The 72,089-nt window shown below is 43.0% G+C and overlaps 1 protein-coding gene across 3 annotated transcripts; it reads left to right on the plus strand.

Moving 5' to 3' along the window:
• The first annotated feature begins 30,372 nt into the window (after positions 1-30,372).
• pcdh10b (protocadherin 10b) lies at positions 30,373-45,424 on the plus strand. 3 transcript variants are annotated; one of them, XM_010902107.3, is made up of 5 exons: positions 30,373-33,402; positions 34,375-34,433; positions 34,791-34,897; positions 41,214-41,567; positions 44,094-45,424. In XM_010902107.3, exons 1-5 carry the CDS (start codon positions 30,901-30,903, stop codon positions 44,111-44,113), a joined length of 3,042 nt encoding a protein of 1,013 aa, XP_010900409.1. In that variant the 5' UTR covers positions 30,373-30,900; the 3' UTR covers positions 44,114-45,424. The 3 variants fall into 3 exon arrangements, with proteins under 3 accessions (XP_010900409.1, XP_010900428.1, XP_028975307.1); XM_010902126.3 differs by having other exon boundaries at positions 30,373-33,237; XM_029119474.2 differs by having other exon boundaries at positions 30,373-33,237; positions 41,214-41,371.
• The last annotated feature ends 26,665 nt before the right edge of the window (positions 45,425-72,089 follow it).

Raw genomic sequence — 72,089 nt, forward strand, 5'->3', positions numbered from 1 at the left:
GCCCCCCGGGCGGCTGAGGCAATTTCAGCGAGACAGAGAGGGAGAGGGCGGAAAGCCGAAATGACCGTCAGATTTTTCTCTCTCCCTCTCTTTCTACCTCCTGGAACCCACAGCCAATCCATACTTAAACTGCTTCCATTCCTCCCTCATGAAATTGGTCAAATATATCAAATGAATCATAAATAAATTGAATGAATCAGACCCTTTTGTGTTGGTTTATAAAATCATGATAAGAAACCCATCAGACCCTTTCTGTCCTCTGCATCACTCCGTTGGCTGTGGATAAAAGGGAAAAGGGAGAGACGTTGTGGTTATTTCTTCATTGCTGGGCGGAAGGCTTTGTGAGATAAATACTCGCAGCTTTTAGAGAGCACATTGCCTTTCCTCTCTCCTTCATGTGTGTGTGCACGGTCTGTCCAACGCAGAACCGACTCACGTCGATATCCCTACATGTGGCCCGGTCACAGCTAACAAAAACTCTGTTATTAAGTGGTCTGGGGGAACAAAAAATAAACACCTAACGGCCCAGTCAGTTTGTGCGCGTTTGTGTGTTTCTGTACATGGGGTTTCTGGGAGAAAAAAAACATCGGAAAGGGGAGATGTGAGACGACGACAAGTGAAGGCCAAATTAACTTTCTATTTTCTGACGGAGGGTGTCCTAGTATAATGCAGTATATCAGTATCCCTGACCAGCATGGGGCAGCCTTTCCATAACCAGTCATAACCAGTCATAACCAGTCGAGACTGGATCAAACGGCAACGCAACTCCACTCAGGATCAAAGGTTAATGGAGCGTCCGGGGCAAACAGATGCCATCAAACTCTTTCAGAAGTGGGTGGAATGACAGTGTAAAGACAGAGCAGAATCCTCAGTTGTAAGGACATGAATCCAAACTGTCCTTTAGTAAAGTCACATTGTGTGACGCCTGTTTCCGGTTAAGACTTAAGATCGGGGCTACAAACTGAAGCCCCAAGTTATCACCTACTGTAGCGCTTCGATTCAACGCGCGACCCTCCTAGTCGACGTCCACGTTTTCATGTCCGTCCCCGGTTCCCCAAGAAGCCTCCAGTCTGCTGGACTGTAACCACGCTCGCCACTGTCCTCGGCTGCAGGTTTTCAGGGCATGCATTGACGTTCTGGGGACTTGGACAGGGAAGTGCCACAAGCTCGCTGAATGACAGTGCATTAGTCGCATTGGCCCGGCGTCTTGCAGGTCTGCGCAGTATCAGAGCGGTGTAGCGCTCTTCTTGACTTACTGGAGACGACAAAAAGCCAGGGGAAAAGGGGCGGATATGTCAGGAGCGGTATTAGTGGAGGCTCAAGGACTCCCATAGCCTGGAACTGCTATAGGTGGGTCTGGGAGAGCCTTATAACCTCCACACACAATAACAGACGATGTTGTCAAAGGAGATTTCAGCATTTATGCACGGTTTTGTACACACAGTACGAAAAGTGCACAAATACACACACACAACAACACTTGACTTCTTTAGCCCTCTCACTCGAATGCTCTTCACCTCCCTACCTGATTACCTCAATATAACTCTACCTCTTTACCTCTCTAAGTACCCCTTTAGCTGGTGGAGCCTGCTAAAAGCAGTGCTTTAATTGGTAGACTGTTTTGATGGAACTGGCATTGTTTGGGTCAAAATATACTATAAAATTAAATTGTTAGATACCGTTAGGCGCAATAAATTTCTTATATATTGACTGATAATATATTGTATAATAATTATGTTAATGTATCTAAAACGTAAATGGATTTTTGTTTTTATAACTGCCCTTTTTGGAGAACCAAAACTGACTAAACAAATCTGATGGTGCCCACAAGCCAAAACTGTACCAACCTCTAGTGTAGAATCTGGGATATGAGCAGGTGAAATACATTGTGTGATCACACATGACCCCATCTGTACCAGACCACTTTAACAAAATAGTCAGTGGAACTGTAGAACCGCAACTGCCTGAGCTAGAAATGAGGAAGACACTTCCCACAGTACAGACTCCAAAGGACAAGTTAATTAGTCAAAAAACATCCCACTGTCAAAGATTCTATTGCAATATATCCCTAAACTTTCATTTTCTTCTCCCTAAAAGTTGTCTTTGTCAATTTACATAATCAAAGCCTGAGGTGAAAGCGTTACAATAAGAAACAGTGGTTGAATATTGTAGGGTTTGGAAATTGTGTGACTAATCGTATTTGATTTATGAAATACAGCCATACCAAAAATGGTTCAGGACTGAATGAGAACTGCTACTGTTATTTTACCCCCTCTGAAACTCTGTGTTATTTCTCGGTTGCTACGCCGGTCAGGAGTGCAGAACAGCAGGCACTCGGATTCTGGCCAAGGTTTCATATTCCACACACATATTTCACAAACTTTCTGAAGCAGGAAATTATATTTTGCACCAGCGGATTGATTTAAGTGGGGTTGATACTATGCATGTCCTTCAAGGTTTAAGCTAAATATGGAGCTGATGCTCTCTCTCTTTCTTTTATTCTTTCTTTCTTTCTCTCTCTCTCGCTTCCCTTTTTTCTGCCAAACGGAATAGTGATGGATTTCATCAGCACAAGCTCTCTTGGATTGGAATCTAAAAGCAGAATTAGAGAGAGCTAAGTATTGCACGTTAAAGGGGGCATTTGCACTCCAGCTTTACTCGAGGTCTCCCCTTTATTAGGCTATATTTCTGGGTTACCACACACACACACACACACACACATCCACCCAATTAACATGTAACATTTGACCTTGAATGAACATATATCAATGCATTATTTCCTGTATGATGTAGGGGTCATCCGTGTTACCAGTTTATAATCACTCACACTATTGAGAAATACATCAAAGTGGAATATATCTATAATGTATCAGATAAAACCAATTATTTTCAACTCTTAGTTCCCTTCAAGAAATTATCTTGAAAAAATATCTAGAAAAATATATTGAACACAAGTTTTAAGAAATCATGTTAAACCTCACTAAACACATCTGAGAAAAATGTCATTTGAAAATAATGATTTTTAAAAATAATTTCTTAACTTTTCTCAAAATGTTATAGATTCTGTAAATGTGCAGGTTGTGTTTATAATCCAATTAAGGTATTGTAAAATTCTCTCAGTGTTAAAACAGTAATATCTTTGTAGAAAGTTATTGGTTTGCATTATTTTTTTATCAATAGTATTCATGTCTTAAGGCCTGTTTATTCCATGTAACAAAAAACAATGGACAGCTACAGTATAATGGAATGTAATAAACAAGCTACAATTAGGTAGAAAGCTAATTATTACCAAGCTATTTGCATTTAACAATTTACATGCAACAATGAGATACACAATTCATAAAAAAGTACATGTTTTTAATGAAAATTGTTTGATTCAAAAAGAATAATCCTCTGGATCTGCAGTCTTGTTTCCACTGACTTGCCAATGAAATAGCTGCAGTAGCGTAACCTGGCTACATTTGAAAGAAAATGTTGTTAATACTTCACTCTCAGAACAAGTTTTTGTGTGCTAATAATTTAAAAGGCTGTTGTTGTTGCTTTTAACATATTTTTCTTTACTGAGCCTCAGAACATTCCATGTTAATGAACACAAATTATTTCCCTTGTTTGCCTGCCAATACCTGATGCACACCATTATGACAGGGTTAGCGATGCAGTACAGTAGAAATATTTGAACAAAATGTATGGATAACAGATGACAAACTCAACCATCTAGCCACAAAGCCTAGTTCCTAGACGCTCCAAGCATAACAACCGCAGTAGCCACTCTACTTTTCTTTAACATACCAGGGCCCGGTTTCCCGATAGCGTAGCGTAGCACTTACGATGGTTTAACGCTACATGTAGCCTTAAGCGGAACTTTGTTATGACAGACTTACTCCTGTTTCCCAAATCACCACGTAATTCGCTCTTTATAAAATGCATCGTAAGTGCCACGTTATGGCCGGTTGAAATGGAATTACACCATCTTTGGGGCTTGGAATGGAATTACGCCATGAATACGTTTTGAAATATATTCTATTGCATTTCGATAGAGCTTGCTTACTTATCAGAAGCATTTAATATCGCTGGAGATGTATTCAACTACCACTTAACTGTGCATCAATAAGAAAATGTAAAACTCGACGAAGTAGAGACATTTATGTTGGACAAAACTGTTATTTGCAAACAAGGGGGGTAGACTTCAGCCAATCAAAATATCTCCGTAAATCGATCACATGACATCCAATTATCAATTCTCCGGTAGCTATAGAATATGCGTCACATAGCAATCTACACATGATTGGTTAACTGTTGGCGATCACTCCTCTCATGTTGAGGGAGGCGCTATTTCACAAAAAACTGTTAAGTGCGGGTTAAGATTGGTAAAATGGAATAACGTGTGGTCCGGAGCACTCGTTAATTAACCAGCAATATTACGTGCCACTTAAATAACAATGCTTTTGGGAAACGCACTGATAAAATAACTAGGCACTTAATTGCCTCTTACGATCATCTTAGTGCTTTGGGAAACCGGGCCCAGGTCCAGCAACCATTAACAACAATAGTATTATCAATTAGGAGTGTTGGGATCATGACAAAACTTTTTTTCTAGTTATGAAACAGATTATCTCATTTGACGTTGAGCGCTGATAACATTTAATTGTTTTTCTCAGCAGTGCAGTGCCAGTTAACTTGAAGAGGCATTTATGGGGACCACCAATGTCATGATTGCATTTGGTCAGATTTTGTTGTGTCTGTCCACTGAGTACTCTGGCTTTAGCGCTGAACTTGGGTCAGATGGAAAGTTAGGCCAAGTTTGCTAATTTCACGGCTTCTGATAAACAGTGATGTTGACAACATTGAATTACTTGATTGCACACCATATCTCGCCTAGCTGGCTGTAGCTAATTACGCTACTCGCAAAACTAGCTTGCTAACTCATCATCTGGCATGAACATTTTGCTTAATTTCTTTTATTCAGCATAACGTTGTAGACAAGCTGCAACTAAAGTTACATCAAGTGAGTAGATCAACATGTCCAATATGTAACGTTTAATAAGCTGTGTACACGATGCCAGCAGCTGCTGCAGAGTTCACTGTACCACATAACATTACAGTAAGCGCTGTGGCAGCAACAACCAGCTGGCATTATGAGAACTCATAATAATGCCTAACAGCTTATTACTTATCTCTGGTTGCTAGCTACCTGGTGTGATGTATTTAACGCTGCATGCTCTTCACTGTTAGCACCATCCCCTTTGTACGTGTTGCTGGCCAAGCTAAGAATACTAACGTAACGGTCTTAGAGATGGCTCCATAGCGCTGTCACATTGGACAAAGTGACCGCAGGTGGTTGTGTACACAGGACAGTAGCCGAACGTCAGAACCAAGACTGTAAATATAGACCAGAAATAAAGACAATTTCAATACTGTTTCTGAGAGAAGGTGAAGTGTGCTTCATCAAATGTAATAAAAATTGATGAAATGCTTAACTTTTGTCCTAAATAAATACTAAAAACATCACTGATATAAAATTGTGTTTAGTATTTTTATGTTCCTTACAATAAAACATATATATATATATATATATATATATATATATATATATATATATATATATACACAAACAGAATCATGATTAACTACAGAAGATTATGTGAATAATCAGAATTATTTCAGTCTTTCGACAGCACTAGTTATCTCAAGATTGTGAAATTAAACAAAGCTTTTTTAAATTTTTTTAAAAGGGATAGAATATATAAGTAGACACAGGCAGATAGGTTTGTTCTTTTCACTTGGCTTCCTGGGGTGTTCACAGAGCGTTGTACAAGGAAGTGAGGTTCGTGACAACAGCTGTGACTCTCAATAACTCGCTCCCAGGTGGTGGAACTATACCTGTAAATGTGCGTAGAGTCGAGTGGATAAGAGGAAATTAAATGGAAATTATTATTTTAAACGCATTTGAATTGCTGTGCTCAGCTAACCTGTGCCTTTCCATAATCTTATTGCAGTAATGTGTGAATGCATTGCAACCAAGTTAACGATACATCCCAAGGGATAAGTAAAATACACACTTGGGGGTGTGTTTTATATTTTGCTTTAATTCAGTAGAGAGGACAGAAAGGCCTGCACACACTGCTCATGGTGTGTGTGTGTGTGTGCGCGTGTGTTTCCTCCTGCCCCGGCTTCTGGGTTGTGTGAGTGTGTTTTTGTTTAGTTTTGTGGTTCAGCAGCGCGGTGTGTAGAGAGGAGAGATCGACCAGCACCGCTGACACCAAGACCACCATGAGCTAAGGGTCCTTGTGTTAAGTTTCAACTAGCTACACATCAGACATCGGCCACTAATGTGCACACGCAACGCACAAAGAAACCCACACGACACACACAGACGCCCGCACAAAAGCCTGGCCTTGTGGGAGCACTCTAACCGACTGCGCTGGGAGGAAGCGGGCTTCCTTTGAATGTCCGCTGATTCTGAGTGTTGCCACGAGGCCCCGTTCACGGTGGAGAGCTGCTAAGTTCCCTGTGCTGATTGAGGCACGTCCTTATAGCCTTTGATACCGCATTTTGGATTTCCTTACAGGCAACGTGTCCCAGACCCAGAGGTTTGCACTGCACCGCGGCTCGTTTCCTTCCTCCGTGGTACATTCAATGAATCTCAGCCCCAATCGGTTCCTAATCAGAGGGCCATACCGAATGAAAACCGGCTTTGCTGCCGGGCAGAGTTCAAGGTCGGGGGGGGGATCGGGGAGGTTTGAGTAAGGGGCCACTGACTTGAGTACGAGTTGCCCCTAACCCCAGAGATCAGCCCGACACTGGAGGAGCCCTGCTGCTGGGCGCTAAAGAACAAACAGAAAGGATGCTGCAGAACAGGGCCAAGGTCACACGTCCCCTTCAATACACGTCCAACTAAGAACCAATTCACCACCAATCATTGGGACAGAGAGAGCCTTGTCGTGGCTTGGAGGGGGTGGGAAGAACTGGGCGAACCGGGGGGCTGAACTCTTATGAGTCTTGTCAGTTAGGTAATGGGAATAGTGACAGAGTGTTTTCTCCGGAGAAGCTACTATGGGTACAAAGAGAAAAACGGAACGCTTCCTAAACACCAGAACACCAATCACCGTCGCCCTTGAACTGCCCGCACCAATGAGGATCTTGTCCGGATGGACATTTACTTTGGAAGAGATCAGAAAGTTTAAAGGGAAATTCAGAGAGGTATAATCACATAGCTTTTAGGCTAAGAGGGACCTGGGGTGGTAAAATACTCAGGTCCACACTGGTGTACACATTTTGCAGCACATTCTCTGAAGGACTAGTCTCTTATGGCCCCTGATTCTGCAGGTAGCGGGGTGTGTTTGGACTTTGTGAAATGTGTAAACTCTTCCATACACCAAGGGCAGCTTGACTGCCTAGGACATGGCTCTGGGCTTACGGTTTGCTGGGGCATTGTGAATCGGGATGGTGGATGGGTTTTAAATTCATACCTTTGAGAGTTAAACGTCACAACCGCAAGACAGAGCAATGTCATCCCTTTCTGTGTGTTTGTGATTGAGACATCTTTTTGTTTTAATGTATCTGATCTGTCTCCGGTAGAAGTTATTCATGTTTTGCATTGCATAGGGAATTCAGAAAAAATAAAAAAAGTCATAAGCATGTCTTTAGTACATTTGGGGAACTGCTCAGTCTAGAAAAGTATTCAAAATGTTTGGCTGTATCAGTTTGGGCTACATCATTGTTTTTGGACATTTCTTTTACTAAAATAGTTATTTTTTAATAAATAAAATTAAACCTGCTTTCTTTTTACTTTTAACATCTCAATATCAAAGTTATTTGACAGACACTTTCATCCCGAGTGACTTACAGTACGTACTTTCATTATCAACCACCTGAGCTAGACTGAACAATCTGACTGACAGCCAATGTACTGATCAATGACGGCCAACACATGGCCTGGTTCCAGTATCAATCCATGGCGGAATTCCATTTCTTACAGTTTTGGTTTCGTTTGTGGATTAGTTTGACACTTGAAGATTTAATGCGTCGTCAGATGGGCAGTACACAGCTTTGCTGAGCCAAACATGAAGGTTATTAATCAACCGCACAGTTATTAGTCCAGTAACATACAAGAGCTCCTGCCAATCGACCCTTTCTTTAAAGACCATGTTGCGGGTCTAATATGCTAATGGAGAAAGTATCCATCCAATGTCTGTGGATAACAATTATTCATATCCCTGGACGTGTTCCATAAACCTTGTTTTGATAAGTGGCATCTATAATAAATGGTTCCTGCCCTTTAGACGTCTTTCTATAGCTATTCATGCACTTTGAAGCAGGGACCCGGTCAATGTATATTTGATGCAATTAGAGATGTTGGTGTTATACTGTGTTTGTTGTACTTTATTGAATTCGCTCCCTTCACAGCCCCTGGCTCTCTTGGTGAGCCCCTACAGTAACGTTAATTGAATATGAAGCTGTAAATTCAGCCTCACATATGCCCAATGCAGACCTGCCAACCCTCACTACTGTTTTATTGTGTGTGTGCTGTCCTGTGTGTGTGTGTGATAGAGAAACAATATGTCAGTATCAGAATGCTAGATTGTATTTTATGCCCATCTCTGTGCTTTGGTCTGAAGAGAATGCCGAATGGAAAAACTACATAACGAGCAAGAAAAAAAACACAATTTGTACCATCTCCAAAACCTGACAGTCTAGGCTACATAGCACTGCCACAATAAACTCCTACACACTCTTCTTTATAGCTTCTTTTCATGGCATTAACATTTGGTTAGTATCCTTACAGTAGAATATGCCAATGACAGGACTTCACTGAAGTATTAGCACAGATGGAAAGACCGCGAGATAGACAACCAGATGCATAAATCTGAAGCATCAGGTGGTCATTTCCACTTCCCTTGAGGGGAGGAAGCGCAGCGGCCAGACACTGGAAGCTTCTGGAACAAATTCGTAATGAGCTGACATTCTGCATATTTTCTCACTGATTAAGTAAACATCTGATATCTGTTGGAATTAATGTTCTTTTTAAAGCTTTTTTTTTTTTAAATTAAACACAAATAATCAGGCAGTCTTATTACATTTGGTTAGGTTTTCACTCAGCATATATCGACTACTTGAAAAAATTAAATAAAAAACAAGGCCACGAAATGTGCTGTTTTGCTGGGTTTCATCAGAGTAAAATGTTATGAAAGAGGTTATGAAAGTGACTGTAATTCCCCAACCATTCAGTTAAAATAAAGTAAGCTATATTCTGAAAGGAAAAAGCCTGGGGATAACAGCTGGAGCCCCACATCAATTTATTCAGAATTTATTGTGGCAGGGTTTTTTCTTTACTAAATGTGATGGTACGGTAGGAGTAGCGGGTGTAACTTCACACACTCTCTTTCGACCCAGTAGTCTCTGGAACACGTTGTGTTTGGGGTTTTACTGTGTAACGCCCACAAGCTTTTAGATCGATCTAAATGTGAACTAAGTACTGTACTCAAAACTAAAGTACTCAAATGCCTTTACTGACAAATAAAACACACAGTTTGGCAGTGTGCTTGGGGTCATTATCATCTGTAATATTGGAATATCATGGGTGAAGCGTGTTTAGGGTGATCCTGGTTCTGTCAAATAGCCTAATATGTCTTTGCCGTTATACGACCATGCCGCGCAATCATACGAGATGGCTGCTCATACCCATATGGACCCCCTACCAGGTTTAACGTTAGCGGACACTGTGGCCTGAAGGCTTCCTCTGGCATTCACCAAACGAGAACCCATCACCAAGTGGATAATAGGCCAATAGAGACCACTGTGCCTCTTAGACTATGTCATTTGCCCATGTTCAGCGTAGGCCGTCCTTGTTTTCCCTCGGCCGCACTATTCTCTTGACACATTGAATCTTGTGTTTTTGGGGACTGATCCACTTCCAATTTAGAAATATGACTGTTTGGTCTCTCCGGGAACTATGTTAGTTGCCTCATAGCGCTGTGAAATCACAAATATCCAGACCTCTTTTATGGTGGACACATGTGTACAGCTAACTGGCAGTCAACCTAATGGGACCTCTAGAGCTTCAGTGATTCAGTTACTTTAACGTAATAGTCCTTTTCATGGAGTGTTTCTGTTGTTTTGTCTACCCCCTGTACATGCTCCGTGTCAAATGTATAAATGATTCATGGCATCACCAACTAAAAACAATTACTTATATAAAAAAAAATTAAGGCAAATGAAGGGTAAATGAAGGCAACATACTTAAGCGTGAGGGACCAAGGAAATGTGCTTTAGCTGTTCATTTTACATAAGAATGGACTGTTGGTTTTGATTGATGACTACTTGGTTTGAAAAACTCAGTGTGATGAACTGTACCATTTATTTTATTGCTTAATGGTAATAAATGGAATTACCTTGAAATATAGAGAGGACATATTCCTTGTAACACTGGTGTAATCGATCTCAATGTTGTCTAACAGTCCATGGTTACCTGTATGTGCACATTATGTCCGCAATCAAACTGGACAGCACTGCCATGTTTTTACACAACATATTACATTCTGATTTATTCAGATTCTAATTTATTCAGGTGGATTATTAGTAATTAGTAAGGTTCTACACTACTTTGTGATTGGTCATGTTTGAACATTTGTTACCTTCTGCATGCTAATTCTACTACTACTACTAAATACTACTACTACTACCACCACTATTACTATTACCTCTTCCACCGCAACTATAACATGCTACTACTACTACTATTACATGCTAATACTACTACTACTACTACTACTACTATTACGACAAATTTTATTAATTCTACTACTACATGCTACTGCTACTACCACAACTTCTACAACGTCTACTAGTGCTAATACTACTACTACTACACTACAATGTATGTGTATATATATATTTATATTTTGCTATGGTAGATATGTATAACCATCTATCATCTGGGAGTAATTTTACTGGTGCGTGTAAACTCACAGGTCTTTCCGTAAGGTCCAGAGGTTGCTGTATCTGCTGGGTACAGTCCACTGGTATGGCGAGCAAATGAACCTGGCCGGGTCACACTTTTATTTGTCTTTATTGACTGTAGTGTCTGTTGTTGTCCAAACGCACAGCCATTTATATTGCTTTCATTACAATATTGCTTTGGCAAATGCCAACTATACATAATCTCAAAACATTTATGAAAGTATGAAAACACAAAAATGGCCGTATCTATGTATTCCCTAGTCTAAACAACAAATAAATGTAAAAAAAAAAAAAGAATGCATCATATTATTCCTGATACGAACAGATTTTAATAAGATTTGGAGATGATAAAATGCTGTCAGCTCCTGTTAAAATTGCCAAGCCCAGACTTTTCCCCCCAAAAAAACCCACGTCCCCTTCCACCGCCTTGTCCTCGTCACTACCTGAAGCACGCAGGTCACTGGTGCACGACAGGCCGCCATGTGATCTTATTATTACTTTATTAGATTTCTCATTCACAGTCATGACCTGCCTGAAGGTCATAGACAAATGCCATTCAAATCTCCCGTGGTTCTGGATGGCTCTAGTCGTGGAAGCAGCGCCTTCATTTGGGAGGGGAAACAAGATCACATCCAGGTAGACAGGAGCTGTGGTTGGACGGCACGGTTAGCTTTCCCAAGGTACCTTTAGAAAACACACAAGTTCACACGTTAGTTAAGTGCAGCTGTACATACAAGCCCAGCCGATGAGCAGATAATTTCGCCAGGTCAAATAATCAAATCAAAATATCTGGGGACTATTGAAAAGAGTGTTGAATAGTTCCGTGCTGTGCATTGTCCCCAACCTTTAATTTCACAGTAGCGCATTGACAAAACATAGGTGAGAGTGAAGTGGAAACCAAGTGACAGAAACAGTCAGAGTTAGATGGGGACAGACAGACAGGCAGGCAGGCAGGCAGACAAAGAGCGAGAGTGACAGAGGGACAGACCGAAAGAGACGAAGTGAGACAGAGAAATAAACACCTTTTCCTGTCTTGGCTCTATGTCTGTATCCTTCAATCAGAACCGGCATCCCAATTATTCATACATGAACGTGATCGGAGCTGCTCCACTTCAGACATGGAAATGAGCGTTGACCCCTAATGTGGTCAGACCTGTCATCTACCCAGCACGCCCACTCACAGTCACTCAGTCACTACTCAGTCCCTGGATTGTCCCTTCGCCTCAGAACACAGGACAAGGTTATGACCGGTGGTGAATGGCACCGAGATACATTTAAAGACATGCTTGTGTACACCACACAGAGAAACTGAATCTGTCTCCTAGTTCCAGACGCGGAATTAAAAGGTTGTGTTTATGCGTTAAGCGTCAGCTGTTTTGCCTTGGCATTTGTTTATGCGACAAGACGCGTTTCAGAAAACCAGCGCTGATGACACTGAACAAATCTGTCCATGTCTACAACTGTGAAAGTCACAGCTAAAAATAGCTCTGACCAGCATGTTCCACTGATTCTTTCCGTTCAGATGAAAGAAACAACTTGTTTATAATGGTTGAAGATTTAGATGTATCTGCTACAGTATGTGTTTCTTCCAGAACCTTTTACCTTGGATAAAACACAGCAAAATGGAGGCCCATATTACGCTGTGACATCAGTGTAACGTGGGCCTCAGACAGCAGTGTAATATGGGTCTCTGACGGCAGTGTAATATGGGCCTGTGACAGCAGAGAGTAATATGGGCCTCTGACAGCAGTGTAATATGGGTATCTGACAGCAGTGTAATATGGGCCTCTGACAGCAGTGTAATATGGGCCTCTGACAGCAGTGTAATATGGGTCTCTGACAGCAGTGTAATATGGGCCTCTGACAGCAGTGTAATATGGGCCTCTGACAGCAGTGTAATAGGGGTCTCTGACAGCAGTGTAATATGGGTCTCTGACAGCAGTGTAATATGGGTCTCTGACAGCAGTGTAATATGGGCCTCTGACAGCAGTGTAATAGGGGTCTCTGACAGCAGTGTAATATGGGTCTCTGACAGCAGTGTAATATGGGCCTCTGACAGCAGAGAGTAATATGGGCCTCTGACAGCAGTGTAATATGGGTCTCTGTCAGCAGTGTAATATGGGCCTGTGACAGCAGTGTAATATGGGCCTGTGACAGCAGAGAGTAATATGGGTCTCTGACAGCAGTGTAATATGGGCCTGTGACAGCAGAGAGTAATATGGGCCTCTGACAGCAGTGTAATATGGGTCTCTGTCAGCAGTGTAATATGGGCCTGTGACAGCAGAGAGTAATATGGGTCTCTGACAGCAGTGTAATATGGGTCTCTGACAGCAGTGTAATATGGGCCTGTGACAGCAGAGAGTAATATGGGTCTCTGACAGCAGTGTAATATGGGCCTGTGTCAATACTGGCCTCCTATATGGTTTGAAGTCTGGCCTGCACCATGGAGCAGAACGTTAAGAGGATTAGAATAGTAACTTAGTGGAGGAGGAGAAGGAGAGATTTACACTCATCCTGCATTACCTGGCTGGCTCTTTACTGTACACCTGAATGTCTCTTACATGGATGATTACATTATATCTTATTATATCTTTATTGTGGTGAAAAGCACACATCAACTTATATGTAAATCCAATCCCGTGGAAATCAGGGCGAAACGTAGAGGGATACTTTCTAACAGGTGTTAGAAACTGCACAAACAGACAAATTGTCTAATTTGATCTTACTGGACGTGGAGCGTGTTCAAAATTAATTCGCAGTCGATAAATTCCAATAACGCATTCCCGTTCACGACCCGTGGAGTATTTCTGTCAATCAGTGACGCCAACCTCCGTCTAAATCCCCGCCGCCTCCTCACATGGATCACACATACCACACCTGGGAGAGAACCAACCGGAAAATAAAATACTTTAAAAATACCTGCAAATAAAAAAAATGGGGGGGGGGGGTGTTCCTAAGTAATAAGGGGGCCCTTGGTGGTTGTAATAACTCCTGACCCTATTAAATTAATTAAGTCACAGCTTATCGTAATGGCGGGATGGAGTGTGGAGTCTGTCGCCGGCCCGGGGAGACCCTCCCACTGATGAGGCTGCAGGGCAGACACACGCAGAACTTATTAAATTTGTGTCTGTCTCCACGGGCCGAACAATAATTGTCATACATGTCATTAAATTCAGCCCGGTTTTCGCTATGCTTCACGGACCATCCGGAGCCACTGAGACTTAACTCTGCGGGCAGGCGTGTGTGTGTGTGTGTGTGTGTGTGTGCGTGTGTGTCATAAATTCACACATTTGCATACAACCGTGAAAGTGTCCAGGGGCAACATTCACATGCACACACAAACCACTTTAATAAAAAATAAAAAAAACGTAATCTCTTGTGGGCAGATTCTCACAGACAGATTAGAAGATGAAATTCTGTCAGGGTCCATGGAGGATTATGTTCATTTATGGTCCGAGGTGAGTGGTTCCTGGTTTTGGATTTTCGTCAATGATCATTCGGACAAATCCGGACTAGGGCGACGGTGGTCCTCAAACAAAAAAAAACTAAATGGACGTGAGCAAAGGGTTTGATCACGAGTTTACAGTTGACAGAGAGCAGACTGCTTCCTTTCTTTGCACAGTGGTAATCACAACTGGCTTTGGTATTCCCCCGGAAGTCAAACAGGAAATGACAAACCTTCTCGAGATAAATGTTCCTTCGGGGCCACTGAGATGAATAAAAACATTTATTTCCCTCCATTTTCTCTTTCTGGTCGGTCAACGCTGCCTGTCCAGAACTCCGACCGAAAAAACAAACCCACAGACAGGAGACATGATTAACCGGTCGTGGTAAATCCCTGCAGCCTTCACAATAACCAGCCAGGACAGGTACTGTCACAGCACAGGTCAAGAGGTAAGACGTTAGGCCATTGATTGCCTGACTATTCCTGTGAGTCTACCGTTACAGTATCGTGTAACATATCCCGACTGCCTCCGGGCACAGGCACCATGGATCCAGCCTTCACCCCTCCTGGTACTGCCAATGTAAAGCCACAGGGCCGCAGAGTGTATTCAGCCAGCTGCTAAGCTCCTCTTGTTGTTCCCGCTCCGTCTCCAGGTGCCTGCTGGGTAGCCCGTGGTGTGGTTACGCGGCCCCCGACGGGCAGTGTAAAGGTGACACTATTGATCTCCCCTCTTTTTACTCCCATCTCACCCAGCGAGACAGCCAGGAAACCCTTATTACTGTAACTCCACGACTTAATGTCGGGAGACGATTCAAGCAGCAGGAGGGGCTGGGGAGACGTGTGCAAAGAGAACGAGGAGGACAGGAATTAATAATTGAGGGAGCGCGGCTGGGGGAGGCGGAAGCTAGGAGAGCTGTTCGCCAACAATATCAATGTTTTGTTACGTTAACCCAATATATTAATCTTACCGAACTACGACAAAGAGGGAAAACATCATGCTTGAGAAGAACAAAAGCATAATAGTTGCAACAACAGGCAAATCGGCTCTGAGTAACCCCTACCAGATCACACTGACTGAGAGCTCAAACGTGTTGTGCAGAGTTTACCAGAAGAGTTAATGAGGGTTTTATGGTAAACAATAGTTCAAGCGTTCTCTGAAATCTGATCCTCAAACACCAGAGGAATACAGACACCATCCAGTTAATTAACCATGCTAATTATCACCAATTCAACAATAATTAATTGTAAAACTATATTTAAATTAATTATCGATTAAATTAATTAAGTCGTGGGGGGGGGGGGTAATTAAGATAAATGTTGAATGTGTGGGTAATTAGCTAGGGTTGTTGCTCGGGGCTGACGCTGTATAGCATTGGGCAACACTGGCCAGCGCCTGTAAAGACAGCAGTGCTGTGTTGTTTTTTCAAGGAGGTGGAGAGCATTAGGAAGACTTAGGTACCAGACGGACATAGAGGCAACAGCTCTTTAATTAGAGTCCCATTACTCTCCACTAGCTACAGTGGAGACGGCACTATGTAATGGGGAGACAACAGCTGACACACACGGACACTAACTCTATAGAAAGAGGGACAGAGAGGAAGAGAGGGAATGAAAGAGAGGCAGTGGGAAAGAGAGAGGTGGGGGAGGACTGAGGCAGTGAGTGATAAGCAAGCATGGAGGATGCTCTATGCCAGAAAATGACTAAAATGTACATATACGAAAACAAATTGTAATTGTAAATTCCTAAGCAATTACAATCTGGTTTCCAAAAAAGGTTGGGGTGCTATGTAAAATATAAAGAAAAAACATAATGCAGTGATGCACAAATCATTTAAACCATATATTAAATAGAAAATATTTTTAAGACAACATATCAAATGTTGAAGCTGAAAAATTTTGTTGTTTCTTGAGTTTCAAAAAAGCTGGGACAAGGGCAACCGATGATAAAGTTGCGTAATGCTAGAAAAAAACCCTGGTGTAACATCTCATAACTAATTAGGTTAATTGACAACAGATCAGTAACATGATTGGGTATTAGAAGATCATTCCAGAAAGGATCTGTCTGTCAGAAGAGAGGATGGGGAGGGATTCACCAAAATGTGAAAGACTGCGCGGGCAAATAGTGCAACAATTTAAAAATAACAGAACACGTAATCATCACAGTACAACACCAAGTCAATTAAAGGGAAAGCAATCTGTCCAGTTAGGAAGCATAAGCGATTGTGAATCAGTATTACTTGTCTTGGTGCAAATCAATGTGACAACAGGTGCACTGGAGAGGCAACAGCAAGACAACCCCAAAAAGGGAATGGTTTTGCAGGTGGTGAATGATTCTTCTCTAGTTTAGCATTTTGCTAGTGTCCTTGTCTCTATTGGTAGCATGAGGCGGTACCTGCAGCCCATTCAGGTTGCACAGGTAGTCCAGCTCCTCCAGGATGGCACATTCATACATGCCATTGTAAGAAGGTTGGCTGTGTCCCCCAGTGCAGTCTCAAAGCATGGAAGAGATACCAGGAGACAGACCGTTACATGAGGTGAGATGAACAGAAGCGTAGAAGGCCATCAACCCAGCAGCAGGACCTGTATCTGGTCCTTTTTGCGAGGCAGAACAGTTGGAGCACTGCCAGAGCCCTACAAAATGACCTCCAGCGGGCTACTGGTGTACATGTTCCTGACCAAACTGTCAGAAACTGACTCCTTGAGGGTGGCACGAGGGCCCGACGTCCTCAAGTGGGACCTGTGCTCACAGCCCAGCACCGTGCAGCTTGATTGGCATTCACCAGAGAACACCAGAATTGGCAGGTCCATCATTGGCTCCTGTTCTCTTCACAGATGAGAGCATGTTCAGACTGAGCACATGTGACGGACATTAAATAAAATAGAGAAACCATGGTGAACATTATGCTGCCTGCAATGACCGCCTGCAATGATCATCCAGCATGACCGGTTTGGCGGTGGGTCAGTGATGGTCTGAGGAGGCATATCCTTGGAGGGTCGCATAGACCTCCACGTCCTAGCCAATGGTACCATGACTGCTGTTAGGTATGGGGGTGAAATCTGGGTTCCTCTTGGTGCAGGACAATGCCCGGCCTCATGTGGCTAGAGTCTGTAGGCAGTTCCTGGATGACGAAGGCATTGATGCCATTGACCGGCCCTCACATTCCCCAGACCTGAACCCAATTAAGTACCTCTGGGATGTTATGTATCAGTGCATTTGACGCCGCCAAGCAGCAGATTGTCTAGGAGCTCACTGATGCCCTGATCCAGGTCTGAGAGGAGATCCCCCAGGACACCATCCGTCGTCTCATCAGGAGTATGCCCAGACATTATCAGGAGTGCATACAGGCATGTGGGGGCCATACACACTACTGAGTCACATTACGAGTTGCTGTGATGAAATACATGCAAGTTAGAACAGCCTATGATTTCATTTGTTTTCTTTGATTTTTGTTGTGAGTTTGAATCCAGCCCTCAATCAGCTGGGGATTTTGGTTTACGTTGACCATTGTTATGTCATTTTATTCTCAATGAATTACACAATGTACTCTAAAGATTTAGAACTTGAATATACTTAGTTCGAGACCCAATGTGAGATTTCAGTGTTCCCATAATTTCTTTTTAGCAGTATAGATGTGCTTGGGGTAGAGGCCTTGACCCCCTGTCCCATATCATTACTAAGCCTTTTAATACGGAAGGTTGAGCAAAGATCAGAATTTCTTTGTCCAACTAGACCTGTTTTTTAACTCACACTAAAGCCTGCAGACCTAGACATCTAATCAGAATTTTTAAAAAGCCATATCAAAATGAAACTGCCTTTAGGAACCACAAAACTAAATGCCTTGCCATCTGGCCCAGTCGACAGTTAACCAAGGAAAGACATTTCAACAGTCACTGATCAAAAGCTAGAAACATTTTCCAAAAGCACAGGCTCAATGAGCACAGCCTTGCCACTCTAAAATGGTAGACAGGAAATCCTGGCACTGCTTCCAGTAAAGTTTGTGCAATCCCTGTACCACAGTAGAAACTCAGACGGTGTAATTTTCATAACGTTTCCAGACCTCTCTGATGACTGTAGGTTACCCATCCGCTTTAGGGAGGATACATAGAGCTGATTATTGCCAGCACTCCTCATTACTTCCTGATGTGAAATGAGACAATATGACCAAAAGCCTTTCATATGCCACTGTTCTTTTGATTGTATAATGTATGTTTTTTTTTCACTTATGGATTTATTTTCCCAAAATGTTCTTTTTGGCAACTTTAATTCTGACAAACCATTATTATTATTTTTTATTTAATTGAGAATGATTTCCTTGTGTTAGACTTTGTGCATGCTTAAGATGTATTGAGTGTGGGCACTGTTGAGAAAAAGGATGCAATCTTAGTGCTTTTGTGTTTTTCTCCTTGGGCATAGAGGTCGGGAACTCTCTCTTTATCTCTGAAGTGCTTCTGGAGTGGCTGGGAAATGAGGACATCAATGGTGACAATGACATGCAGATTTTTCCTGAAGCTTTGTAGACGAACCCAATTGCCGAGCACGGACATGTTGAAGGATGATAGTAGGAGAAGAGGGTAAAATAGAGATAGATGGGACACTTCTGCAATGTGTGAGGTAACTCAATTAAGGATGGCAATTTTCAAGCCACAAAACAAGATGCATCTACTGACAGCTTCAAATGACAAATGACACCCCTCAGAATAAAAGGGAAAAAGCATCACAATAAATCTGAAGAAAATATGCTCTTGGACAGAACGGATTATGTTGTTAACATGGTCTTATTAAGATTGCTTGGTTACAGGTATGGTCAGCCAATCAAACACACTAATTACAATGGGAGCCAGTCCTTTATCTCAACACATCTGTGTTAATTTAAATAAAGTTTCTCTTCATTAGGCCTTTTCATACTGCATTGTTCTTATCCCTGGGCTATGTTAGCCCTGGGCTATGTTAGCCCCAGGCTAAGACAAGCCCTGTGTTAGCTTAGCATTTGTTCACACAAGAGTTTGTTAAACCCTGGGTGAAGGTTTAAGCCTAGGCGAAGGTTTTACACTTGTATTCCTAAGCCCTGGGTTAACGGACAAATACGACAGAAGATAATTTCACATTCTACAAGCTACAAATACTACGTTCTCTGGCAAGCCAATTAAGTTACATGCAGATCACTGCCACGCCATCAATGTTACGACACCACGATACAATTAATGACTTCATGACATTGGATGATCAAGATGCCCACCCAGTCAGTATCTGCTTTGACAACTTTGTTAAAACTACGCAAAAAAAGAAGAAAAATGGCGATGTGAAAATATCAGCACAAGGCAAAGAATGTGACTAGCCAACCATTCTTCTTTCGATATAGATGGACGATTTACATCCAAAGCAAGCTGAAATTTAGATTTAGGAGGAATCATTGTGGAGTGAAAGGACAAACAGAAATACAGTGTTGCTGTTGGTAACGGTGCATGTCAGAAGTGTTTGTCAATTAAGTGAAAGGGCAGCTCTAGAATATTGTTCTTGACCCTGTTTTCAAACTGGTTATTTTGTCACCGTGTTTCTGGGGCTAGTCCTAAAAAGTCGGTGCTAACCCTGCTCCAAAGCAGGGCCGGCTAGGCCTGGGCTAAATGTGGTGCTAGCCCACTTCAAAACATCCAAGTGTGAACACTTGCTTAGCCCTGGGCTAAAATCTCCCTTAGCCCAGGGCCTAGGAGGCTCTTAGCCCTAGCCTAAGGTACAGTGTGAACACGCCTATCGTCTACTTTTCTAGAATTCAGTGTGAACTCACAAAACATTGTTTGGTAACTAAGCAACCTATTAATAGTCCCTGCTGTTGAGGATGCTATTGTGTCGGACGACACTGTGGTTGCTTAGCTGTACCCTGCCCCCCCCCTCTACAGTCGCGCAGGACTGCAGCGGGAGTACTCTAAATCTCATCGGGAGTGGGAGTATGTTGAATTCTACTAAGAACTGATTCGTGATCAGAAATGTGTTATGGTCAGTAATGATACTGTAGGTAAGGATTAGGAGGAGGGATCCTGAATATGTATCCCATTGGCTCACTGACAGATCCCATACGGAGATGTAATATATGGCAATATTTATGTAACTTATATGTCTAATATGAGCATACACGTTATAAACGTTTGATCGACACATATGCACCGTTTTTATATGTCAGATTTAAATATGTAATTGACATATATGGTCACGTATTTCAAAATATATGTTAAGTCCTTTAATGTGTATGGCCATATGTGGCCATATATTAGATTTCCGTATGGGCTTTAATACCGGAGACCGGGTCAATAAGATCTGAAGAGATCACTGTTCAAATCCAGTTCCCCACCATTAAAAAGCAGCCTGACGTGAAATGGATCTGTTGCATTTCATGTGATCTAAGTATGACTTCCACCTGGCCTCCTCTGAATCAGGTCTCAGCATGAGGCGCCGCTCACATGGCACCAAGGAACAACATCATTTTATAAGCCCGTTACTTTGTTCCTGTGACAGGTACATTTGCGGCGACGCGGCCTGCATCCAGCCTAACAGGGCTACAAATGGTTCTGCAGTAAAAGCCACTGACTTGCAATTCGGCTGGTTCATTCCAACCAGGTTTCTCATCCCGGTAGCACGGTGTATGAACGGCGCCTCGGGGTCCGGCCGGAGGGCGGTGCACATCGGCACGGCACACCATTTCCGAGCCGGTCTGATGGGAGGAATGCCGGCCCGGGAAAACAGAGTGCTCTCCTCCGAGAGATCTGGTGAATATTTCCTGGTTCACTGGGCAGTGAAGGGCAGGAAGGCACGGCATGGAGGGGCAGGGCTTGATCTTCAGCCTTATAGACTTGCTGCCATGAAAAAAAGGCCTTCATTGGCATAATGGACACAATTAGGACAGTACGAGGAACAGTTTACTGGGAGAAATGAGGTACCAAGATAGATAAAATACAAATGGATTATACCTAATACATCTAAAGTAAATATTAAAGTCAGTGTGTTTAATGGTTTATGGTGGCCATCTTAAATATTTGTTTTACTTATTTCAGAATTTTCAATATCTCTTGAATATTGTTGCTTTAAATCAGCAGTATCTTTCCCTCTCTCACTATATATATATATAGTCTCTTTCTGTTTCTCTCATCTATCCAAAATATATCATCCTGTTCAAGATTGTTGGAATGGTCACGGTTTTCTTGCACAATTATGCACCTGCTTTCCTTCTCAGCCTCTTCTGCTTCTGAGCTTGTGCTGGGTCCCTGCAAAATCTAGGCAGCATTTCTTTTAGTTGTTTTTGAAAGGGATGCAAGCTTGCTCTTGTTTGCTGAATGGTAAGTGCAGCATCCAAAGAGAAAAACACATGTGCCCTGGTATTAGAGTATAGCAGCTGTGTGTTTATTCAGACCCATAACCATTCAATCAGTGTAAAGTGCCTGTTGTCTATTGTTATCTTTCCATCTCAGTCAGTTAATTACTTCTCTTGTGTTTCATTTACAACTGGTGTCAATTACTCAGTGCACATTCATGAGACATTTTCTGAAGTAAATAAAAATGAATAAAAAAAAAAAAAATAGATAATAGCAACATGAGGAATGGATATCAACATGCTTCAGACTGCATTCTTCATTCACTACATTGCTGACCAGGTGGCTAGTAAATCATGACCAGTTGACTACTAAATAATGACCAGGTGACCAGTAAATGATGACCAGGTGGCTAGTAAATCATGACCAGTTGACTACTAAATAATGACCAGGTGACCAGTAAATGATGACCAGGTGGCTAGTAAATCATGACCAGTTGACTACTAAATAATGACCAGGTGACCAGTAAATGATGACCAGGTGGCTAGTAAATCATGACCAGTTGACTACTAAATAATGACCAGGTGACCAGTAAATGATGACCAGGTGGCTAGTAAATCATGACCAGTTGACTACTAAATAATGACCAGGTGACCAGTAAATGATGACCAGGTGGCTAGTAAATCATGACCAGTTGACTACTAAATAATGACCAGGTGACCAGTAAATGATGACCAGGTGGCTAGTAAATCATGACCAGTTGACTACTAAATAATGACCAGGTGACCAGTAAATGATGACCAGGTGGCTAGTAAATCATGACCAGTTGACTACTAAATAATGACCAGGTGACCAGTAAATGATGACCAGGTGGCTAGTAAATCATGACCAGTTGACTACTAAATAATGACCAGGTGACCAGTAAATGATGACCAGGTGGCTAGTAAATCATGACCAGTTGACTACTAAATAATGACCAGGTGACCAGTAAATGATGACCAGGTGGCTAGTAAATCATGACCAGTTGACTACTAAATAATGACCAGGTGACCAGTAAATGATGACCAGGTGGCTAGTAAATCATGACCAGTTGACTACTAAACAATGACCAGATGACCAGTAAATGATGACCAGGTGACTACTACATGATTACCGTGTAGAATTATTCTATACCTGCTGGGCTTGTGTTAATTAACTGCCCCTATAAGACCGAAGCATGTGTCAATGACAGGTCTACAGTCTCCATCAGATGCCTAGGGTTCTGGTATAAATTGTAAAAAAGCTCGTATTTCTGTGCTGTGACTTCATGGAATGGCACTTGGTATACAATACAATAACTGGTAAGTTTGCACAATACTTACTGCCTAAGACATCTTCAATATTTATCTCTGCACTCAATAACTGTTCAAAATCTATTTGTGAGTTTCTTCTCTATTTTAATGTATGTGCATGAAATGAAACACATAATGGAGAACATCTCACACTCAAGACAGTTACATGAATAATGAGCAAGATTTTGGCAATGTCCATTTTCAGAAAGTTAACTAGGAACGTTTCAACGGCCTGTAAATACTGTATTCTCACACTCACTGAACATTCACATAGTAAGCTTGAGTTTATTCAACTCGCAGCACAACATTGGCAGCTAACAGCTTAATCGACATTGGTAGAGTCCAAACGAAAAAAATAAAAAATCAATAGGCAAAAAAGCGTAAGTATGAGTGTCTGAGGACGGGGCTCCGTGATCACAGCTACAGCCAGGAGGAAGCCTGAGGAACCTGACAGGGCTCAGAGTTGTGAGTGAGGTTCACGGTCTGGAGACGGTAAACTGTCTGTGCTCCTGGTAGCCATGTCACCATTGGTCGGCCCGATGTAGCAGCAAGCCAGACACGTCTTAACCACATACCCAAGGTTAGCTTTTTGAGTATCAGGCAGTTCTTTTGCCAACAGGTTTCCAACAGCGTTCTTGTCTTTCTGGAGTCACTAAAGATCCCAGGTCTTTAAAGAGTAGGGGTTTTATCCCCAGTGTCTTGGCTAAATTACCAATCATGTCTCCATACCGTCATGTCCACCTTATATTTCCCAGCTTCCAAATCGTAACAACCCCCCCCCCCCACACACACACACACACACAGCGTGATGTCTGTCACAGTGGTGTGTAGTAACCTGGTTTGACAGTTGGGCTCAGCACGATGGCTGAGGTCACTGTGTAGCTTGTTTATCTCAGAGTGGGCGGGTGTAATGGAGTTAAGAGCGTGCACTAAAACACTTCAGAGCTAGTTTGAAATGTTGCAGGGCTATCCCAGAGGAACATGTTGGGTTGCTGCCGCAATCCAAGACCAGGGTTGACTACCTCCACTTCAGGATGGTATGTTTTCCATCTGAAAGGCAGCATCCTGCACAGGGCAGTGTCCCCCTCAATGCCCTGGGTCATTGGCATTTTAAACTTTTGACCTGGGTGACTTGGATGCAGGGTGTTTTTAATGTAGAGGAGGGGTCGTTTGACCGCTCCCCCCCGGCCACTGCACCTGAACCTTCCGGGGGCAACCAGCAGGGACGTCCCCCCCCTGAATAGCTGCCAGCCAACCAGAACCCGCCACGGGGGGGGGGGGTTAAAGGCCTCTCAACGGCAGCTCGGGGTAGAACCTGAAAAAGGAGTGGAAGATGCGTCAAGGCATCCTGTGAGCCAGGCAAAGAGGAAGACGGCCATGGGACAAAGGGTGGATTGGCTGCCAATACTACGAACGCCGGCGCCCATTCCTCCGTCGGGAGGCCACCCCAGAGACAACTCAGCCATCCCCTGAAAGCCGGGTTTGTTCTCACCGCCTTACCTGCCACGTCTGTCTTCCTAAAATGAAACGTCCCGCTGGGCACTTACCCAGTGTCGGTTCTCCGGGTCGCTACGTGCTGAAAGGCTGGAACATTCATTTCATGTGGGTTTGGCAAGGAATCCGTCTTGATGCTCTAATTTCGAGGTAAAATGCTCTGCACCTTTGGCCCCCGCTCATTTATTTCCTTCACCACCAGGATGGAGACTGTTATGGAGTGTTAGTCGGTCCATGACGTGGGGTGCCAGGAAGGGGAGCTTCTCAGTGAGTTACTGGATTAACGATGACCACTAAAATGTCATCCGCTCTCCTATGACAAACTTAGGCTATGCACTCTCACGATGATGCACCTATGGGAGTTCTAAGCACTTCCTTGTACACCAGCTATCACAAGGAAACAGTAATGGTCATCACTAGCAAGAGCATTTCTAGAAATTATCTTCTTTAAATTTGATTATGACTCCTAACTACACTGTTAAACAAATGCCTAAATCTAACCTCTAAAGTGTACACCCGAGATTTCTCTTCTGTCATGAATTAAGCGAATGTCTAGCTTTACTGTCCGTGTGGGGCTGTTGAAAACAATTTATTGAAACAAATAAAATGTAACCTTTGTAAAATCCCAGGGAAAATATAAAACACTATCTCAGAGTGTGTAAAAGTCACGGTCCTAGTCTGTCCATGATACAGCCCTCCATCACTGAGCCGAGCCAATGCCAGAAACTTCTGGGTTCAGAACATTGGAATAATATGGCTGTTTGTTGCCTGATTCATCTGATCTGCCAGCCCTATGGTCACCTGTCTCAAATAAAATGCTTTTCAAAGTGCTTCACAGGTAAAACAAAGGATAAGACAGGAATCCATATACAAAGTCATGATAAATTGTAAATAAAATATAATTTATGTAAGGAGAAAGAAATAAAACACTATACTCATGTCTATTTATTTCTCTCTCTCTCACACACACACACACACACACAATGTCCACATGAAAAGTGATTGTGTAAAATTGTACAGTATTGTGACTACCAAGTCTTCTTTGTTAGCAAGCCAGACACCTCACATGCTGTTGTCATGGTGTCAGGTGATGGGATTAAAGAAAATAAATAGAAATAAAACAACACACATTGCCATTCATCTTTCTATGCGTCCGATGAGTCCCACCACTAGTAGACAATGAAAAATGTAGATTGCAAATATTCACATATTTGAAAGATCCTGGCTAAACACACTAATCTCTAGAACAGTTGTGTTCACAACCAACGCTGAAGGACAAACCCGCAGCCAGGGACATGAGATAAAATACAGTGAACAAAACATAAGAGCCAGCCACACAGATACAGACCAAACACGCCAAATACGGAACTCCATTAGCTACCATTATTCACTGAGAATCTCCTTCTTCCATGAGCACATGGCCTCTATAATGGCCCCTGTGATCCATATAAGACAGTGTTTATCTGACCTCGTACTCTGTAATCAATAAAACCGTGTCTATTTGACCACGTACTCTCCCCCAAGCTCATTCTGTCTGTGCTGCTATTAGGTCAACCGTGTGTTCCTGGCTACCTGTGCATGTGAAGACATCCGTCTGTTCTGGCCTCTTGTGTTTTTAGAACGCTGTCGCACAATGCCCCTGATTTGCGGTTTAGTGCCACTACTTTTGGCCAGGGTCCGTCGGGAATAGGGTATGATTTGGGTCACCGACTGAGCCTGGCTGCTGGGTTCCTTAGCTCTTTTTGTCGTTTAGGAGGGGACCTGGGTGGGGGGAGAATATTGCATCTCTCTCTCCAAGTGTAATCTTGATGAATAGCAGAGAGGATAGGGACAGAAATGATGACTTGACCTACGACACGGCTCGCATCCCTGGACTGAACACTGAGGCTCATTTGAATCCATTTCTTTGACGCAGCTCCACCCCTTTTGATCATAATGCCTAAATAATTATTGTATTAATTTGCGTTATGTGAGGAAGTATGCACGGCGTGTGTGTGTACACAACTGTATAAGCTCTGCACGTGTGCGTGTGTGCCCATTTTTTACTGAATCCGACATCCTTACCGGAGAAAACAAAAATCTGATCTCAATTTTGCACTCCATTATACCTGGTTGACTGCAGTGGTGGAAGTGGTGATGGCCCTCATCATTTCCATACATAGAGACAGGACTCAACCTCCCTGTAACACTGTCCTTATGGAGATTAAACACCACTGTCATTCCAATGCACTGAGCACTGACAGCACGGTGGCTTAGGAACCAACAGCATTGTCTGGGAACTCTAAAAGCCTTGCCCACGTTTCCCTGGGACGCCTGTCACCTTCGCTCACACCGCCACGTTCACGATCCCATCACCGAAGACATTCTTTAGACACGCCCGTTCCAGGAGAGACATTTTAATTTTTGAAAAGGGGTCCTTTCGAATTAAAACAATGCCAACTGTCAAAAAAGATCAGCCTTTTCCTTTATAGCCTTCCCCTGTCTTCCCCCAACGCTTGCTATCCCTTCACCATATATGCATGTCCAGAATGGAGCCTGTCACCATAGCATCACTCAAACATGGGGGGAAGCTGACTAAAAGCCTCACTCTACTCCAACAGACAGGGTGTGAAACCAGTATGGGCCCGGAGCCCCCCCGGGGAGAGAGAGGCTTCAACCTGAAGAGAGGAGAGTGGGACGGGCAGACAGCCAACGAAAAGACACAGCCACATATGGCCGTCAAACATTGAAACAACATGCGGTTCTCCAGTCTGGCTGCTGATTCCTGGTGTCTCTTGTATGTTGTTGACAATGCTACTTGTTTCCGTAACTGCACGCTCTTGAATTCTGTATTATGTAGGTTGAAGCAGACCTACGACACCTGGTTTGACTTGGTGAATAACCTGACATAACTGAATGAAAAGTAATAACGGGTTCTTAGACATCAGGTCAGGAACATGGAAATTAATGAAAAATCACATTAACACGTTCTATCCTTTTTGTTAGTTTTTCTTTGGGGGGGGGGGGTGATGATTTCACATCACCATGATCAAAACTATCAAACGTCCACTCTATGTTCTTTATAGATGAGGATACATCATGAAATGAGGATCATGTGTTTATTTATTGTGCATTCTCTACTGACCTTTAATAAAGTAATAAAGAGATGGACTAAAAACGGAATTCGGCCCAATGACCTGTTTTATTGGGAGAATACTGACTTTATAAATAACTTATGTATGCCCTTAATCCAGAGGCACATGTCAAAACTATAATGACATTTGCCCTTGCATGTTACAGTAAACTGTTAATGCTGTGAAACAATGAGATTTGTATTAAATGTGAAAATAATTCTAATAACATTAGAATAAAAAATGCAAAGCTGCTGAATACATTAGACAAACGTGAAAAGGGGAGATGCCTTTTATGGGGGCTGATGACTTCACGATAATCCAGTTAAGAATTATCCCAATTTTCAAGAATCACGGCACATATCACACAACTTATTCACACACTTTGGATTAAAAACAAATACTAATACAAAATCCCAGTTCACGTCCTTCTAGAACACACCAATCAACATATACCCAAGAGAATCCCCAGACTGAATTGACGGCAAACCTCATACCTGAGGCCATAGTTGAACATGGCAACAATCACCACGCTTGCCATAAAAAAAAAAAAATGGTGTCCCGTAAAATATTAATAATAATCCTAATTACATTATTGTATCTTATCCATGGTGGAAAAAGCAAGAGCAAGTCAACGGATGGCAGAACAGTGGATATCAGTTGATTGAGCTAACACTCACATCACTCACAGCAGGCAACCTCTTCAGGAGTTGAAATCCATGTGTTGTTACATGAGATCCTCAAGACTAAAGCAGGGAGCCTTTGACAACGCAGTAGAGGTTATTTTTGGCCATGCAACACTGTTTGAAAAAAGGGAGCGAGGGAGAGAAGAGACTGAAAAAGAGGAAAAGATAATCTGATTTATAATATTCAAATCAGTAATTGTCCATAATCCTGAAATATTCATGAAGCCTTGGTTCTTTTCACTTTCTCCTCATGTGGTATCCTACCTCTGCTTTCAGAGCGCACAATAAATCAGCGCATCAAATAGACTTTCCTGATTTGATGCTTCTTGATTTGAGGAGGAAATCTCCTCTTGGAGGCAACTGATGTTTACCTTCCTGTGGCTTATTCTGATTTGCTTAGGCTGTTTGCCGATGACGACTGTCCATGGCCCAATGTGAGCTACCTTCCTGTACTGAGGCCCAAGCATGAGATCTAAAATGCCTCCCTCTTTGTATCGGAGAGGATAAGAGGAAGGCGTAAAAACTGAGATAAAATATATGGATTGCAGTTATGGCTCACTAGGGGGCGCTGTTGGTCCCTGGCATCCTAGACCGGCTTATCATTTGTGTTCATCAGTCCGTGCCGCTAATCACTTAGCTCTGGATTGAATCAGCCCACAGGCACTGTGATATAGGAAAAGTAAAAACTCCCACATTCCTAACCTTAACTATAGGAGGTTACACTGGAATCTGATGTCGGATCAGTGTGTCCAGGGGCAACATTTACCCCCCCCCCCCCCCCAAAAATAAATAAATAAAAGATTGACCAACTAATTTCGTGTTTCCCAGTACACTACGTAGAACAAATCATTTCCTTGTTTCCTTTCCCATTAAAACTCAGATCTCTGGGGACCAGGCCGGGAATACTTTTATGCGACATTTTTATGAGGCATTTATGAGGCCTCTTTAGGAGAGATCCCCCTAAGACTGCTATCAATCTATCAAATCCCATCAGATCAGTGTAAGCAAAGTACATGACAAGGAAAGGGCAGCTGTGTGAGACGACTGGGGTGAGTCCATTTAGTTCCATTAGAAGTAAAAGTGCATCCAGAATAGTAACCATAGCGTGGGATGCGTCATCAGTGTTACCTCTCCACTGTCTAAAGCTGGATATCAGGAACTCAGATCAGTTCATCCGGACCATTGCAAATACTCTGCTCTATTGCATCTATGTAGCTTTATAAACCGTCTCTTAGGTTAGGCAAATTAGCCATATTAAAGCATGTACAATTTCCCAGGTTGAAGATCAGAATGATTTAGTTTGATTATGGTTCTGTACACTAAAAATGTTTAAATGTTGCAAAAAAAATTACTATGAATGACATCTAATGGAGAGAGGGGAAAAATATGTATACGTAGATCTGGTTCTTTCATTCAGGTCGACATTAAAGCGGCGGATTTGATTTGATGTTTCTCTTTTGGCCGCTAGGGGACGCGTGAGGTCTGTGGTTTGCGTCGAGCGTTGTCAGGCTCGGACATTTTGCACACAACTATCTCGGTGTAGTGTGAGCGCAGTTACAAAGATAAGCTGCAAAGGTTGTTGGCTGAAAGAGGAATACTCACTGTGTGATGCATAAAACCTTAATATGAATATATTTGATTCACGCATGTCCGGCCGGTTCACCTCGCATTTCCACAAATCTTCAGTCAACACACGTAGACTAGCAGGAAGCTTACAATTTAGAAAATATCAATCAATTGCAATCATCTAATTACTTGTTATGTCCTGCTTCACTAATAGTCACGAACATGTGTGTTGTGATTTTGTTAATAACTATATTAAGACCCTTATATTACCCATGAGCATATCTGCAAATAAACAGCTATAAAACCACAAACTTCCTCACCTCTTTTAAATGTTTCTTCCTCGTCAGGTATTCAGCTCGAACCAGCAACTGGGCTAGAAGCGTCACATCGCCGAGTGCGCTGTCCAGCATTAACAGACGTCTGAACCGTCCAATGAGGAGACAGTTCTGCGGGTGCCCGAGGATCCCGTTGGCTGGTAGGGGAGGTGCGCTGCGGAAAAAGCGAATAGTTGAGTGAAGAGCATTCAGTAGTGGGAGAGGAGACCGCCGCAGTGTGTGCGCTATCGGGAGCTGATATCACTGGAGAGAGAGAGAGAGAGAGAGTGAGAGAGAGCGAGTGGAGAGAATAAGTCATGTAACTGTGGCAGTTAGAAAATAAGCTGATGACAAAATGCATGGTACGGATAATAATACAAAAAAATAAGTTAATATAGGCCTATGGTTTCAGTCTCATCATCACTTACGGACCGCTCCGCATCATTGGAATGTGCGATGCTGCTATAACCGGACCCATCAGAGCTTGTTGATTTGCCAGTGAAGACAGTCTTTTGGGGTATTCAAATTGACCATCACAAACAAGATGGTCCACGGTGGACAGGACTACTAAAATATTTTTTTGTTCAAACAATTTACACATTTTTGGGACTTTCGTTGGACTAAGGGTAATGGGAATTGACGCGTTAAATAAAAAAGGATAAGATTTTTTTTTCCAAGTGCACTTGCTCTTTGGCGATGATTGTGCTATTCCTTCTGCTGTGTATCACGGATGGAGTGGTCTCGCAAATACGCTACTCTGTTCCGGAGGAGGCGGATCACGGTACGTTCGTGGGGAATATCGCGGAGGACCTTGGACTGGACATGACCAAAATCGCTTCGCGCCGCTTCCAGGTTGTCCCCAGCTCGAGGACGCCGTACTTGGAAGTGAACATGGAGAACGGGATTTTGTTCGTAAACGAAAAAATCGACCGGGAGCAGATCTGCAAACAGAGTGCCAGCTGCCTATTGCACCTCGAGGTGTTTCTGGAGAACCCACTCGAGCTGTTCCGCGTGGAGATAGAGGTCGTGGATATCAATGACAATCCGCCCAGCTTCCCGGAGACCGACATCACGGTGGAGATCTCGGAGAGTGCCACCCCTGGCACCCGGTTCCCCCTGGAGAGCGCATTCGATCCGGACGTGGGTTCTAACGCGCTGCGCACATATGACATCACCACCAATAACTACTTCTACCTGGACGTGCAGACGCAGACAGACGGGAACAAATTCGCCGAGCTGGTGCTAGAAAAGCCGTTAGACAGGGAGCAGCAGGCGACCCACAAGTACGTGCTGACAGCGGTTGACGGGGGTCAACCTCCCCGGACAGGCACCGCTCTTCTGGTGGTGAAAGTGCTGGATTCTAATGACAACGTGCCCGTGTTTGACCAACCGGTGTACTCGGTGAGCCTCCAGGAGAACGCGCCGGTCGGGACCTTAGTTATACAGCTGAATGCCACAGACCTGGATGAGGGACAGAACGGGGAGATAGTGTATTCATTCAGCAACCACATCTCCAGCCGCGTCAAGGACCTGTTTGCCATTGACGCGCGCACTGGACGCATTGAGGTGCGTGGAGAAGTGGATTTTGAGGAGAGTGGCTTGTATCAAATATTCGTTCAGGCGAAAGACTTGGGACCCAATGCCGTTGCCGCGCACTGTAAAGTCCTAGTTAAAGTGACGGATGTAAATGACAATGCCCCCGATATCTCCTTCAGCACCGTGACAGAGTCTGTGAGCGAGAGGGCAGCCCCGGGCACCGTTATAGCCTTGTTGAGCGTGACGGACAAGGACGCTGAGGAAAACGGAAAGATTCACGTTGAAATCCTCGGTGACGTTCCGTTCAAACTAAAACCTTCCTTTAGGAACTATTTCACCATTGTAACGGACGGGCCTCTAAACAGAGAGGACGCAGACTCTTATTCGGTGACTGTAGTTGCCAGGGATACAGGGACTCCTTCCCTTGCCACCAGTAAATCAATCAAAGTGCAAGTGTCGGATGAGAACGACAATGCGCCAACGTTTACGCAGCCCATATACGATGTGTATGTGACTGAAAACAATGTGCCCGGTGCTTATATACACGCGGTTACCGCTCTGGACCCAGACGTAGGTCAGAACGCACTCATTAGTTACTCCATAATGGAGTGTGATATTCAGGGGATGTCTGTGAAAACATATGTGTCAATCAACGAGGAGACGGGCTACCTTTACGCACTCAGGTCATTCGATTATGAGCAGCTAAAAGACTTCACTTTCATGGTTCAGGCGAAGGATGCTGGCAGCCCCGAGCTCTCTTCGAACGCCACGGTCAAAGTGATCATCGTGGACCAGAACGACAACCCTCCCTCCGTCATCGCTCCCCTGGGTAAAAATGGCACGGCGAGAGAGCCTCTGCCCCGCTCCGCTGAGCCTGGCTACTTGGTGACCCGCATCGTTGCCATGGACGCAGATGATGGCGAGAACGCGCGGCTCTCCTACAGTATCCAGAGGGGGAACGAGAACGGCATGTTCCGCATGGACTGGAGGACAGGAGAACTGCGCACTGCCCGACGCGTCTCCACCAAGCGGGACCCGCACCAGATGTATGACCTGTTGATAGAGGTGAGGGATCACGGCCAGCCGCCGCTCTCCTCCACCGCCAGTGTGTTCGTGGTGCTTGTGGACAGCGTGGTGGAGGACCACCGGGAGAGAGGCACCATCAAGTCCAAGGAGACCACACTGGATCTCACCCTCATTCTCATCATCGCCCTGGGGTCCGTCTCCTTCATCTTCCTCCTGGCTATGATCGTGCTGGCTGTGCGCTGCCAGAAGGACAAAAAGCTCAACATCTACACGTGCCTCACCAGTGAATGCTGCCTGGGTTGTGCCACATGCTGCAGCAGACAGGCGCGAGCCCGCAAGAAAAAGCTCAGCAAGTCCGATATCATGCTGGTGCAGAGCGCCAACGTCACCGGGGCCGGTACAGCCCAAGTGCCCGTTGAAGAGTCCGGGAGCTTCGGCTCTCACCATCAAAACCAGAACTATTGTTACCAGGTATGTCTGACCCCGGAGTCGGCCAAAACCGACCTCATGTTCCTAAAGCCGTGTAGCCCATCTAGGAGCACAGACACGGAACACAACCCGTGCGGGGCCATAGTGACAGGGTACACTGACCAGCAGCCTGACATCCTATCAAACGGCAGCATTTTATCAAGCGAGGTAAGAGTCCTCTCGTGCCTTTGAACCCCAAAATATACCCGGCATGTACTTGCTATCGATATATTATTCATAGATGTTGATAACTGCAACATAAAATTGGTTAAACCCCGTCCGCTGCTGCTATTAGTATGTGGATAACACATTTTCTACAAGAAAAATGTCTCGTTGGTAAACTGAACGTATGTCTAACATCGGTGATAGCTTTCTGTATGTTGCATCAAGCCTTGTTTGCATAGTCCCTTGCAAATGTGTTTATTATTTAGCATTTGGGCCTTGCGTATCCTGCGATTAGTTTCCGGAAAAGCAATTCAACCCAACATGATGATTACCAGTTGCCGACATGTTGCCGTTGGCAGTCCTATGGGAGATTATCATTGGAATAGTAATGATTGCATGTTTATGTTATGCTCAGAAGTGGTTTTGTCATGCTTTAAAAAAGAGCCTGCATTCGGAGTAAGATAAGAATAAATAAGAAAATATAATATAGTATAATACAATAAGGTGGCTTGAAGGCTGAAGTGTGTGTGTCTCCGTGTGTGTGTGTGTGTGTGTGTGTGTGTGTGTGTGGGTGTTGTTGTGTTGTGTTGTCTGCGCAATGACCGTGTCCCCTGTGAGAACACACACATTATGCACACAAGTCACGATCGTGCTGAGTTGCACTAGAACAAAGATCCGTCTATAGTTGCTCTAGCATGAATAGGTGCACCACTTCATTTTCTTTATGACAGTATATTTATGCTGTCGGCTGGGAGGCCTTAAACTGGGCCTCACAAAAATAAAAAAAATACAGGCCAAGATGAGACTTCTCGTTGCGAAACATCAGAAAACACTCAAAACAATGGCAAAATAAATAACATATGTGTAATCTAAGGCATTGTTTTAATATTGCGTAAGTGATGTCTTGAAAGTCATGTTTTGATTATCCAACGAAAACGCGCCCCAAACTCAAAATTGATTGGCTATCTCTTTCAGACCAAACATCAGAGAGCCGAGCTCAGTTACCTAGTGGACAGGCCACGGCGTGTGAACAGGTAAGGAGCACGTGCACGATCACGCTCAGCTGGTGCCCAGCCAGAATACTGAGTGACGTGAATAAGACTGTTGTTTGGTCTGTGCTGAAGGCCCTTGGACCATTGACTGCTAGAAATCACATGCCAAAATGGCTACTTTATATGGTTCATTCTCTCTCTCCCGGACAGCCGCACCCGTGAATACGCACCATCCTTTTATACGATGATGGCCTAATACATGTTGTTGAATGTGCTTTTTTTTCTTCTTCTCATTTCAATACTTTTTTTTAATGTTCTTCTTTTTTTTTTTTGCATTGAAAAAAACAATATTGGCCTACACTGAACGTATTTTCTATTTTTCTCATTCATTTTGTCCAGCTCTGCTTTCCAAGAAGCGGATCTCGTGAGCTCTAAGGATAGTGGTCATGGAGACAGCGAGCAGGGCGACAGTGACCATGACGCCACCAATCGAGGTCACTCTACTGGTAAGGTCTTCTGCTACCGTCTTCTGTAAATTCATGTTTGTGCGGTTTTGTTGTTCTTTTATTTTTTGCCTTATTCAAAGTCCCTGACAGTTTTGTATGATGTGGCGTCTGTCCTTGGTGCTGATCTATCGATTTCGTGATCGAAGCCATGTCAATTAGATGAAGTACCCTAAACTCGCGGTGAATCTTTGCACGAAAATGTCATTCCATTTAGTATAACCAAACCTACAACACTCAAACAGAACGTGTTATTATTAAGTTACTAGTTATAAGCGTTCGTTAGGCTATACATTCCCGTGGCTACTGCATACTAATAGCCTTTTCACACAGCTTATCCTGATTGTGGTCCTGAAAAGAAAGCGTCGGTGCTTTCAATGTGCTTGGATAGTGTGCTTAGAATTGATGAAATATTGCTTGTTGTTTAGTTATTTCTATGGCCAAGTGATTGCTTATATAGGCCTACTCCTTAGGCTCAGGCCAGAATAAACACGATGTTTTTTGTTGGTATTCCAGTCGTAGCGATGTGTATGTGAACTCGCTTTCCTAGCTGTAGCTCAATCCCTTTATTGTTTTTTTTTTTAACATGTGAAATGTTCTGCGAGACGGCGACGCGCTGCTGAGCTTAATCCTGTTGTTATACGCTAAATATGCGGGTCGTTAATGAGGAAGGGCAGCAGTCCGGTGCTAGAGACCACTTGACAGGAACGTGAAAGATTTTATAACGAGGCCTGGTTGGTTTGTCATTGGGCGGTGCTGTGTGGGAACGGGACCAAATAGGTTGCGAGCTCAAACAAACAAACAAACGATTCATTCAGTGACTGTGCTTGGCGGTACCCATCCCGAGCTCTGCCCCCGCCACCGCTCTGACCGCATTCCTCTGCGTCCTTCCTCTTTTTTATCTGTTCCACCTAAAGGATCACATAGCCCACCAGGCTTTTACAATTGGGCTTCTGAGTTAAATACGGTTATCTTTTCATTCATCCGTGCAATTGCTTTGGTCCTTCCATGTCTCTCTCTTTCTCTCTCTCTGTCTCTTTCTCTCTCCCTCCCTCTCTCTCTCTCTCTCTCTCTCTCTCTCTCTCTGTGATTTTGTGTTTCTATGCCCATGTTATTTTGGAGAGCAACATGGTCTGCCTAGGGGGTGGACCCACAGCCTGTGAAATGAGCCATGTCTAGAAACAATAATGCCACTATTGTAGGCACACAGACCTTTAAAGGGATGCATCCTATTCATTTAAACTGATTTTTCCTTTGCTTTGGCTTTAAATATAAAGTCACTTTATATATGGTTGAAACCTATTGAGGTTCTACCAAAAGTAATTGAACTACTGAGATTGTTTGTATCAAATGCCTTCAGTTCAGTGAGCCATAGGTCTGCTGCCTACATCATTTACTTGTGTATAGTGTCTATATGGGCGTAATGCTTCCTCACTCCTTGTTTTCCTTCATGTAAAGCAGTTACGCTGACACTGTGGTGTGGCCTCGAGTGGACGGGATGTCACTGCTTGGGACTCTGAGTGGCTCTTTATGGCGAAAGGCTACTGTTGCTTTGCTGCGGATTTATCGGAGAGCTTAATGTCTTTAAACAGATTAATTGCTTTGCATTAAGTCTTTGTTTGATTAGGATAATTGATAAGCGTGGCTTAGCATAGTCTGCTTCCACAATACTTGAAAATAACTGTCTGCTGTGTTATTTGATAAGTGATAATTGAGTTTGTTACGAGCTGACATTTCAGAACTTGATTATTTGTCTTAATTAGTTGGCTGATTTGTATCGTATTATCTTACATTTCTCATTAAACATTCCTTAATTCAATGAGATGGGCCTGAACTATAGGGTAATTATGGCACTAAGTGTGATTGTGTCAGGTAGGTAAATAAAGTTTGGCTGATATCGGATGAACTCAAGGCTATGGCTTTTGTTTCCGGTATCAGAGTGGATTTTCTACTGAGTCTTATTAATGTGAGACTCCCAATTAACTGTCACCGTACTTTACAGAACATTAGAATTGGCACGCCATTGCCCCCCCCCCCACCCCCCATTTGCCTCCCCCTTCCCCTGTTGCCTTGGTGAATTCATCCTTAGGCCTGCTCTTCACGTTATCGCTGTGGTAACAGCTCGCTGATCAGTAATTCATTTTCAGACCTCGGCATACCAATTACCAAATGAAGGTTATTATCAGGGCTGCCATTTGCCCTGCTCAAGAGCCGTGCCCAATCCTAAGATAGACAGGGGCTGTAACGGGTGTGTGTGTGTGTGTGTGTGTGTGGGTGTGGGGGGGGGGGGGGGGCTGGGGGGGTTGGGGGGGTCAGAGCGTTTACTGACATACTCTCTCGCTCAAACAATCTTTACGTTCCCGTCTCTCTCGCCACATCTTTCACTCAGCCTCTCTGTGTTTGACTTTGTCTCCATTTGAATTAAGGAGAGATGTGTTGACACAGTTTTTTAGGTGCATTCTGAAGTCACAGCGCTGTACTGTGGCCTTGGACTGGTTCCGCAACTCATGGCTCACGTTTTCTCTGCAAAATCATTAAAGTCGTAGTCTCAGAAATAATGTGAGTATTCATTCACACTTTCTATTCAACTTTCAACTGAGGACAGGTCAATTCCATATTTTTTTTTTCTTCTTTTATTGCTTTCCCCCCAGAAGAAGGCTCAGGGAAGATGTAATTTCCTGAAATGTCAAGAAATATCAAGATGTCTTGATTTGGTTCCGTAGTGGAGGACTCAGTGGGTGTGTTTGTGTGTGTGTGTGTCTGTTTCAAAGTTTTAGCATTTTATATATACACATTATTGCAGGCAGAGCAGTCAATTAAATGTAGCACATTAACATGAATAATAAAAAAAACCTACAAGAGTACAATTAACACATTTACAAATCAATTGGGCAAATGGGAGGCTGCTCATATAGACCAGCCTAAGTAGTGCTGTGGAAAAGAAAACGTAGGTCAACAGGAGATGAACAAACAGACAGTGACCAGTGTTCAAAGTGTTTATATTGACAATGGGACTGCAGTGTGGACAATTTCAATGGGACTGCAGTGTGGACAATTTCAATGGGACTGCAGTGTGGAAAATTTCAAAGGGACTGCAGTGTGGACAATATCAATGGGACTGCAGTGTGGACAATTTCAATGGGACTGCAGTGTGGACAATATCAATGGGACTGCAGTGTGGACAATTTCAATGGGACTGCAGTGTGGACAATTTCAATGGGACTGCAGTGTGGACAATGCAATGGGACTGCAGTGTGGACAATTTCAATGGGACTGCAGTGTGGACAATTTCAATGGGACTGCAGTGTGGACAATTTCAATGGGACTGCAGTGTGGAATGAGTGTCCCTGGAAAGTGTGTGTGTGTGATTAGGTGAGTGAATGGGGGTGGGATGGTTGTTTGCATGTGTATGTGCGTGCAAAAGGACTCTAAATTGCTGATTAGAGCACAGGGCAGATAGATGGTGTCACGGTCAGATGGGGAAGAAGCTTTTCTCTCGGCCCTGGTTATGGCGCTCCTGATCCCTTTCAGTCTGTGAGACGTCAGCAATGCTAGCGCGCGTGTGTGTTATCACTTCTTCAATATCCTAAATGCCAAATCCACGGCCTATTTAAAACCTAAAAGAGATTGATATTCACAACAAGCCTCCTGTGATTATTCAATATGGAAATATTTTCAATATCCAGGGTCATGAGGTTATGTCACATTGCTCTGGTGAATATCTAAGGGAGTGTAGAGGTGCTTCAGGGTGTGGAGGTGTGGAGGAGTCATTGATCTATTTATTAAGTCCCTGCTAGTAGATACTGTATATAACGCCATAAGACGCCTTCTCTCGTTGTGTATGGGCTGGTGCTGACATTCAACGTGACAGTGTATTTATGGATGTTCGTTAATATTTAATAAGAAACTCTCTCGTTAGGAAGCTCGGCATATTTCCAAGCTGTTAGTGACACAGAGCCAAATTAATCCTCTTTGTAACAAAGCAAATTCCTCCTTTGCTGACCCACGGAATCACGCACGCACACACACACACACACACACCCAGCACTCTGAAGCCTAATCAGTCTGTATACTGTAGGATTATCTGAAGGGACTGTTGGTGAGTAGTTTGGATTTTACCCACAAACACGGATTCCGACTCCGTTTGACTTAAATATGTGGACTACATCATGGACCCCGCCAAAACAGATTAAATTCCTAATAACCTTGTTTTGCTAAATTCTAAAATATTAAAATCAATCTGATTTCATTCAGACATTTATCATTTTGATTCATCCTTACAAAAGACAATCTGTGCGCCCACTGGTTGGTTAATGAAGAATTAACTCAGAATGAACTTCCTCTTTGACAGAACGCTGAATAACTCTGGTATACTTCAGTACTCATTCCTGCAATCATTCATCTGAGCTAATTGCATGGTCAGCTGGGAGACGTGAGCTGCCGAGGTAATCCAATAATATTGAGCCTGCAGTTTCCACGATCTAATACCTTGGTTGGGGGAGCGTCGGCAGTGTTGTATGTGGTGTTTATCCCTTTAAATGTGAACGTCTCACTCTGCATGACCAGTGACACCCAGTGATCACAGAATAGCACACACACACACACACACACACACACACAGCCGTGCAGTCACAATCACCGGCATGCCATAAGCACGTTCACCCTCAAACATTTACGCTTGTTTACTGGCGTTAGCCAACATCTAGAGACAGAATCCACGAAATCCACACAAAGTTGGCATAAATTATAATAAAAGTGATAACATGAGATCTTAAGATATGATCAGTGAGTATATAATACACCTGGATTTGTGGTTGATGTACACATGTCAAGGATTGACATGACCAACCTAGATGTGGGGAGATGAACAGAGTCTGAGGGCAATACGAACCAGCTATTTATTTTACAGGCTGCAGGTGTCTTCACGTGGTCATCATATACCTGCTGGTCTCTATGGATACGCTGGCCGGTTGGCGGGGACAGAAACTCCTCAGGTGGCTGGAGGATTTTCTTGGCCCAGATTGACCTGTCTGCTGTCAATGGCCTTACTTAGTCCTTAGTTACCCAGAAGTCATGTGGAACATAGAGGGAGGGTGGGTGTCAGAGGATGACCGTTCATACAGACACAATGTCATGTGGAACATAGAGGGAGGGTGGGTGTCAGAGGATGACCGTTCACACAGACACAATGTCATGTGGAACATAGAGGGAGGGTGGGTGTCAGAGGATGACCGTTCACACAGACACAATGTCATGTGGAACATAGAGGGAGGGTGGGTGTCAGAGGATGACCGTTCATACAGACACGATGTCATGTGGAACATAGAGGGAGGGTGGGTGTCAGAGGATGACCGTTCACACAGACACGATGTCATGTGGAACATAGATGGAGGGTGGGTGTCAGAGGATGACCGTTCACACAGACACGACGGTGAGTTGCCGTCGATCTCTGCCGTTGGTGATGGAGGAGGCCAGGAGGGAGTTTCATGAGGTTGTTATGATGCGCGTAGCCAGGTCTGGACTGCCTGGGTGACTTGTATTTCAGCTGCCGTGAGCAGTGCATCCGCTGGTCTTCTCGGTGGCCGCGGTGATGTCGACCTACCACCCCAGGCATGACACCGTGGAAGTAACGACTGAGCCTACCGTCTCGGGGTCACAACAACCGGGCCTGACCTTGTACTGACCTCTTAACCTCCAGCGCCTGTCAATGATTCATAACAAAATACAAGACTACGCATATGGTTTCAAACTTCAAGCAGGCTTTATTTTTGAATGTTTTAGTATTCTTCAGTCAGTTCTTTTTGTTGCCCTCTTTTTCCTTTGTTGAATCTCTCTTTGGCGTGTGGGTAAAAGAGGAGGAAGAGCAAGCGATGAGTGACCTCTGAACCTTCCCCTGTGCCCACGCTGGGCTTTCTAGGTAGTCTGCTGTAGAGCCAGGTTAAGAGTGTATCTCTCTACATACTCTGCTCTTTCATCAGATTGCGTCTGGCTTTGATCCAACACGGTGGATGAGAAAACACAGCAAAGAGGAATTAGAGATCTGAGCCCGATCTAAGTCGTGCGCGTGCGTGTTTGTGTGTGCGCGTCCGTGCGTGTGTGTGGGTGCGTGTGTGTGTGTGTGCGCGTCCGTGCGTGTGTGTGGGTGTGCGCGTCCGTGTGTGTGTGTGTGTGTGTGTGCGTGCGTGCGTGCGCGTGTGTGTGTGTGCTCGTTTTGCCTGCTTACTTTTTGTCTCGAACTGAGTTTGACCTTTATGTCTATTAAACTCCCTCTTCATCCCTTCCTCCCTCCTCGTCCTCGTCCTCCCCTCTCTCATCCCAGGCGCGGATCTCTTCTCCAACTGCACGGAGGAGTGCAAGGCCCTGGGCCACTCCGACCGCTGCTGGATGCCCTCCTTCGTGCCCTCCGACGGGCGCCAGGCGGCGGACTACCGCAGCAACCTGCACGTGCCAGGCATGGACTCTGTGCCCGACACCGAGGTATTTAAAAGCCAAGAGCAAACGGCCGATAAGTCATTCTCCACCTTTGGCAAAGAGACGCCCCTCAGCCATCAACACCACCACCACCATGCCAACCACCATGCCAACCACCACGCCAACCACTCCACCCTAGAGAGGAAAGAGTTTGAGGCACTTCTGTGTAGCACGCGAGCGCCTTACAAACCTGCTTATTTGAGTGAGTATTACGCTTTGCACGGCAGCTCTGTGGCTAACCCACTCTGCTCTCTCAAACTACCAACCGATCCCCATCTGATTGACTTGAAAGAAAAATTATAATTCCATTTTTTACCTGATTGGCTGGAAATGTGGATATGACCCATTTAACCTCACCACCCAATTCCAGTTTTCAACTCCCTCTGCCTTTCACCCATTTTTTTTATGGCTCTCTCTATCTTTGATGATCTCATCCACTGTCTTCCATATCAATTCAGTCTTTCCTCTGAGTATCATCGGCTGCAGTATATCAATGTGCCATGATCAATTAGAATACCGTTTGGAATCCCTGAGAGATCTGTGACATGGCTGAGATGGCAAAATTATTTATGGGTGGTGTCATTATGAGGGGACGGCTGTGTTACTAAATGAGATGCTGGGAATGGAATGGGAAAAGGAGTGTTTTTAATCTGTTTTAAAGAATAGAAGCTTAGAGATTACCCTCTCTGTGGCATTCGTCTGATGTTATTACTCCAGCTCCTGGGATCAAAACCGTTTTAGATAATTGAGGAAAGCAGAGGAAAGAGGAGGCATATTTCCATGAGGAATTTCTGTTTCTAAACTGCCTTTTCAAAGGGCACAAAGAGAGACATCCTCATCACTGCAATTTGGTGATAATGCTTAATTATAATTGTGTCAAGTGCTGCCTTAAGAGTTTCCCGTCCTTTCATCGCTCAACAGAACTCGCTGGAAAAATTACCAGACTGCCGATGTCAAACTGTCTCCCCCACTACAGTAATTCACAGCCGCAGCGTGCAGCAAAGACACAGAAGGGAAAACATTTGACATTCATGGATGTTTTTTATTTATTTTATTTTTATATTTGTATCAAGCACTGCCTCCGACGAATACAGATTAACTGGAGATCTAGGAAGATAGAGATTTCACCTTCCTCTCTGAATCTCAAACTCCTTCTCGCCGTCTCCAAGTCTAGATCCGGTAGCGAATCAACAGAAGGCATTCCTTATCTAGAAGATGCCTGTTAGGGAGATCTGGTGAGCGGGTGTCACGGGGGGGGGGGGGGGGGGGGGGGGTAAGGGGGATAAGGGGGATATTCTTGTGATACAGTGAAGAGACTGTCTAATTTTTTAAGGGGGTATGGCAGAGGAGAACCAGGAGGCTGTGTGTGTGGGTGTGGGGTGGGGGGTATCCTGTTGATAAGAGGCTGTGTCTTTCCCTAATCTGATCATCCGGAGACAGAGAGCCCCTTGTAGCCATAGACAGCGTCGCCGGCAGAGGGCTGTGGTGAACGCCGGGCCGGTCATTACCCTAATCAAACAGAGATGACACAGAGCCGCTGCTAGCTGGGGGATTGTTGAGCTTTAATGGGGGAGGGGGAGGGCATGCTGGGAGGTGCAGGCGGTGTGGGGGAGGAGGAGGCTCCGTTTGTTTCCGTATCGGCCGTGGCCCATTTGAGTTCAGACACATTGTTGCTGCCCTAAATAAACCGGGCCTGCGATGCTCTCAGAGGGAACGGACCCCCATATTCACATGCATTATCCATTAACGATTTCACAGGGGATTGAAATGGTCCAAGAGGGGAACAGATGAAGGGCTTTACAACCTTGTTTTCTTGACTGTCTTACAACACTCAGTACATTAACTATGGTTCCTGCAGGGCTATTCCACACCCCAGAAGGCCGGCAATTATGTTTGGTATTTCAGATTCCTCTGGCAGCTCTCGCAAACAATCTATGTGAGGCGAGATATTTCAAATGGAAATTTAGCATTTTGACCTGAAAAAAATTTCAGACAGCAGTGATTTTAATTGAAAGGCCCACATCCATTCTGTACAGATCTTATAATCTACAAATTGTGCATTATACAATCATCTTAGGGTCATTACACGGTGAAATAAGTTAAATGTTCCACATTATCCTCTTCAACACTGAGAAGTAGAAAATCCCCATGCCAATGGTACCCTTTTGGATGTTTGTGTACACATAACATTTTTGCTGGAAAAATGCACTCTTCAAACAGAATGGGTGTCCTACAAATTTGTTATGAGATGACCCTGTTTTTAGATTTCAGTTAACTGGCAAAATTATAATTTCAGTAACACACTCCAAAATTCTGGTACATTTGTTGAGTATACAGTTACAAAATCAAAAAGGGTATGTTTGAGTTACTGTTAATATTAATTCTTGTGATAGGTTATTATAATTTAATATCCAGGCATAGTGCATATTTTAAAGCAGATTATAAGAAGTCTACTGACACAGAGATTTTGTCTATTGATGGGTATGTACACTGGAGCCTGAAATGTTTTTTTTTTTTTTTTTAAATAGTATGTTACATAAATGTTATACAACATAACAACCTACCCCATTACATTTCTAAGTAAGTATTGGCAGAAGAATCTGAGATACCAAAATATTGACGGGTCGTTCTGGTATGTAATTGACCTCTAGATGCTCTGTCTTTTTCTTTCTCCTCGGTGCTTCAGACCAACTTTGACCCCTAACCAGCTTGTGTTTTCTGCTTGCAGCGAGGAAAAGGGTTTGCTAGCTCTTTTCGCGTGGACATACCAGAGACCGCATGACTTTGCACAATCAGTCAAAACTAAAAAGAGCATCAAGTTCAAGACTCCATTTCCTTAGCTGTACCACTTCAGAACTGACACTCTCCCCTGTGTAACACGGACCTCTGTAGACAACGTTCCCTTCAGAATTCTATTGGAACACTGCCGGCCTTTGGACCTTCTGACCATGGGATTCTGGAGGGGTTGGAAGTGGTGGGGGACGAACGGAGAGTCACGGATAGAAGACGGAAAGGCAGACCGCTCCACGCTGGGGGACCCCACCGCTCTCAGCAGGACTGAGACAAAAAGCTGACAGAACTGAGGTGGAGGGGAACGTGGGAGCGGCAGCAGGACGAGGAGAAAGACAATCTCTTCTTGGGTCTGTGTGTGTGTCTGTTTACAGCACTAATGTACATCTTTAAGAGGAAAAAAAGTAAAAAATAAAATAAAGAACAAAAAAGAGACGACAACGAGAAACCAACAGGAAGAGGAACAACGTCACTGAGCCCTTTAGATGTTTATAATCACAGCAGAAGCCAGTTGTACAGGAGATCTTTGTGCATTACAAATGCAATACCACTGTTTTAGACTTGACTGTTTTTCTATTCAGTTTGTGAGGTCAGGTGTCTTCTCAGATCTACAGTACTTCAACTTTAGAAGGAAAGATTGTGGGCAGGATAAATATTTTTTAAGTTCTGCTTTTTCTTTTTTTTCACCACACAGTGGGTCTGGACAGTGTTGGCCTACACCTTTGAATCTAAGCTGTTCAGTAGTTTATATCATGTGTGAGAAGTGTTTACTGTACTCTTTTAAAAAGCTTCAAAATGAATATAAATCTATATATACATCTATCTATATATACTTTTTCTGAAGGTGTGCTATCCATTTGGTGGGTTTCCTATTCTGAGTAGACAGAGGTCCATTCGCTGCTTAAAGTGCTCTAGAAGACTTTTGACGATCTTACAAGTCTGGGACGTTCTTGCCATGAAAACAGAACAGCCTTATCTCTCTCATGTGAAAGTTTTCATCCGTTTTGTTTATTTCATTTTTCACTTTTCGATATTGAAAGCTGAAATTCATGTCTATAAATAAAAAGGCGGTAATAATTTAGATTGAATTCCATGGTAATTCTGTGTTATTGTAACCAAAAAAAGGGTCAATTAAAAGAACAAAAACGAAAAGTGGCCAAATAATGAAAGTTGTTGTACACATGCAGTGCAGAATCAAATACACATACACACTCTCGCACTCAGAAACACACCGCAATGCCGACAATAAACCGAAAATTCTGAAATATACTGTCTGTCTCACGTGCTTTGATTTCTTTAACTTGGGTGTTGTTGTATACGACCACACTCAGCCACATGAAAGAGGAAACCCTAATGTGACGGCTTAATATGCCTCCGTAATATTTCAGCGTCCTTTGATCATTTCAATTATTATTTTACTGTGCGAAGTGCCGCTCATCGTGCCGGAATCCGGACTAATTGTGTTCACATGCTTTGTTACTCATGATTTTACACTTGATTTATTATTTTGATTGTGTAACTGACACACACCAGAAGAACGTGTTCATATTTTGGGAGAAGCTATTTGACAGGTTTTTGATGGAGAAAGATTTTGCAGAATGATTCTCCAGTTCTATTGTACAGTAAATTGAGTAAATGTCGCAGTTCTGGAAAAATTACATGTTTCGAATTTGGCAACCATGTTCACTGACTTTCGGTTGAGTTGCCAATTTGACAACCACTATAAAGAAAGAAAGAAAGAAAAATCAAATATTTTTTACAAGACCGAAGAAATGCCCGTTATGCAGGCAATGCCAATTCTAATCTTTGAGGTGTCATTGAGAGTGTCTAACAAAATTAACAGGGCCCCCCTCCAGGATCTCAATAATTTAATAATGATTAGGTACTCTGTGTGGGTGTATTTGTTTGTGTGTGTATATATATATGGGGGGAAAGGAAATAATTTTATCCCTTCTGTTCCTCACTAAAAACCTTCCCTTTCGACTTTTATGGAAAGGAAAGAAAAAGGTGCAATGGTCTCTTAATTTTTTCCGGAGCTGTATATATATACAGCTTACGGAGCTATACATGTACAGCTCCGGAAAAAATTAAGAGACCATGGCACCTTTTTCTTTCCTTTCCACAAAAGTCAAAAGGGAAGGTTTTTAGTGAGGAACAGAAGGGTTAAAATGATGAGACCACCGCAAATTGAACACTTCAGGTCCTCACTCAAAACTTTCCTTTTAACATTTTTTGGAAAGGAAAGAAAAAGGTGCAGTTGTCTCTTATTTTTTTACAGAGCTGTAGATATATATTGCATATGTACACATATGTATATTATTTTTTCTTGGTGGCCCCCTAGTGGCCGTGAGTCATATGCAGCAGAGGTCTGGTTAAAGGGACAGCCGGCACTGTATGTAGGACACAGTGTGTACTGACATATGCTCACAGTAACACGCTGTAATCACCGGCTGCTGTCAGCCGTTTGTCTGCCTGGCGCCCCTCTAAAACCTAATCTCAGAAGTTTACATGCTTTTATAATCTATTCATTTCGCTCAAAAAAACAAGTGCTAACGATGAAATGCATGTCTTAAATCGCACAACGCATGTTTAATCTTCCCGAAGTGGCGGAAAAAGAATATAAACAAGGTTAAATAATGTTACAGATGGTGACTAACCAATTGCACAGTCTAAATGTGAGAAGCAATTATGTGTAATCCTTTATAATCTCACATATTTGAATATTCATTTACGTTTTTCCACCAGAGATGTGTTCAAATCTGTTCTAAACAGGTATTAAAATCTATATTAGGTCCTGGTTTATACTCTTCATCAAAAACAGACAGTCTTTATTGAGTTCATATTTATTTTCTTTTTAAGCCAACATTTGTGAAAAGGAAATTAGCTCTAATCTGCCTATTGACTACCCTTTATGGCAGCGTAATGAGAGAATAACTATCAGCTCTGTTCCATTTAGATTTAGAAGGAAATTTAGAACAGAACAAACGCTGTATAATCATATCTTCTTTCTTCCTAAATGGAACCCATTATATTTGACCTCGCTCACTCATGTTAATCTCCTTCATTTTCCAAAAGTTGTAATTTCCACGTGTGGTTGTGTTCAAATGAGGAAATCATTAGAGTATAATGAAAGATGAACTAAGACCAAAAATAAATTACTTACAATTCCCAAAACAAGGAAAGGAGAGAGAGAAAGTGGGAGGGGAAACAGAGAGCGAGAGAAACAGAGGCAAAGCGTCAGAGAGTGAGAGAGGTGGGAGAGTGAGGGAGAATGAGATAGAGGCTGACATGCTTTTATATTCTGGGGGGCATGTGTTAACCGATAGAAAGTTTCAAAGTCATCGCTGCACGAAGGCATGGAGGATTAGGAAGCGTTAACTTTTATGTTGGACTGGAATGCTCCACATTTCATACGCAGACACCAAAGGACTTCACACAACGGCGTCTTCGTGAATGCTGGTTTGGAGAAATCAAATTTATGTTTTGTCAAATTCTGAGACTGCAGTGACCTACATGCTAACTGAAAGTCGATTAGGGGTGTTCGTAGGGGTTTAGTGGATTTCATGCTAACTGAAGATTGATTAGTGAGGAACATAGGAGTTTAGTGGCGTCCATGCTAACTGAAGGTTGAGTAGGGATGAACATAGGAGTTTAGTGGCATCCATGCTAACTGAAGGTTGATTAGTGATGAGCATAGGAGTTGAGTGGCGTCCATGCTAACTGAAGGTTGATTAGTGATGAACATAGGAGTTTAGTGGCGTCCATGCTAATTGAAGGTTGATTAGTGAGGAACATAGGAGTTTAGTGGCGTCCATGCTAACTGAAGGTTGATTAGTGATGAACATAGGAGTTTAGTGGCGTCCATGCTAACTGAAGGTTGATTAGTGATGAACATAGGAGTTTAGTGGCGTCCATGCTAACTGAAGGTTGATTAGTGATGAACATAGGAGTTTAGTGGCGTCCATGCTAATTGAAGGTTGATTAGTGAGGAACATAGGAGTTTAGTGGCGTCCATGCTAACTGAAGGTTGATTAGTGAGGAACATAGGAGTTTAGTGCCGTCCATGCTAACTGAAGGTTGATTAGTGATGAGCATAGGAGTTTAGTGGCGTCCATGCTAACTGAAGGTTGATTAGTGAGGAACATAGGAGTTTAGTGGCGTCCATGCTAACTGAAGGTTGAGTAGGGATGAACATAGGAGTTTAGTGGCGTCCATGCTAACTGAAGGTTGATTAGTGAGGAACATAGGAGTTTAGTGGCGTCCATGCTAACTGAAGGTTGATTAGTGAGGAGCATAGGAGTTTAGTGGCGTCCATGCTAACTGAAGGTTGATTAGTGAGGTACATAGGAGTTTAGTGGCGTCCATGCTAACTGAAGGTTGATTAGTGATGAGCATAGGAGTTTAGTGGCGTCCATGCTAACTGAAGGTTGATTAGTGATGAGCATAGGAGTTTAGTGGCGTCCATGCTAACTGAAGGTTGATTAGTGAGGTACATAGGAGTTTAGTGGCGTCCATGCTAACTGAAGGTTGATTAGTGAGGTACATAGGAGTTTAGTGGCGTCCATGCTAACTGAAGGTTGAGTAGTGAGGTACATAGGAGTTTAGTGGCGTCCATGCTAACTGAAGGTTGATGAGTTTTGTTCATTGTTTAGAGTTCATTGTTGTTGTTCTTAGACTTACCACGTAGCCCACCAAAACCACTGTTCTTGATTTAAAATCTTCCCTCATCTATAATATGGAGATAATATATATCTAGAATCAGTATATTAAAATATATACAACATCTAGGCTAAGGGCATTCATATAAATTCAACATTGAGAGTGAGAACATTCTTAGAAACATAACCAGAGAGTGTATAGAGAGCTGTAAGATGTATTCATTTCAGCTTTTTGAGAGGGTTTTTGCATCACAATATATTTCTTGAAGTTTATTGAAGAATACTTTAACCGATAGATGGTTCTGTTATGAAGACTTGGGTAAGTTTTGCTCAAAAACCTCCACCTTCCGAGCAAACTCATCCCTGTAAAGAACCACAGAAGAGGAAAGTATTCTGTAAGCTACTTATAGATAACAAAGAACACAGCAAGAAGTCAATAATTCGTTTGGTTGGTAAAAAATATATCAATATGAAGTGTAAAGATATGATATGACCAGACCTGTGAAAACCAGTGGCAGGAAGGCCTGTCCGCAGAGCTGGTTCAAGGCATAAGTGACATAACCTGGGAGAGGGGGGCCCACATTAAATTTAGCTGAGGGCCCCCAAAAGGCTAGAGCTGGCCCTGCCAGTCGATTTTGGGAGGTTCCTCAGCACACAACTGACCTCTGCATGTAATGGAGTTGAAGGCAATTAAAGATGACCAAAAGTAAGAAAATGGCAAGTGCTGCTATTAAGGCTTTGTGCAGCTACTCGCACCAAAATCTACCTTATATACCTGAACATTGATACAGGCCTGGTCGATTTGCCGTGAGCACATCTCTGGTTTCTACTGCCAGCTCTGTCTCGGCTCATGTCTTGGTACTTCACTCGATTATAATGTAAAATAATGCACATTCCCATCTCGTTTAATGTATTAGTCTGAAAAGGCTCTGAGAACAGTTATGCTAATATACGCTTACCTTCAACTGAGCTAGGAATGCTTTTTTTTTATCGGCACAATCTATTTTGAGGTAGTTTTCAGACAAATCCGAACAGATATCCCCACAGAACAAAACACATGCTACTTGTCTTTTTGCTTCCTGTTCCCTCTCCCTGATCCCTCTCCTTCATTGTACAGCTTTCTGTCTGTCATCTGTCATCACTTCGAGAATGTCCTTTTAGAAGTGACATATTCTATGGCAGGAATGTTCTTTCCCTGTTTTGCCCCCCTGGAAGCCAGAGACGGAGGCGGAGCATGGCACTGGGGGTGACGGACAAGGAGCAGGAACAAAAACCAGTGGGGCGGTGGTGGTCTGTTTCTTTTTCTCACTCTCTCATCGTTTCTCTCTTCAAGGTGTCTGTCAGTTCTGTTCACAGTCTCATTGTACCTGAGCCCACTGGGAGGTTTCTGAAGGGCCTGGTTCTTGTGGCACTACGGCGAGATAGTGGCCTGTCGTCTGTCCGGAAAGCATGGATGAGAGGGGTTTGGGCCGAGTGTGAGGAGGAGGTGTGTGGGGGACGGGGGACATGAGGGAACTGCTGTGGCGTTAGGCAGGGTCATGGGTTGACTGATGAGCTGCTGAAACAGGAATAAAAGGAGAATGATGGGAATTCCGTTGGCGGGGAGCTGTTTGAAGGCTGTTATTCCCAGGTGTTGGGGGGGGGGGGGGGGGGGTGGGCTGTTTGAAAATCTAACAGAATAGATAACACCATTAAACAGATAGACACAGTGTTACGATTGAAATGGTTTCACCTTCTGGGTTTTAGCAGTGTTACTGGTGAAACTGCTCCACCTGCTACAGTGAAAATAATTAGAAATAAATACATTGTTATTATTATTAATAATAATAATTGTCACAATAAAATTTAAGGATATTTAAAATTAAAATTAGCCATTCATATGTGTCCACACCTCTATTGGCTGTTGGCTTTATCTCCTTAGCCCACTGCATAATGCTTCACTTACAACAAAAAAGCAGATGCACACACACACACACACACAGACGTATGGCCATGCTATTGAGCGGAGACAGCTATCAGCCCGCGATCTGTCCTGACCACAGCAGAGCCTCCAGCTGTAGGGATCTCCAGACCATTACCCCTGTCACTGACCCTCTCCAGGCCTCCATCCAACCCTCCTGACCCTGCTCTGTCTCAGCCCGCCCCTGGCCCTGCTGACCCTTGACCCTGCCCTGGCTACAACTGGTCCGCCCCGGGGCTGGGGGCTGAGAGTAGCGATGGGCGCTGGTTAATGTCAACCCCCCTACGGAAGGCACAGATAAACACAGATAAATGTTGGCCTGTGTGTCATCGTCTCATTGTGTACTGCCTCTTTGCGACTCTAATCTGAGTCAAAAAGAGAAAGGGAGAAGGGAGAGTGAAAGAGTGGAAAGAGACAGACAGTGAGAAAGAAAGTGAGACAGACTGAGAGTGAAGAAAGGTAGAGTCGACACAGACAGTTAGTGGAAGTGAGAGTGGACAGAGACAGTTAGTGAGAGTGGAGAGAGTGGACAGAGACAGTTAGTGAGAGTGGAGAGAGTGGACAGAGACAGTTAGTGAGAGTGGAGAGAGTGGACAGAGACAGTTAGTGAGAGTGGAGAGAGTGGACAGAGACAGTTAGTGAGAGTGGAGAGAGTGGACAGAGACAGTTAGTGAGAGTGGAGAGAGTGGACAGAGACAGTTAGTGAGAGTGGAGAGAGTGGACAGAGACAGTTAGTGAGAGTGGAGAGAGTGGACAGAGACAGTTAGTGAGAGTGGAGAGAGTGGACAGAGACAGTGAGAGTGGAGAGAGTGGACAGAGACAGTTAGTGAGAGTGGAGAGAGTTAGTCAGTTAGGGCTTGTTTACGCTACATTTCCCGCAACATACAAAGGACTGGAGACACTTGATTCTTTTGTTTTGTAAACATGCAGATATCGATAGCTCGAGATGCCATCTTCTGATGAAGTGTGCACAAGGTTTTTGATTGAGAGAGTGAGATTGGAGAGAGACAGTCGGCGTGAGATAGAGTGAGATTGGAGAGAGACGGTCTGAGTGAGAGAGAGAGAGAGTTTGGAGAGAGACAGTAGGAGTGAGAGCGTGAGATTGGAGAGAGACAGTTGGAGTGAGAGAGAGTGAGATTGGAGAGAGACGGTCTGAGTGAGAGAGAGAGAGTTTGGAGAGAGACAGTAGGAGTGAGAGAGTGAGATTGGAGAGAGACAGTCAGAGTGAGAGAGAGTGAGATTGGAGAGAGACAGTAGGAGTGAGAGAGTAAGATTGGAGAGAGACAGTCGGAGTGAGAGAGAGTGAGATTGGAGAGAGACAGTCAGAGTGAGAGAGAGTGAGATTGGAGAGAGACAATCAGAGTTCGAGAGAGTGAGATTGGAGAGAGACAGTCGGAGTTAGAGAGCGTGAGATTGGAGAGAGACAGTCAGAGTGAGAGATAATGAGATTGGAGAGAGACAATCGGAGTTAAAGAGAGTGAGATTGGAGACAGTCGGAGAGAGAGATAGTGAGATTGGAGAGAGACAGTCGGAGTGCGAGAGAGTGAGATTGGAGAGAGTGTGTGGGGGCATGTTCATCAGAATAACAGGGAGAGCAGATGAGAAGAGCAAGACAAGGAAAAAGAAAACCAACAGTTGGCTGATTCCTTGGTGAAATATTGAAAACCAGCCTGAGGGGCGTATTCTGGCCTAATATCTCTGTCTTTAGACTGCCCGTCTCCACTTTTACAATCTGATCTGAACTCTAGATAAATTGAAATTTGAAGGAAAGATTAAGGAAATGAAATATAATAAAAGGATGTACGTTTGGCTGTACTAAATTCAAGTTCTGTAGCACCTGCCGTCAATCTTGAAAAAGGGGAATGTTTATTTTATCAGGAATTTTTTTATTAATGACATTTTACATAATGTTGCAGACACTTATCCAGAGTAGCTTACAGTAATCCTTGGTGCATTTACATTTTGATACAATCCCCTTATATACATTTATACACATACATATATATATATATATATATATATATATATACAAATACATACATATATATATACATACATTCTAACATTCTCTCTTTCTCTTGGATCAGTAATAAAGTGTTTTCCTTCTTATCTCTCTCTGTCCTCTGAGAAAACTGAGGAGTGCAGTCAGACCAGTGGTAGTCATCAAAGCAGCAGAATTCGCTTTAGGATCACACACAGACACATAATCTTTATGTTTTTCTATATTTGCGAGGACCCAAAACATTATTTCCGTTCAAAATTCCCATTTGCAACTTGTAACCAAAAACAAACAATCCTTTTTTAATTGGGACCACTATGTTTTGGCGGCTTGTGCATCAGTGAAAATAGCATCTCATTGTTACCAATTAATTAGGCAATAACACCCACACAGACACACACACACACACTCTTCACTCCTCAGGATTGACCCGGCAGGTGTTCCAACAGTTGGAGGTGGATCTTGCCAGAAGCTTCAATGAGGATGGAAGTCAAAGTCTGAAGTTAACACCTCAAATAAACCAGGAAGGAAATCCATGTCCATCAGCACAGTTATGCCACCCACTCGACTAGCCATAACTAAGCAGTACTCTGCCATAGGAATGTAATGTCAACTTCCAACATTATGTTCTCCATAATCTCCTAAATTAAACTTGGAACCGCTTACTTACTTAATCCTCTTGGTCCCCATCGGGGGTTTGGACCCACTTGCAACTTCAAAACAGCTTCCATATAATAATGCAGGATGAGGGGAGAAGAGAGGTTAGTGAAATTTAAACGTGTTGCCTCCTCTTCCCCGTTTAAAATGTTCCCTTCAACACGGACAGCCTGAGGAGCAAACAAAGAACACAGAGAATGTAAAGCGTTGGGGATGACAATGGAAAGCAGGAGAAATACAAATAAAGATTTAAGCCCGGTTTTATAACGGCTACCTGTCGTGACTCTGACATGACAGGCACAGAACCAACGTTTAGACATCTGATTTATCAGGAGGTTCTTAGCACAACTAGGCTAGTAAATGTTTTTTAAATCCACCTGGCTGTAGAAGCAGTTGTTAGTAATGATCTGATCTTCGACAAGGTCACCATAATCAAGCAGGGAACTTAGTCCTGGAGATTTCCTATTCAAACCTTCGACATGACCGGACTCGAGCTGAACCCCAGTTAGGACCATTTGGAGGGGCAGCCGGCAAACACACACACACACACACACACACACACACAGAAACACGCACAGCCAAAGACCAGAAAACATACGCTATCAGAGCCATCTGTTCATGGACAGGATCTAAAGACGGGGGAGCTGAAACAACAACAAACATGCCAGGGGGTGTGAGGGGACTGTGGGGGGGGGGGGGGGGGGGGGGGAGAAGAGTGGTGGGAGGGGCAGGGGAGAAGGGGAGTGGGGGGGCAGGGGAGAAGGGGAGTGGGGGGGCAGGGGAGAAGAGTAGTGGGTAAACCACCATTTGCTGCTAATTGCTCAACAGGCTGCAATCAATATGTATTAGTTTAAAAACACACACACACACACACACACACACGCACACACACACACACACACGTATGCACACACACACACACACATCCACACACACACACACACACATCCACACACACACACACACACACACACACACATCCACACACACACACATCCACACACACATACACACACACACACACACACACACACTGTAAAATACAGTGTTAAAGGGCTGTTAACTGTTTCTGATACTACTGCTACTAAAGTGATTTAGTGGACATGATTGGGTTTCACCAATTTTGAATTCCCTCATTAACTGCATTACTGTGGCTAAAGGCCACTGTGACTGAAGCACAATCCATTGAAACAAAACCAGCTCCACACATTGTTCTACGGATGTGTGGTATGATTCTTACAGTTCTTTGACAAGTCTTGAAGAACCGAGAGCTGAAAAGTGTTAGGTCAGATCTGCATGTTAGGGAACAACTGGCCATATTACAATTGAAAGGGTGAGTACAACTGGCCATATAATGTAATGACCTCAAGCCCCTTTCAACACAAGTAAGAATATCAGATTTTTGATGTCATGTTGTCTCATGGGAAGGCGTTTTTGAGAGCCGCAGGGGCAGTCAGATAGGCCACCTAAAAGCTGTAAGTAACCATCTTTTTTACATCATGCTTCATACTTTGCATAAAATTATGATGTACAGAAGTAAACCAAGAGTAAGCTCTGGCCATTGTCAAGTACAAACAGTGTATTTTCAGTAATGTGGGATTTAAGCTGTTTATGTCTGATATCAATGAAAGACTTCCTTACTGGATGAGGAATAGTTAATTGCATAATTAAAAGCCGGGGGAAAATAAAGATTAAGGAGCAAATTTAGGGACTTGAATAAAAGTGCCCAAGCAGAAAGGTCTGAGACTGGTAAATATATGGACACATTCTTGCTAAGTCAAAAAAAGCAGTGGAGGAAAAGTGATTACAAAGATAACCCATCTTTCTCTGAAGCCTCCAGACAGACCCTCAGAGGGGGATAAGTTCAACTGGTTCATTGGTAAGTAAGTGGGGTTATATTTACACATTGAAAGCCTGATGGTGTCAAACGCTAAGGGTATAATTCTAGACTCACAACAAGTTCATTTGAATGGTTCTATTGCTGATAATCCTACGACAACCTCTATACAAGTTCTATACAAACCTACACACTGTAAAGACTGTTTTTTTTTTTATTATATATAACTCCCTTAAAAATTTTTGTGGCAAATGACACGTACTCGTGTCCAATTTATATGTTTCTTCTTTTAACTGACGTTTTTCCTTATGAAAAGATGCAGAGGGTTGGCAAATTGTGCAACCAGGGAGCAATTACAGCTAATTGTCTTACTCAAGGGCAAAATATCTATATTTATTATCACGCTTGGGGATCCAATCTAGCCAACTTTCAGTTCCTGGCCCTACACTCCTAACGGCTAGGCCGCTGGCATTGCTAAGGGGTTGTCGGTCTCTCAGAGAAAATACCTGGACTTCCGAGAGCAACTACCAAATGCCTGTAATTCAACACTGCAACATGCTGAATTCATTCACACTTTTCCCACAGCTCAAACATTATTTTGGCTGTGGAGTTGTATAGTTATGCAAACATTAAAAACGCAAACATAAAAAGTTTTAGTTCAAGGATAGAAACTGATCTCACACAAATTAGCTGCGGATAAATTAGCCTCAGAAAACCCAGCTCGCCCAATGAGCAGTTATTGGTGCTCCTGCATTCAGCGTCCTTTCTCTTGGTCCTCAAAAAAAGTATCACTACCATTCAGCTTTCAATCTGTCTATCGAAGAAGTGCTCACCATTGAATATTTCAACAGCATCTGTTCCTACCTGCCTGGTGCAGAAACTGCAAACGTTGCCTTCTTTCACTAAGGTTTTGCAACTTTCTACTACTGGTGGCTGAAGCCCTTAATTAATAGTACTTAAATTCTGAGCATGAATAATAAACATCTACAATTACACAGTTCAGAGTAAACCTTTTCAAACCAAACAATGAATATATGATAAACATATATGAACATACGACATTACTGTCCCAGAGCTGTGCCAGTGGGTTGACGGCATGACTATGATTGTGACATATCCTGGATGGAGCCTGCATTAAAGCTTGGAGCAAGACACCGCGAAGAAAAAGCAAGGATTTATTAGCTTAACAACTAAAAATATTGTTGCCCTTATGAGGGTGTAGGGGTGGAACAGAGGATCGCAGTCTCCCAGCTGGGCCTCAAGCTCATTGAGGTGAAGACACGCTTGCTATCCAGCAGACAACAAGGGTGGATGGGATCTTCTGGGATATTAAATGTTCCGGGTGATGAGTTGCCTGGTCGACTACAAAGCCAGAGCAACCACAACAAGTTCATCTGAACTCACGAGGCATAAAGTGCCTCCCCAGGAGCCGAACTGCTGCAGAAGTGCAATGCGAGCAGTCTCAATATCTCCACTCCTGGGAGCCTGTGCTTTTGAAGGATAGCCCCTTCTCATCGTGTGACGTCAACAGGCTCTAGTTGTTGCTAATATGCTAATTTAAATTCACTAACTAGCCAACACACAAGGCTGGCGCCACCGGACATGTTAGGTTCGCTGTGCAGCAGCCATTTTGTGTTATTGTTGTTCTGCTAACCTCTGACACTGGCTTTTAAAATGTTCCATTGCGGGTGTATCTAATTAGCATTGAATGCAATTTAGCAGTGGAAAAAAACAAACTAACTCAACAGATATTAGTTCCTAAACATTGCCCAAATAAAACATTTATCATCATTTGACGATGTACATTAACACACAATAGAACAATGGTGGAGAACAAGGCTGATGATGCACCCAGGTCGCTTAAAGACTAGAAAGGATCAACCATAGATATGCTATTTGGTTTTTTTAAGGCTTACTTTAACCAGATCTGGAAAATGTCCCAGCAACAAATGTTTTTGGCAGATTCTTACAATAATTCCAATGCTACAAAGTCTATGGGTACGGGGCCAGGTTGAGAATATTGGGTGGAAAAAGTCTGAGAAATAAAAACATACATTAAAAAGAAGACTAAAATAGTGCTTGCATGGACCCAAAGTTGCTTTGATGTTATCTCATACATTTTTTATGTATAACAACATGAAACAAGTATCACCCAGAATATCACTGAAATACTACCAAGCTACCCATTATTTGAAAAAGCACAAGAAAGATATAATGCTAAAGGAGCAATGAGTAGAATTTTGCACTGTAATATCAAAAATTGTCCATGATCTGCACTGTAGTGGAACGATGGTGTATTAAAATAACCCAGAAATGATTTAGGGTGCATTCAAAAGCACTTTCTAATATGTTCACTTTTATTGGACAACAGCTAGAGCAGGTGCTCTTGTCAAATGAAAAATCTGCCCCATTCTTCTCTTCACTTAGAGACGTGGTCATTACAAGCACACCACCCTCTGTCATTTCCAGTTTGCAAAGATTCTTCACATTTCAGAAAATTTCTATTAATATGAGCAAAGAAAGATATCTATATCTATCTACCTATCTATCTATCTATCTATCTATCTATCTATATATGTATATATATGTATATATGTATATATATATATATATATATATATATATATATATATATATATATATACAAAATATAACAAGCAAATGCATTATATATATATATATATATATATATATATATATATATATATATATATATATATATATATATATATATATATACATATATAATGCATTTGCTTGTTATATTTTGTACAACCGGTAAATTCCAGTCTTTTGTTGACTCTGTCCTAGATTTTTTTTAAACATATTGCTGGCATCAACATCAAAGTGGGCATATATTTTCCAAGACACAATAACATTTCTTAGTTTCAACATTTGATATGTTGTCTTTGTACAATGTTTTATTGAATATATGGTTTAAATGTTTTGCATATCATTGCATTCTGTTTTTCTTTACATTTTACACAGCATCCCAGCTTTTATGGAAACAGGGTTGTCAAAACAAAACGACTCACATGTTATGATTACAGCTACTTTTTGGCCAAACTTTTCAAACTATGAACGTGACAACAAAATCCCAATCTTCAAATCCAGCCTGGACGGTAGAGTGCCAATCACACACTGAATCTTACTGAAAATTAACAAATAAAAAGTTGGGAGCTATGTGGCAAAATGTTTTGTGCTCATACAAAATAAGCTTTATATATTTTGTCTGGGCATCCCTGCTTAGACTGCTGCCCCCGCGACCCGGCCCCGGGTTAAGCGGAAGATGATGGATGGATGGACATTTTGATCAAAATACATTAGGTTTGGAGCAAATATGGCACATCACCTAAAGAACAACATATTCACTGTGAAGCATGATGGTGGCAGCACCATGTTATGGGGATCTTTCTCATCATCAGGTAGTCAGACACTAGTCAAATAAAATGGGAGCAAGTAACAGTTATTTAAGACAACCTGTTGCCCTCTGCAAGAAAGCTTTAATGGATGGAATTTCACCCTTGAGCCTTAAAGTGTATGAAATGCAAAATCTGCACATTAACTCAATTTAACGTAGTTATTTTAACCATGCCACCGTGACAACTAAGTTTACCATTTGTAGTCCACACATTTTGCAGACGAGTGCTTTCAGAACATGAGGCAAAAAGAAATGAGATATGCAAAGTTTCTTGAGCTGAAGTCCTCCGCACTCCTGACACTTGAATTCCAACTGACAGTTGCAGCAGCACCCAAGGATCACCATTTTTCGATAAGTAACTAGCTAGCTAGTAACATTAGAGAATAGTCTTGCTACTATAGCTAGCTCTATGATGGTCACAATATGTGGTGTTTTGACAATTTTGAATGGAAATCATTGGTTAGTCTATCTAGCCAGTTATATGTGTGGATCAGAATCACAACTAAGAAAGATGAATGCTTATATTGCTATCCCCACTCCCATTCTGTTTGGCTAGTGTGTTTCGAGGAGTGATTCAGGCTCGGGCAAAAGCTGTTTTTAACCTACTTATTGACAAGTATGATTAAATAAAGCACATAGCAGCTTAATGATACTTCAGTATTGAACTCAAGTGTAACTAAAATGGTGGTGCATACTTTTAAAGCACACATCCAAAGCTACAGTGGAGTGGCAATGGAATGAAAAAGGTAAATGTAATTGAGTGGCCCAGTCAGAGCCCCTTAACAGAGATGGAACAATTTTGTCAAGAAGTACAGTCAAATATTGCCAAATCTGGTTGCAAAATTAGTAGAGACCTATCCCAGAAGACTTTAACTTCTGTAATAACTGCCCAAGGTGCTTTCAACAAAAATGAACTGAAAGGTGTTTAGAACTATACAATTAAGATCTTTCAGTATGTTTTTCCTATAATTTAAATACTCAATAATACAAAAACATCCCCTTAAAATGAGTATGGTGTGTAGTGAAGTGGACATTTTTGTGGACTTATTTTCCTATCAATTACATTTTAGTACTGAATTGTACTCAGGAGTTTGGGTGAGGTAGAAAGCTTACAATGTATAATGTACAAATCAAAATATCACATTGCCTCTAGGAATATGAAAAAGGCTTTTTGAAAGGGTTGTGAATATGAAGAAACATTGTTTTGAAGAACAATAGACCAACACAGAACAAGGCCTGAGATGTGTTCTACCTCGGTATGCATCGTGGTGCTCATGTAAATTTACATTTTTGTTATTCCTTTTAAAATTCAGAACAGTGGCACATTTCCCACTTAAAACATAGTTATTCGTTTTTAATGGAAATCTGTTCTGGTCATCTCTGTGGAAAGCGTGGTTCTATAATGTCCTCATGAACGATATAGGCCAATGGCCCCCCGCTTTACTGTACTTCGCCATTCGCATCCCAATCATCAGCCAAAAGAGATTCGTAGAACGCCTTCAGAGTTTTTTACGGTAAAGTTGCATTGTAATTTCCTTCTGTGCACTGCATGATGGACTCTCAGTAGATAATGGCATTCATCATCAGTATCCCTCCGATCTTTGAACAGGCTGATATATGATTCGCTCTATTATGTAACCATGTTCACTACACTACAGTCAGGCTTGTCAGCTTCTGTATATTTATATCAATAGAAGGCCAGTGACGTGGAGGAAGTCTTTTCCATTTTTCACAACTTTTCAGACATGATGAATTGGTGTGAGCAGACAAATCATTTTACACGTGAGGGATTCCAAACTTCAGCCAGCTCATATACAGCTCCGGAGAAAATTAAGAGACCACCGAACCCTTTTTCTTTCCTTTCCAAAAAAGTAAAAATGGAAGATTTTGAGTGAGGAAAAGAAGATTTAAAATTAAGAGACCACTGCAACTTGAACGCTTCTGTTCCTCCCTCAAAACCTTTCTTTTTGACTTTTTTGGAAAGGAAAGAAAAAGTGCAGTGGTCTCTTAATTTTTTCCGGAGCTGTACAGTCAAAGCGCTGTCTTGTCCATTAGAAAGACACAACTCCCACTGTGTCTGAATAACAGACGTTCAATAGCTGTTGTCTTGAAGGACACTGAAAACATCAGTCAGATATTACAGATCTGTAGCCAGCAGGATGGAGCAGTCAGCAACAGCAATACGAACAGATTAGACCCCTGATGAAAATATAGCACAGATAAGCAGGTGAGTGGCTGCCTCTGGCCAGGCAAGTTGGCCCAAGAAACGGTCATCCAGACATTTTTATGTAGGCCCTTACAATCAGAAACCGGATACATACGCAATCTGTTCACCATCCACCAGTCAGATGCTTGAGATACAGATCCAGTTGAAGAACTAGAGTCGATAAGCCAATCATATTATACACTATATTTCTTAACTTTCCCAGGTGTGTTTTGGACTGGCAACCAGAGGTGTCTCGGAAGGGGTAAATGTACATAAATTCATTTTATGTTTGTAATTTTCCCCCGGACTTGCCATGTTAGCAGTGTATTCATTCTTTCATCGCTCTGTGCAGCTTCAAATTGTGCCCACGGTACAGGTTCAGATGAGAAATTATCAACCTCAAGGCAGACCAACACTGCTGATGGCACTGGCAAGTGCCAAGACCAGTAAAGCTGCAGATAGTGGGATACTGTAGGAAAAATATTTCAAAGACCTCTTCTTAAGCCCATTCCAGACCTCCAAAAAAGGATTCTCTGATATGTGACACAGAGGAATTAGGTCAAGAGAGCCTTGAAGGCCAGTACAGTGTGGGGTCCCCTCAAATTGAAATTGGGGTACCTGAGAGAATCTATAGCCCAAACAATTATATCACAAGTATTTTTCTCTTTTGGATGAAATCTGAAGTTACAGGGTAGGTTATGTCTATTTTGTTTAGTTTGTTTTCTAAAAACTTTAAACTCCCCCAATAAATACCCCAATAAATCACTGAAATTAATACCATGAATATCAGCAGATTCGGACAGTCACTGTGTGACAATAATCGACTCTCAAAAATATAATACATTTCAATATACATAAGTATACCGACAACCTGTTTTTCTGGATTTCTCATTTTTTCAGTCAATATGTACTATATTGTAAATGGGGAGAGATGGCCCAATTAGCTTTTTGGATAATTTCGACATAAAGAAACCTGCAAAAAGTACGATCAAACAATATAGTCATTTTCTAACATGTTTTAGTTGATAGCAGTGATTGTAATTCTTATCTTGATAGTCCACTGCAGTGTTTCTTCTGGTTCGTGTGATCGTTCAATCAACACATTTAAAAGTTTCACCCACTATTTCTTTTACTTAATTACCACTACTTCCCTGCTGTTAGCAAACAGTGGAATATGTCTCTAGAGCGATTTGTGAATTGAACAAACATAGACTTTTCAAAACTTGTCAAATCAAAGTTACCATTCCCATGCACACCTGGAGACATCTATAGACACAATGTTTTGTGTTGGCCTGCTGTGGCAGACCACATGCAGGTGGGTCATACCAGGTTTTGAGGAGATACTGACAGAGGACATGACTCAGCAACATGAAAGGACTTCATTCAAACCAAACAAGACTACGTTGATGACAAGCATTCTAGCGGTGTCTGAACACAGATAAAATAGAGATGCTGGTTCAGCGCCCGAAAAGTAAGCCCCTCTGAGAAAAATCCCCACAACCTTGATCTTAATTTGGTTGATGGTTACCAAGCAACTCCACTTGTGCAAATCAAAGGCACCTCTATAATTATTGATTCAAATCTCTCCATTCATATAACAAATATGTCTGCCATCTGATACAAATGAACTAAAATATGGTTGTTTGCTAAATGTATTTGTTTCTCACCATGACACAGGTAAGTTATTTATATTTTTTCATCAACACTGCATCTTGACCTTTGCACTCATACTCTTGACTCATAAGTTTGCATGCAATGAAGAATCCAGATACAGCAGAAAGCAAGAGTGCCATCCTTCCAGCTAGTGAGCACTACATTCCAGATGCGCTGGTTGAGTGAGTAGCGTGACAGGAACAAGAACGGCATTGGATGTGATTTTCGGAAAAAACAAAACGCGATGCTTTGGGCAATGTTCTGCTGGGAAACCTTGGGTCCTGCCATTCATGTGGATTTTTTTTTACTTTTACAAATACCACCTACCTGAGCATTGTGGCAGGACATGTGCAAACTTTCATGGCAACAGTATTCACTCATGGCATTGGCCTCTTTTTGCAGAATAATGCATTCTGACACAAAGCAAAAATGGTTCAGGAATGGTTTGGGGTGTTGACCTGGCCTCCAAATTCCCCAGATCTCTACACAATAAAGCATCTGTGGGATATGCTGGACAAACAAGTCCGATAAATGGAGGCCCAATCTCAACTAACAGGACTTGAAGGATCTGCTGCTAACGTCTTGGTGCCAGATACAACAGCACCCCTTTTAGAGGTCTAGTGGAGTCCATGCCTCCACTAGACCAACACAACACAATACTATACAATATATATATATATATATATATATATATATATATATATATATATATACACACCATATACACCAATCAGCCAAAACATTGTGACCACTTCCCTAATAATCTGTTTATATATATATATATATACATATATATATATATATATACACTCACCTAAAGGATTATTAGGAACACCATACTAATACTGTGTTTGACCCCCTTTCGCCTTCAGAACTGCCTTAATTCTACGTGGCATTGATTCAACAAGGTGCTGAAAGCATTCTTTAGAAATGTTGGCCCATATAGATAGGATAGCATCTTGCAGTTGATGGAGATTTGTGGGATGCACATCCAGGGCATGAAGCTCCCGTTCCACCACATCCCAAAGATGCTTTATTGGGTTGAGATCTGGTGACTGTGGGGCCATTTCAGTACAGTGAACTCATTGTCATGTTCAAGAAACCAATTTGAAATGATTCGAGCTTTGTGACATGGTGCATTATCCTGCTGGAAGTAGCCATCAGAGGATGGGTACATGGTGGTCATAAAGGGATGGACATGGTCAGAAACAATGCTCAGGTAGGCCGTGGCGTTTAAACGATGCCCAATTGGCACTAAGGGGCCTAAAGTGTGCCAAGAAAACATCCCCCACACCATTACACCACCACCACCAGCCTGCACAGTGGTAACAAGGCATGATGGATCCATGTTCTCATTCTGTTTACGCCAACTTCTGACTCTACCATCTGAATGTCTCAACAGAAATCGAGACTCATCAGACCAGGCAACATTCTTCCAGTCTTCAACTGTCCAATTTTGGTGAGCAAATTGTAGCCTCTTTTTCCTATTTGTAGTGGAGATGAGTGGTACCCGGTGGGGTCTTCTGCTGTTGTAGCCCATCCGCCTCAAGGTTGTGCGTGTTGTGGCTTCACAAATGCTTTGCTGCATACCTCGGTTGTAACGAGTGGTTATTTCAGTCAAAGTTGTTCTTCTATCAGCTTGAATCAGTCGGCCCATTCTCCTCTGACCTCTAGCATCAACAAGGCATTTTCGCCCCCAGGATTGCCACATACTGGATGTTTTTCCCTTTTCACACCATTCTTTGTAAACCCTAGAAATGGTTGTGCGTGAAAATCCCAGTAACTGAGCAGTTTGTGAAATACTCAGACCGGCCCGTCTGGCACCAACAACCATGCCACGCTCAAAACTGCTTAAATCACCTTTCTTTCCCATTCTGACATTAAGTTTGGAGTTCAGGAGATTGTCTTGACCAGGACCACACCCCTAAATGCACTGAAGCAACTGCCATGTGATTGGTTGATTAGATAATTGCATTAATTTATTGAATAGGTGTTCCTAATAATCCTTTAGGTGAGTGTATATATATATATATATATATATATATATATATATATATATATATATATATATACAACAGATTTGCAGCACAAACACTATTCAGTCACATATGCAGTGATGTCAGGGAAACAAAACTTGTTTTGCAGTAACTTGTTGTTTTAATATTGCAAACTGATGTGCAGTCAGTGTCACTATTAAGGATTCCTGCTTGAAAGTTTTCACTATTATGTTCATACACACACACACACACACACACACACACACACACAGAAATGCACACACACAAAAACACCCACGCATCCACACACACACATGGGGACACACACACAGTCTGGAAAACCTCCTCACATATACCCTGAAAAAAAACTTTAGATTAATTCGCTTGAGAGGAAACCATTATGGAAAGAACAATTGGAGTGTCTACCCCCTGGAGTACTCCATCCATCACTGTCTGATGGCCTTATTATGACTCAACTATAAAGGAGACCCTAATTCTTTACCTGTATAGGAAACCAGTGTTCCTTCCTTTTCACATTAAACAGCACACACACACACACACACACAAACATACTCACCAGCGCCTATATGTGGCAAAACATGCCTATAGGTAGACTTCTGGGCTTGTATGCAAATGCACATATGCACGCAAACATACAACTTTGAGTATGTTATTTTAATCCATAAAACATTTTCAAATTCGCATTAGGACACAGTTACTTGAACAACCACTGAAACTGTTTCTTGTTTCTCCACACAGTCAGGCTGCCCATGACTGCTGAAAAAGAGCTTCTTGTTTCTCCACATAGCCAAGCTGCCCATGACTGCTGAAACAGAGCTTCTTGTTTCTCCACACAGCCAAGCTGCCCATGACTGCTGAAACAGGGCTTCTTGTTTCTCCACACAGCCAGGCTGCCCATGACTGCTGAAACAGAGCTTCTTGTTTCCCCACACAGCCAGGCTGCCCATGACTGCTGAAACAGAGCTTCTTGTTTCCCCACACAGCCAGGCTGCCCATGACTGCTGAAACAGAGCTTCTCGTTTCTCCACACTGCCAGGCTGCCCATGACTGCTGAAACAGAGCTTCTTGTTTCCACACACAGCCAGGCTGCCCATGACTGCTGAAACAGAGCTTCATGTTTCTCCACACAGTCAGACTGCCCATGACTGCTGAAACAGAGCGTTCTTGTTTCCCCACACAGCCAGGCTGCCGATGACTGCTGAAACAGAGCTTCTTGTTTCTCCACACTGCCAGGCTGCCCATGACTGCTGAAACAGAGCTTCTTGTTTCCCCACACAGCCAGGCTGCCCATGACTGCTGAAACAGGGCTTCTTGTTTCCACACACAGCCAGGTTACCCATGAAAGGTGACATAGCATATTCACAATCAGTCCATTAGGTAAAAGCGGCCTGTATTCTATATGTAATCAGAAACTTTCCACAGAGAAATGGGTCTTTGTTGATGTGACATCATCATGCAGTAGCTGTTGATTGTACAGTGGTACGTTCATGCTACAAACAGCCCGCTCCATCATATCCCCAAGAGGCTCTAATGGGTTAAGATCTGGAGACTGCACAGGTCACTGAAGTAAACTGTGCAAAGATATTTCAGGCAATGTTTTCTACTCGTCAGCTGTCCAGTGTTGGCGATCATGTGCCCACTGGAGACACTTCTTGTTCTTGGATGATAATCCTGGAAACCAGTATGGTCATCTGGTGCAGTGGCCCATTCCTGATGAAGTTCCAGATGTCGCTTTGCATACGATCGTTGTACCAATGACACCAAGAGTGGAGCCTCAATGAAGTTTGTTTGGAGCCCAAGCAATTGACCATTCCCACTACCACCAACCTGGACATTTAGCTTGTCACCGCTGCTGAAAATAATCAAGGAGAAACACTACCCATGCACAACAATACTCAACACCTCATCCAAGTTCTCATCTGTTTCTCATTAGGGCAGGGAGAAAAAACAAATGTGAACAGTAAGCAAGACACAGCTCTGTGCTGTGCATACACTTCAGAGACAACTTGGCTCATACTAATGATGATGAACACGTACAGAAGACTTGTTTATACATGTCTCTAATGTATCCTCTTTCTGATCTTCTCCTGATTTTCCTCTGAACTTGTCTGATTACATTTACACAGTCTAATTCTGAACAGTTTGCAAAGCATTTTTTTTGTATTCTCTACACAAAAAAATTGGGAAAAATCACAATGCGGAAACAATCAGGACAAAGGACAAATGCGTGAGGCAGGTGTGAACAGGCTTAAATAGACAGCCATTACAGCTTACTCCCCTCACTAAAGGAGCAAAACAACCTGTTAACACAGCATACTGTGCCAAACTGGCAACGGGTGGATACACTTGGCACAGGCAAATGGCTGCTTTCAAGAATGAAGGGGAGAATCTTGACTTGGCTTTTCCTAAAAAACTGTTTAAGTTGTAGTTAAAGAAGAATGCAGGATGGATGTTAAGGTTGCCTAGACTGCTGGAATACATTTGCCTAATCATTTACCCAAGAAGCCGAATGCGCTAAGCAGTTAACATTAATTTATAATGATCTGGGCATCTGTGAGTGCAACCTGTGGCTTTTGAGGGGACCACAATTCTGGATAAGAAAAAAATGTATTTTCATGCCAGAAGACATTGTCTGGTCTACTGTCACTGTTTACATGGTCTGAAATCTACCAAAGATCTATTACAATTTATACCATATTACTTTCTTTCCGGGTATTTGAACAATTTATTGAGACAGTTAATAAACAACAGGAGTGACACAGGTGCATGGCAGGTTGGAAGGCCAGGAGGGGGTCTACATGTGTCTAAGCTGGGAGCATTCCTGCTAGACCACAAGGGCTGCGCTTAAAGTGAACTTCCCCTCAGATTGGACAAGATGCTCAATACATCCCTGCTGTGAATCCCCAATGGTCTGGTGTAACTGAACCATCAGAAGAGCAGTGCCTGGAATGACCTCCAGGTTAATCTGAAAGATTTGATAGATTTGATGATCTCTGTTGTGCAGAGCAAAACTGAAAGAGGCATTGTGTGAGTTATTTGTAGTTTGAGTACATTCATGTTGCTATTAATTGAAACTAATAATGGAAAGGAAAGTTTACTAACAAGCAAACAATGAATATAATGACTTATGTTTGTGGTTGTACAACAACTAATGTAACTAATTCATAGAAGAACCTACAATACTTCAACACAATCAACAATCAACAGAATGGACAAATTACTCCACATTTCTATTAATTAAAACAGTTTGGTCTTGACAATTCAAAAAATAATTGCTAAATGTTAGGACATTTTTATGCTTATATAAAAGTTACAGCCTGCTGAAAGGGAACCCTGCCATGGTCAGAAGACGTAATGTTCCAAAATGTTCCACATATCCGGCCACAGGTCGGATCATTTCCTGAAAAATAAAAATGCATAAACTAATCATTAATTCAACCTCAAGGCTAGTGAAGTCCTGTTTTAAGTGGCTCTTGAAGTTCCTCTCTGGTGTATTTTAAGAAACAGACATAGATTGGGGCGAAACCTGTGTGTTTGTGTGCGTGTGTTTTTAACAGTACTCACTGCTCTCATCTCAGCATGACCAGTGGCATGTGCTCAGTGAGGGTTCTGCATGCACTAAGCTGCCATTCATTTTCACCCCTTCCAGTTAAAATGTAAATGCACTAAATTATCAAACCACATATGTAGCATTACCCACATGGCCATGTCACTCCATTTTCTGACCTGAGACAGAAGATGGGCATCAAATGTGGAAAAATATTTCCTTAGCAAAAATAAACTTAAATATTAATATTGCAGCTAAAAAAATATTATTTCAATATTTTCTGCTTTGCTGTTTTTTCTGCAAAACATTTTTCTTAATTGCAACACGCCCCGCAACGTCAATTCTTGTAAGACTTCTCATAGTTGAATCGTGCATGTTGGTACCTGATGACTTTGCCAGTTGCTGGGTTTTACAACACTGCATTCTGCCTTCTTCTTTTACTTCCGTAGTTCAAGGAAGTGAGTGTCAAGTACTTTTCATCAGATGCCGTGAGTCTTTGGGTCTTTCACTCATTTTCTGTATTCGACAAGCCCAGTTTCTATACATTTCGTCATTATAATTTTTCTAGCCATCTGATAAAATCACTATCTTTGGGACAACACCACTTCTAATGTTTATTTGTATTTATCACAGTAAAAAATATGGATTTTTACAGGCAAACAAACCCTTCCCCAATGAATAGCTATTTAAAAAATCCCTCCATCCTGCAAGTTATACATATGACGATATTTTTTCTACAAGTTATATTATCACATCAGCCTTCATGTTACTGTTAGAAATGAACACAGCATGCTGTCTATACTAAGGAAGAACATGGCCTGGGTTAATGTTTCCCACTCCCAGTGATGGTGAGACAGTTGCAGTGAGATGTGAAGGTCTAATGGTGAACAGTCCGACAGAGCCATTGCCCAGCATGGGAGAGCAAGCCCAGATAAACAACACAGGCTCCCTGACAACGCAATCAGACACCCAATCTTAACGCTTGGCTTTCCAGCGAGACAGTTTATAACCAAGCCCCTGCAGGTAAGAGGGTCAGTATCAGCCCTCACTTGTGAAAGGAGCCAGGCTCGGTCTTGAAGTGTCTCAGCCGCCTCGCCCCACTATAAAGAGCATTCCTGGGGCCCCGGAGCCCTGTCTGGGCTGGATGATAAAGTGTCCAGGCAGGAGGTCTGTCAACTCAGTGCCCACATAGAGGCCTTTCTCCTGGGGACAGAAAAGGATTGTGGGGCCTCCCCGGGTGGAGGTGCAATGAAAGATGCTCATCTGAAGCGCAACGAAGAGGCCCCACCCTGGTCCAAGCCGCTAAGCGCCTCTCTTCCTCTGCAGTGTACTTTCCTGCCTCTCTTTTCCCCTTTCACTCACCACATGCATTTCTGTCTTTCATCCCCTCTCTCTCCCTTTGTCATTGCCTCAGTGCTGGGGCGTGGGCTTGGGTCAGAAGAATACCCACCCCCGTCTGCTGACACAGGAAGCAGAGAGAGAGAGAGAGAGAGAGAGAGAAAGAGAGGCTGACAGAAAACCAAAAACACCATGCATCGTTAGCTGGCTGAATAACACCGAGCCACGGTCTGACCATGTCTGCCTGCCATTCTGTCCCCTCTGATGAATTGGACCCTTGCTGTCCTTCCTCGCCCTGCTTGTCAGTGGCCACGGAGTGTCCCAGGGGCTCGGGCGTTCATCGATGAACCTGCTGATAACTCGGGTAACAAGGGTGTTTATTTTCTGTTACACCTGAGAACCGCAGGCTGAGGAGTTATAAATGACCTCGAGGAGACGTGGCTGTGCTCTGAATTCCGATGAAATCAACACCTGGTCAGAAACGGGGGTTTGAGTAAATCGTGCTCTTTAAGGATGAGCGGGTGAGGCGATAAAAGCCTCCGGGTCCGGGGTTCACGTGACAGCCTGTGTGCCTAAACAACCCGTGGATCCGTCTCTGACTGATGTGGTTAGGTGTCCTGTGATAGTGCTGAAGCTGATGGATGGCCCTGAAATTGAGAGGACACCCTCTCGCTTCCGATACTGGATTTGCTTTGAGTCCTGCTCCATCACACAACGGCAGTTTGTTTGTCGTCAGACCTTGTTCGTTAGTCACTGGGACACGACAGCAGACCTCAGAAGAGATTCCGGTCACCCGAGTGACCGACACAGTCTGTAGGTTAAACGAGATGGTCAGTGGGACAAACAGAGAAGCGTCCCCACACAAGGGGTTGTGTTGGATTTCACCATGGCAGAAAACGCCTTCCGGTTGTTACCAAATTTCCCAACAGGTGAAGATCAGTGTTGTTCTTCCATCAAGTTACAGGAAGCAGTCCCACATTCACAGTTTCTGCCATCGGCCTTGAACATTCATCACAAGCAGGAACAGCACATTCTCAACTGAAATGCCAAAAACTCAATCATCCGAGGAAACACCTCAGAAGCACAACCAATTATGTTCTCAGTGTTGTTCTTGATGAAGGACTCACAGTCCACAGCTGCATGTTACAGACATTTCAACCCAGGCCCAGGACTCACTATAACCATTAATATTCCACGGCCATAATGACATTTTTGAATAATACATTAACCATTAGTAAACAACACCTTCACCCCTTCTGCCCTTACTGCCCCCCCCACACACACACACAGACACACACACACACAGACACGCACACACACACACACACACACACACACACACGTATTTTTCATATTTCTCTGATATTTGGATCCAATATTCCAGTCTGATGAAGCTACAGTCAGACTGACTCAAACCGATGAGCTGCTGTTTCCACAAGGAAAAGTTTTCCAGGGTGTCTACACACTGGATCGGGTCTGGCTCTATTATCAGCGTCCATCTCTGAGAGCCCTAATGACTCGAGTGTTTTCCGTCAGTGATAATCAGCGTAAGGAATCGAGAGATGCTGGGCTTTGACAAACAGACCTACACGTCATTAACACTATGATGTAAGCACAGGCAACACAGCCAGCTAGCTCCCAACACCAAGCAGGCAGCCTAACACCTGAAAGCACTAATCGCTTTTCATCTCCCTGGTTGCCTCACCTTACTCCCTCTGTACCCTGCTATTCTCTAACCTTTCGTTATTCCCCATGCGGGAGCCAGAAGGGTCACAGAGGGTGTTTCAGAGGTCCGACAATCAGCCGGCGCTAACGTTTGCTTCGTGTTGCATCAGCGGGCCGGTGGACATGTTTATTTCTGCCTGCAGGGGATCACCCGTGTGATGGTGTTTGTCATAAACAGAGTCACCTGACCCAGGAGAGTCACCCTCTCTCCCAGAATCCCGTGGGGGGTCGTTACCATCCTGTTGAACCCACCCGCCTCCCCGCCTCCCTGCCTCCGCCCACCCGGAATATACCTGTCTGCTCGTTGGTATAAACGCTCAGGAAACCTCCAACACATGGCCACTACCTCCGGGGACCTGGATCAGACAGTGAGGTGTGCAGCGTTAGACACCTTTTGGAATAACTAAAAGTGATGGTGGCAGCTGGGAGTCACTCAGAAAGCACCCAGTAACATTTGCAGCCGTAAAGAGATCTCCCAAAATAATATTAGGGACATGGGAATCAGGTTACTCTGAACTCTCTGTCAGTGAATTGCTTGGATTCAATAGAATCAATTTCCGTAGAGAGCTTTACAATTTTATAGAGCTTTCTCTCAAGCAATTTCTCACTGAACACTTAACCAAAGGCCCCGACCAGAACTGTCCAAAAAGGATGAGAGGAGAGGAAAACAAAACCACATCAAATGCTGTATATATAGCATTAATGAGGACCAAACTATATTGGGAATAGACATTTGCATGGAAGTTTGTTTCGTTTCCCGGACGATATCATTGAAACCCTAAAACGCACAGGGTAGTGGGAACAAGCACAATAATGCATTTAATAATCTCTTGGTTATTCTTCGTTCAACACAGACCTAATATCCTGGTTCACACATCAACGACGTGTCTATGGGCTAGCTAACGTTTAGCAAAT

The sequence above is a fragment of the Esox lucius genome, chromosome 4 (genome assembly GCF_011004845.1).
Source record: "Esox lucius isolate fEsoLuc1 chromosome 4, fEsoLuc1.pri, whole genome shotgun sequence".
NCBI lineage: Eukaryota > Metazoa > Chordata > Actinopteri > Esociformes > Esocidae > Esox > Esox lucius.

Bases quoted from the DNA above. Each gene is read 5' to 3' on its own strand.
- pcdh10b (XM_010902107.3), top strand. From the start codon at position 30,901: ATGATTGTGCTATTCCTTCTGCTGTGTATCACGGATGGAGTGGTCTCG. The intron at 34,434-34,790 runs GTAAGGAGCACG...CATTTTGTCCAG, and splicing joins AGGCCACGGCGTGTGAACAG to CTCTGCTTTCCAAGAAGCGG. The intron at 41,568-44,093 runs GTGAGTATTACG...TTCTGCTTGCAG, and splicing joins TTACAAACCTGCTTATTTGA to CGAGGAAAAGGGTTTGCTAG.